This window comes from Choloepus didactylus, chromosome 25 (genome assembly GCF_015220235.1).
Source record: "Choloepus didactylus isolate mChoDid1 chromosome 25, mChoDid1.pri, whole genome shotgun sequence".
Classification (NCBI taxonomy): domain Eukaryota; kingdom Metazoa; phylum Chordata; class Mammalia; order Pilosa; family Megalonychidae; genus Choloepus; species Choloepus didactylus.
Genome location: NC_051331.1, coordinates 5,334,279 through 5,406,367, shown reverse-complemented (window position 1 = coordinate 5,406,367; position 72,089 = coordinate 5,334,279). Strand labels below are relative to the sequence as shown.

The 72,089-nt window shown below is 38.6% G+C and overlaps 1 protein-coding gene across 1 annotated transcript; it reads left to right on the top strand.

Annotated features, from left to right (window-relative positions):
* Positions 1 to 14,773: 14,773 nt before the first annotated feature.
* Positions 14,774 to 62,598, top strand: LOC119520238. The gene is made up of 14 exons (XM_037817922.1): positions 14,774 to 15,333; positions 25,026 to 25,071; positions 32,552 to 32,634; positions 33,351 to 33,477; positions 33,891 to 33,977; positions 34,497 to 34,579; positions 35,121 to 36,248; positions 43,823 to 43,984; positions 46,729 to 46,848; positions 51,536 to 52,057; positions 54,619 to 54,745; positions 55,697 to 55,807; positions 56,195 to 56,378; positions 56,725 to 62,598. The coding sequence occupies exons 1-14, from the start codon at positions 15,274 to 15,276 to the stop codon at positions 58,187 to 58,189; spliced, it is 4,305 nt and encodes a 1,434-aa protein (XP_037673850.1). The 5' UTR covers positions 14,774 to 15,273; the 3' UTR covers positions 58,190 to 62,598.
* Positions 62,599 to 72,089: the final 9,491 nt, after the last annotated feature.

The window sequence follows — 72,089 nt, the reverse complement described above, 5'->3', positions numbered from 1 at the left end:
CTTTTTGTTTGGCTTATTTTACTCAACATGATGTCTTCAAGTTTCATCCATGTTGTAGCATGTATTATAACTTCATTCCTTTTTATTGCTGAAAAATATTACATTTTATGTATATACCTCACTTAATTTACCTATTCATCTGTTGATGGATACTTGAATTGCTTCTACCTGTTGAATATTGTGAATAATGCTGCTATAAAAATTGGTGTACAAATATGAGAGTCCCTGCTTTCATTTTTTTTTTGGATATACAGCTAGAAGTGGAATTGCCAGGACATAAGGTAATTCTATGTTCAACTTTTTGAGGAATTGGCAAACTTTTCTCCATGAAGGCTGCTCCATTTTGTATTCCCACCAATATATGAGGGTTCCTTTTTCTTTCAGATCCTCTCCAACACTTGCTATTTTCCAGTTTTTAAATAATTGCCATTCTAGTTGGTGTGAAGGGGCATGTCATTGTGATTTTGATTTATATTTCCCTAATAGATAATGACATTGAGCATCTTTTTGTGTGTTTATTGGCTATTTATATATCTTCTTTGGATAAATGTCTGTTCAAATCCTTTGCCCATTAAAAAAATTGTGTTGTCTTTTTGTTGTTGACTTTTAGGAGTTCTTTATACATTCTGGATATTAAATGCTTATCAGATATATGGTTTCCAAATATTTTCTTCCATTCCATGGCTGTCTTTTTACTTTCTTGATAATATCCTTTGATAAACAAAAGTTTTTAATTTTGATGAAGTTGGATTTACCTATTGTTTCTTTTGTCGCTCATACTTTTGGTGTCATATCTAAGAATCCATTGCTGAATCTTAAGTCAAGACGTTTTGCCCCTATGTTATCTTGTAAGATTTTTATGGTCTTACCTCCTGTATTTAGGTCTTTAATCCATTTTGAGATTTTTTTTCATACAGTGTGAGGTAGGGGTCCAACTTCATTATTTTACATGTGGTATTCATTTTCCCTAACATCACTTGTTGAAGAGACTATTCTTTCCCTAGTGAGTATTCTTGGCACCATTGTCAAAAAATCAATTGCCAAACCAGGCCAAAGGGTAAAGGTTGAAACTGACTGTGTTTTAAAACTTCAACTTCCACGTGAGACCAAGGGAAGACATGTCTATTTGGTGCAGGACCTATATTTTCTAAACAGTATAACTCTACAGTCGGTTTGTTCAAACACCACAATTACATGGAACTTTGAATAGGAAGTGAGATATGGTAGGTTAGTATAGGCTAGAGTGAAACAGTGACACATCCCAAAGTAATTTGGGCAGAGAATAAAAAATATATTTACAGCGCCCTCCACCCCGAGGTGCTGGGGGAAGGTGCAGAAGTGTTGGACCTCCTCACTTGGACTGGTGTTGATGTTGTCACACACATTGGGATTGGTGGTTTGTTGCACCGAGCCCTCGATCGTGGGACTTGCCCTTATGAAGCTCATTACTGCAAAGGAGAGGCTAAACTTGCATATAGTTGTGCCTAAGAGTCTCCCGCTGAGTACCTCTTTGTTGCTCAGATGTGGCCCTCTCTCTCTCTAACTGAGCCACCTCTTCAGGTGAACTCACTGCCCTCCCCTTTATGTGGGACCCAACTCCCAGGGTGTAAATCTTCCTGGCAATGCAGAATATGACTCCCGGGGATGAATCTGGACCTGGCATCGTGGGATTGAGAATATCTTCTTGACCAAAAGGGGGATGCAAAATGAGGCGAAATAGTTTCAGTGGCTGAGAGATTTCAAATGGAGTCGAGAGGTCACTCTGGTGGACATTCTTATGCACTATATAGATAACACCTCTTAGGTTTTAATGTATTGGAATAGCTAGAAGTAAATACCTGAAACTACCAAACTCCAACCCAGTAGTCTGGACTCCTGAAGACAATTATATAATAATGTAGATTACAAGTGGTGACAGTGTGATTGTGAAAACCTTGTGGATCACACTCCCTTTATCTAGTGTATGGATGGATGAGTAGAAAAATGGGGATAAAAACTAAATGACAAATAGGGTGGAATGGGGGGATGGTTTGAGTGTTCTTTTTTTACTTTTATTTTTTACTCTTATTCTGATTCTTTCTGATGTAAGGAAAATGTTCAGAAATAGATTGTGGTGATAAATGCATAACTATATGATCATACTGTGAACGATTGTATACCATGGATGATTGTATGGTGTGTGAATATATTTCAATAAAACTGAATTTTAAGAAAAGGCAAAAAATACATACACATATTCTAAAGCTTCATCATATCCACTCATAATTGTTTCCCTAACAAAAAAAAAAATCAATTGCCATACCCTCTCTCTCTAGCTAACCTAACTCAGCAGGTAACTCACTGCCCTCCCCCCTATGTGGGACCTCACTCCCAGGGGTGTAAATCACCCTGCAACGCAGGATATGTCTCCTGAGGATGAATCTGGACCCAACATCGTGGGATTGAGAACATCTTCTTGACAAAAAGAGGGATGTGAAATGAAACAAAATAAAGTTTCAGTGGCTGAGAGATTCCAAATGGAGTCAAGAGGTCACTGTGGTGGGCACTCTTATGCACTATATAGATAATCCTTTTTAGATTTTAAGGTATTGGAATGGCTATCAAACTGCAACCCAGTGGCCTTAACTCTTGAAGACAAACGTATAAAAATGTAGCTTACAAGGGGTGACAGTGTGATTGTGAAAACCTTGTGGATCACACTCCCTTTATCCAGTGTATGGATGGAGGACTAGAAAAATGGGGACAAAAACTAAATGAAAAATAGGGTGGGGGGTGATTTGGGTGTTCTTTTTTACTTTTATTTTTTATTCTTATTTTTGCTTTTTCTGCTATAAGGAAAATGTTCAAAAAATAGATTGGGGTGATGAATGCACAACTATATGATGGTACCATGAACAGTTAATCGTACACCATGGATGACTGTATGATATGTGAATATATCTCAATAAAACTGAATTTTTTAAAAAATCAATTGCCATGGATGACTTATTTCCAAAATTTCAATTCAATTCCATTTATCTATATGTCTGCCCTTATGCCAGTAGCATACTCTTTTCATTACTGTAGCTGTTAATAAGTTTTTAAATTGGGAAGTGTGAGTCCTCCTCCATCTTTGTTCTTCTTTCTCAGGATGTTTTTAGTTATTCATGGCCCTTTGCCATTCCATATGAATTTGATGATTGGCTTTTCCATTTCTACAAAGAAGCCTGTTGAAATTTTGATTGGGACTGCTTTTAATCTGTAAATTGCTTTAGGTTGTGCTTTAGTTTCCTCAATGCTAAAAGCAGATACCATGCTTTACAATGGGAATTTATTGGCTCATGGTTTTGAGGCTAGGAGGAGTCCAATCCGGGAATCATCAAGGCAATGCTTTCTTCCCAAAAATTGACACTCTGGGTCTGGTAGGTGGTGATGCTTGGTTCTTGGCTCCTCTTTATACAGCAAAGTCACATAGGAAAGTACATGACAGCCTCCGCTGGTCTCTCCCTTCCCTTCCATGTTCTGTTGACTTTCAGCTTGTTGCTCCACACGCTGTTCTATCTATCTATCTATCTATCTATCTATCTATCTATCTATCTATCTATCTATCTATCTATCTCTATATCTCTTTCTCTTTCTCTCTCTCTGAATTTCATTCTGCTTATAAAAGACTCCAGTTATAAAATTAAGACCCATCCTGATTGATTTAAGCCACACCTTAACTGAAGTAACTTAATCTAATGGTCTACTTACAATGGCTTCACATCCACAGGAATGCATTGAATTAAGAACATGTTTTATTTCTGGGGTACATAGCTCCAAACTACCACAGGTAGTATCGACATGTGAACAATATTTAGTCTTTCATCCATGAATATGTGTTCTCTTTCAATTTATTTAGTACTCCTTTAATTTCTTTCAGCACTATATTGCAATTTTCCATGTATAAGTCCTTTACATCCTCCGTTAAATTTATTACTAGATATTTGATTCTTTTAGGTGCTATTGTAAATGGAATTGTTTTCTTGATTTCCTTTTCAGATTTTTCATTCCTGGTATATAGAAATGCCCCTGATTTTTGTGTGTTAATCTTAAACCCTGACACTTTTCTGAATTCATTTGTTAGCTCTGTTTGCTTTCTTGTGGATTCTTCGGAATTTTTCAAAATATATCATCAGATCATTTATAAATATGGGTAGTTTTACTTCTTCCTTTCCAATATGTATGCCTTTTGTTTCTTTTTCTAACCTAATTGTTCTGGCCAGAACTTCTCCTACAATGTTGAGTAGCAGTGGTGATGGTGGGCATCCTTGTTTTGTTCCTGATCTTAGGGGGAAAGTGTTTGATCTTTCAAGGTTGAGTGTGACATTAGTGGTAGGTTTTTCATATATGCCCTTACCATGTTGTTTTCAGATACTTTTTGATTATGGATGCATTTGTCAGAGTTTCATGGAGGGCATTTGAGTATTTAAGTTTTGAAGCACCGTTTGTTGAAAATAATCTTTTCTCTACTGGATTATCTTTGCATTTTTTTTTGAAAAGCAGTTTAACATGGGTATGTAGGTTTATTTCTGTCATTTATTCTGTTCCATTAATTTATATATTTATGCTTTTGCTAATACCACACTTTTATGATCATTATCACTCTCTAGCAAGTCTTGAAACCAGGTATTGTGAGCCTCCACTTTGATCTTGCAGAATTATTTGGGGCATTTTAGTTTCTTTTCTTTCCCACCATAAACTTTATAATTGGCTTATTGATTTCCTTTAAAAAGTTGGCTGGGATTTTTTGGGGGGGATTGTGTTGAATCCAAAGATCAATTTGGAGAGATTATATCATTTGCTGTTCTAATCCATAGATATCATGTCTTTTTTGGTTTCTCTCACCAGTGTTTTGTAGTTTTCACTTGTCCACATATTTCTTACATGTTCTTGTAATGTTTGTTTAGAAATTTTAATTTCTAATTGTTCATTGGTAGTGTATAGAATTACAATTTCTTGTTGTGTAATGAACTTGTGTTCACAAAATTTCTACACTTACCTTTTAGTTCATGTATCTTTTTGGGATTTTCTACATAAAAAAATCAGCTCATTTGCATACTAAGACAGTTTTGCTTCCTTTCTGATCTCCATTCCTTTTGTTTCTTTGTGTTTACCTATTGCATTGGTAAGCACCTCCTGTACAATGTTGCTTTATCCCTGAGTTTAGGCAGAAAGCATTCAGTCTTTCACTACCAAGTATGGTGTTGGCTTAGGTTTCTTGAAGATGATCTTTATCAAATTCAGGAAGTTCTTTTATATGCCTAGTTCACTGAGAGTTTTTATCATGAAAGCCTTTTATCATAGAACACTTTCTGAAGACCTCAGAGAACTTTAGTTTGGTGCTTCATAGACCCTTTGAACAGACATAACCTCTTTCTGCAGATCCTCTTACTTCATTTTCATTACTTCCAAGAGAGTTACTGTTATGTTTTTATTTATGGGATTCTGGTGGAAAAAAAATATCTACCAACATCCCTGATGGATTCTAGCACACAGTGTTTCACTTTAATCCATCTAGTCTTTAAAGCTAATAGAGGAATCCTAGTTACTGATGATTCCAGGTTTGGATTCTCATCTAGAATACACCACCCAATTTGTGTTCCGCTGGGTTCTGTATTATATTCAGACATATTTTCAGAATTATTGAGTTCCTCTGCCTAGAGAACTCACAGCTTAATTAGACTACAGATACTTCCACATGGAAATCCCAGTGATAAAATTTCAGCTGTTCCAGAACTGCCAGCAGAACTGAAACCTGCACTTGCCCTCAAAAATGCATCCAATTATTAATTGTAAAGAATGTGGAATGCACACAGATCTTCTTGGAGCAGGTTGGAACAAAAGTAAATGGTCTAGATTGTGGAGGGGAACCCTTGTCTGGGCACTGCTGGGACTGAAGACTCTGGCCCATTTTGTTCTGGGATTGTGGTCCTAGAATGGATCATTTTTATCTCTCCATTTCTTTCCCCTCTCCTGGAAGTTTGGAAGTTATGCAGCAAATTGCATCCATCTAATTGAACATATACATCATGTACACTCTTTTTGGACATCAAATATTTCAGAATATAAGCATGACAATAATAAAGCACAGGATTTTGTTATTAAACCACTTACTGCACGATTAACCCAAAAACTTTCCCCATGGCTGACTCCAGAGACCCATGAAATCTGTGAAATCCTTTCAGAGTTAGACTGACCTTTTTTCTCAATCATCTTTCATCTTAGTAATCATATTTTTTCTAATTCAGAACCACAGAAACTTAGGGGAAAAATAGAAGCACTGTTTATTTTTCTCCACCATTTTGCCATCTGCAGATAATACAATCGATTTAGCTTCAGGTTATGTTATTTTATATTTTTTTGTTTTTCAGGAATTATAAGAAAATGAAAGGGTTATTGCTCTCATCAGAAATTAAAGAAACTTCATTCGTCAGTTGCAAAAATTGTCAAACGCAAGGGAAGTAAATGTTTTTATTTTATATTATACCTGTAAAGTTTGCAAATGATAGAAAAGCCCCTATTGAGATTAAACAGACTTTTTTTAATTTGGTTGGGTCTGTTGGGATTGTTTTTTAAAACTGCTTTAAGCGATCAAGGATTTTAGGGAAATTCATTACAAGTGTTCTTGAATGTACCTATGTTGACTTGTAAACATGGTGTCTCCCTAACATGGCTTTTATAAATGCCTTGAGGAAATATGCTGGTCTCTCCTGTTCCTACCCCAAATCTGACCCAGCTGCCAGAATCCGCAGAGGCTTCCATAGGAGAAGCCTGTTTCATTAATTCTCAAATGAGATTCGTCTGTCTGGGAAAATCACATTGATGCAGTGATTTTGGACCAACCCCATTCCCGGCCTCTGGTTCTACCCGGCATCTTGCAGGCATTTATGTGGGCCCCCGCAGTGCTTACTTTTACCATAAAAATAAAGCTATCTCCCCCTTCGAAAAAAAGCACACGTCCGTGTTGGGTAGGAATGAGCAGCCATTGATGATCCCGAAAATGGAAGAGCTTTAGGTGGGGGCCTGGCATTAATTGTCAGAAGCAGGGAGAAGAGTCAGTTGTAGCAACTAGAAGAGACATTCCATTGTCAGACCTTCTGGAACTCCACATCCCCCCACCTCACTCTCCCCCACCCCCACCCCCCAAAAAACACAAAACATAATACAAAACATTAAACACAGGATCAATTTCATCAGCGAACTCTCTTTTCTAGGCTGTATTCCAGTGAACAAGCCTAGCCTTTGCATTCTCATGTATACAGCCTGGTCACTTCCCCTGGATATGAGGCATTGGTGTTCCTGCACCTGTGTGTGGGAGAGCTCAGGGGAGCTGCTGGACATTTTACTTTTGCCTCAAGTTGTCATGCTTGTCCCCAGAGCAAAGCTCAGAGTCCTTAGGCAAAAAATTTGTGTAAATATCCTCACTGTTCACCCTTATAGGCTGTGCTCATTGTGTGGTGAGGAAAAGAACTTAACCCCTTTAAAATTCTTATTTATTTTGCATATAGATGGAAAATTTTCCATTTTAAACATGGTTCTGAGATTTAAATATAATGTAAGGCATAAAGCCTCTAGCATTGCTATTCATGGGCAGGTATTTTATGGAGGCAGTCTTCCGTGCGAGATACAGCCAGAAGAGGTTCTTAATCTACAGATCTCCAGTTCTGGGTAGCTCCATTAAGGAATATTAATAATGATCCTCTTAGCCATTCTTTTTATTATTTATTTATTTATTTATTCATTTATTTGGTTTGTTTTTGTGTTTTTCTTAATCATTCTTAAATCTTTGTGTCTTGGCAGGTGTTTTATTCATGGAGGATGTCTGAAAAGAGCACAACCAAGGGAGTTAATGAGATTTTTTTTAAATCCTGTTTTTGTGTGTTTAAATGAAGTAATAATAATAACCCCAAAGCACTTCATAAAATCTGTCTGTTTTCTTTACTACCATATTGAGATTTCCAGTTTTAAATTGAGGGTTCCTATTGTGCAGATTTAAGAGTCAAACCCTCTTGGCCCTGACAGAATCCCATTTCTTGTTCAGTAATTTAAAACATGCATGGAGGCCCTCAGTTTTTAAAATACCTGGATCTGACTGTTTTCATTGGAGTCTGAACAAAAGAATGCCTGATCTTTGGGGGTCCTCGGATTTTTGATTAGGGAGAGGATCCATAGTGGCGTAGAAGCAAGCATTGTGCCCTTCATTCTCAGTCCCCTTTGTGCCCAGAGACTCCTGCTTTTCCCCCTAGGGGTGACCTTATGGAGTCAAAGACCTGGGCTCAAGTTCCAGCAGACCATTTTTACTTGACTTGCTGTGTCTGCATTTCTTCTACCTAAAATGATTATAATTGTGCCTAAGTGTCTCCTCCTGAATGCCTCTTTGTTGCTCAGATGTGGCCCTCTCTCTCTAGCTAAGCCAACTTGGCAGGTGAAATCACTGCCCTCCCCCCTACATGGGATCTGACATCCAGGGGAGTAAATACCCCTGGCAACATGGAATATGACTCCCGGGGAGGAATCTGGACCCGGTATCATGGGATAGAGAACATTTTCTTGACCAAAAGGGGGATGTGAAATGAAGTGAGTTTCAGTGGCTGAGAGATTCCAAAAGGAGCTGAGAGGTCACTCTGGTGGGCACTGTTAACACACAATATAGATAACCCTTTTTAGGTTCTAATGAATTAGAATAGCTAGCAGTAAATATCTGAAACTATCAAACTACAATCCAGAACCCTTGAATCTTGAAGAGGATTGTATAAAACTGCAGCTTATGAGGGGTGACAATGTGATTGGGAAAGCCATGTGGATCACACTCCTCTTTGTCCAGTGTATGGATGGATGAGTAGAAAAACAGGGACAAAACAAATAAACAAACAAACAAAAAAACCCAGTGATCTTTTTTACTTTAATTGTTCTTTTTCCCTTTAATTTTCATTATTTCTTTTGTGTGTGTGGTAATGAAAATGTTCAAAAATTAATTTTGGTGATGGACGCACAACTATATGATGATACTGTGAACAACTGATTGTACGCTTTGTATGACTGCATGTTATATGAATATATCTCAATAAAATTGAATTATTAAAAAAAAATAATAAAAGCGTCCTTTCTTGCAAGTCGCCCCAGCTGAGCACCTGCTGTCTGGCCCCGCCCCTGACCACGCCCCTAGCCCCGCCCCTCGGGTCCGGCCTGCCCAGCACCTCAGGTCTTCAGCGCCCAGCCGCCGCTGCCTTTGGTACCCGGGGCTGGAACCCCGCCCTCACCCCGAGACCGGAAGCGGAAGTGGGCGTCCAGGAGACGGCGCTGGCTCTTCCGGCGTGCCGCGGGGTACTGAAATCGGTTTTCCAGTCGATCCGATTGGGGCCTGTCGGGGTCCGGCGCAGGTGCGGCCTCGGGGGCGGGCAGGGCACGGCGAGGGAGGGCGGAGTTCAAGGGCGCCGCGCCCCCCGCTCCCCACCCGGACCCCGCGGATCTCCGCCAGTCGGGTCTCCGCGTCGCCTCTTTCCGGAGTCCCTGTCGCTCCGCTCTCCCGGCCGGGGTCGGGGCGGTGATTTCGGACGTGGGTTCCAGGGGGACACCGGTCGGGAAGTGTCGTTAGGTGGCATCAGGTTGCCTCGGTGGCCGGGGTGGGGGCTTTTCTCAGCCGCCGTGCTCCCCGTTTTAAAAGCCCTCCCTGGGGTCAAACTAATTTTCCACAAGAAAGCACCTCGCTTTCCTCCATTAACACCTTTCGTAAGGGCCACGGAGCTCTTTCCTCTGTTTTCCATGCTTTAGAATTCTCTCCTTTATGGATGCCCTAGTCCCCTATTGACCAGCATTTGTGTTGTGCTGCTCTTGGCTGTTACCAGAAGTGCAGTAGTGAATGACTTCGTGGATGTGTTTTGTGTTTGTGGACTTGGGTCTTCAGTGTAGACTTTTAGAAGTGGACCTTTTAGGTCAAAGGTTAGAGGTATGTGTAACAGTTCTAGATATTGCTCAGAGTCCCCGCCCTCCATGGTGCTTGTATTTTGTGGTCTCAGGGTGTATTTCGTAACTAACAAGCTGCAGATTTCTTATTATTCAAGTAATTTACCTGTGGATACGTTTGAGTGTTAACACGCCCTGACGTATCATCTGTGCATCATAACAGATTTCTGTGCTTTCTTTACAGTCCTCCTACCTATAACCCCCTCTCCCTGTACACACACCTCTCAGCTAAAATGCAGCGCTGGCTTCGATCTCAAAACCTTAAAATATGATTGGTAGAAGGAGCCAAATTTGTCTTTTTCCGAGTCCTAGAATGAAGGCTTTCTGCTTGTCACTAGTAAATTAGATGTTTGATGTTTTTCTGATTAACGAAATTCCCTTCTATTCCTTTATACCTTCCTTTCTTTTTTTCTCTTTCTAGGATTACTTTTGTAGCAGCCTTATTGAGATATCGTTCACATATACTTCATTTAGTGTCTACAACTAAGTGGTTTGTAGTGTATTCGCAGAGTTGTGTAACCATCATGACAATCTAATTTTAGAACATTTTCTTCACTCTGGAAAGAAATCATATACCTATTTGCAGACACTCTCCAATTCTCTCCCCACTCCCCCATGACCCTCGTCCTGGGAAGCCATTAATCTACTTTCTCTTAAGGTTTGCCTTTTCTGGACATGTCATAAAAATGGAATCATAGAATACGTATGTGGTCCTTTGTGACAGGCTTCTTTCACTCAACATCATGTTTTCTAGTGTCAGCCATGTTGTGGCATGGACCAATACTCATTATTTTATATTACTGAATAATATTTCATTGTATGAATATACCGCATTTTATTTATCCATTCATTGTTTCCACTTTGGGCTATAATGAATAATGCTACAATGAACATTCCTATGCAGGCTTTTGCATTAACATATGTTTTCAGTTCTCTTGGATCTATTCCCAGAAGTAGAACTGGTGGGCCCTAGGGTAACTATGTTTACCCTTTTAAGAAATTGTCAAACTACACACCAGTGCTGCTACACTATTTTGTGAGGGTTCCAATTTCTCCACATCCTTGCCAGTGCTTGTTATTGTCGGTCTTTTTGATTATAACCATCCTAGTGGGTGTGAAGTAGTATCTCATTGAGATTTTGATTTTGATTTCCTTGGTGGCTAAAGACGTTGAGCATCTTTTCATGTACTTATTGGCCACTTCTTTAGGAAAATATCCATTCAGATTCTTTGCCCATTTTAAAATTGGGTTATTTGTCTTTTTGTTGTTGAGTTCATCATTATGAAACACTTTTACTATATCACTGAGGTTGATCATACTGTTTAATCAAAATCATTGAGTTTTTAAATAGTAAACTCTTGCATTCTTGGGCTAGACCCAACTTGGTCCTGATGTATTTTATTTCTTTTTTATTGATGCATTTGGTTTGCATTCATTTTGTTTAGAATAACAAAATGTGTTTATGTTTATTAATGGGATTTATCTTTTGTTTTGTTTTGTATTTGCCATGTCATGTTTGATATCAATATTCTGCCAGTCTCAAAGAACATTCCTCTTCTCTTTATATTCTTAATCAAGGTAAGCCCTTTGATAAATAAAACTTTTGTGAAATTCTTTTAAAAGTGACCTCTTTTTCCCTTTGTGATAATTATGTAAGGTATTGTAATAGAATAATCAAAATGCAAACATGACATTTTGGATCATGCAAAATTCTGGAGTTTTGCATAAATAACTCTTACCTTAAAGATTGGATAAGTTATTATTACCTATACTAATATTTAATAGTATGCAAACATATATGAACAATTAAATTGAAGTATAGTGTAAGTAATTGGAGTATACATGAATATTTCTACTCTGGAAGATTTTGAGTAGATTGGAATTCATTATTCCAATAAATGGAAGAATTGGCCCGTAAATCCTGTGAGCCAGGTGTTTTCTTTGTGGAGAATTTTAAACCACTAGTTCACTATTTGTAATTACAGAACTATTCAATTTGTTATTTCTCTGGAGTTATTTTTAGTAAATTGTATTTTTCTAGGAATTAACCTACTTCCTGTAAGTTTTGAACTTGATTGGCATAAATTAATTCATAATATCTTGTTGGTTTAATCTCTGCAGCATTTGTAGTGATACTCTTTTTTGCTTCTTGGCATAAATTAATTCATAATATCTTCTTTCTTTAATCTTGGCTGCACTTGTAGTTGCATTCTTTTTTGCTTCTTAATTTTCTTTAGGAGTCTTTTCTCTTTTTGCCTTGAATAATGTTGTCTGATACTTTCCTATTATATTAGTTTTAAAAGAACCAATTTTTAGTTTGATTAATCCTCTCTTTTGTGGCTCCTCATAATCTTTATTCTTTCTTTCCTTCAAATTTTCATTTATTTTTCTATTTTATCCAACCTCTTAAGATGATATCTTAGATCATTAATTTTTAATTTTGTTTCATTTCTAATTTAAGTATATAAAACTTACTTTTTTTCTCTAAGGACCACAGTAACTGCATCCTACAAGTTATAGTACTTAAAAGGGATCAGTAACCATAGAGTTATGTATTTTCTCATTTCTAACTTGATTATTTCTTTTATTCATGAGTTACTCATAAGTGTGATTGATGTATTCTAAATGTGTATGGTGTTTTAATATTAATATTTAACCATATGAAACCATATTAATATTTTATGTTAATATTCAACTATTTTTTATCTACAAAATGGAAGTTTCATATGAATCAACGTTAATAGTTTTCTTTTGTTATTAATTTATAACTTAATTGCATTGGGGTCAGGGAACAGGTCTATATAATAATTCTTTGAACACTTTAAGACTAATTTTATAGTATAGCCAATAGACATACTATGTATACTTGAAAAGAATATATATTCTACATTTGTTGAGGGTAGTGTCCATTAGTGTTTTAGATCAAGCTTGTTAATTGTTCTGTTCAAAGCTTCATACCCTTTTTTTCACTTGATCTATCCATTACTGAAAGTAGTATGTTAAAGTCTCTTAGAGTGATGGCTTTCTTCTTCTAAGTGTTAGCCTCTGCTTCGTAAGTTTTATGAGACTATTTTATTAGTATATACAACTTCAGAATCTTTATATCTTTCTGGTAAATTGAAGCTGTTATTCTAGCATTGTTAACCTCTAGTACTGCCTTTTGTCTTAAAATGTCTGAAATTAATTTAGCTGAATTAATTTGGCTGAATTAATTTAGCTTATTTTGGTTGGTATTTGACTGGTATATCTTTTTCATTTTTGAGACTTATTCTTAATGCAATGTTTTGGTTTTTGGCGCATCTCATGAAATGGCGCAGAACTGAAATTTCTGTTAATGTAATCTATCAATCTTTGTTTTTAAACTGCAGAGTAAACTGCCTTTTATGATTATTGTTGTTATAGTTAGACTTATTCTACCATCATACATTGTGCTTTTCATTTGATGTACTTTTCTGTTTCTTTTCCCCTTCTTCTTACCTTTGGAAAAATTAAATAGTTCTTTTTCCTTATTCAATTTTTTTCTTTCAAGTTGAATCCTCTGTGTTCTTAGTGGTCACCCTAGGTATAGTATGCATATTTAAAGTCTAAAGCTAATCAGTATCCTTACTCCTTATTGGGAAAATACAAGGGACATAAAACTCCGGTCACTTCTCTCTCAATTTCTGTGTGTTATTATCCAGTATTGGTATTCTACTTTGCATTTACATCTCACAGATATTATTAATTACCATTTTATATAACCAACTTGTTCTCAGTTTTACCCATTTTATTTTTGTTCACTGTTCCTTCTTAACATTTTAGGTCTTCAGCTGCCTATTTCCAGAAATGCTTAGAATTTACTTTAGTGCTAGTTTTTTAGTGAGCAAACTCTGTCCAGTTTCCTTTATTTAAAAATGTCTTTTATTTTATCTTTCTTCATTGAAATATTTTTAAGCCTTTTTTTTATGGAAATTTTTGAGCATACACAAAAGAATAAAAAATAGTATACTGAGTCCTCATGTCCTCAACATCCATCTTTAATAGTCATCAATATTTTGTTAATCTTGCATTGGTTAGGCCTGAGCTGTCCAGTGCAGTATCTCCTAGCCACATATGGCTATTTAAATTTAAATTACTTAAAATTAAAATTTTGCTTCTACAGTCACAATAGCCACATTTATCTGTCAATCCACTATCTTGTCTATTATCTATTTATCTATCTCTGTTTTTTAAACTTTGAGAGTAGGTTTTATATATCATGCTTCTTGAACACATACTACTTCCATGTATATTTCATAAGAAAAAAATATTCATCTAAGTAACCAGCAGTTCAAGAACTTTAACACATAAAACTTACAGTCTATATTCCAGTTTTCTCACATTCCCAATAATGTCCTTTTGGGCCTTTTCTCCTCCAATATTAGATCCAGTTCAGGATTATGTATTGCATTTAATTTCACTGTCCCTATAGTTTTATTTTTTTTTTAATTGTGGAACCATAAATATAATATATACTTTCCCATCACAGCCACTCCTAAGCATACCGTTCAGTGGGATTAATCACGTTCACAATCTTGTGCTTCGCTCGTCACCTTCCATTACTAAATCTTCCCCATCTCCCCAAACAGAAACCCTATTTGTATTATGCATTAACTCCCCATTCACCCTCCCCCCTGCCCTGTGCTCTGTTTTCTGTTCTGTTCGTTTGCATAGTCTAGCTGTTTCATATGTGTAGAAACATATAGTATCTGTCCCTTTGTGTCTGACTTAAAATTTAACTGAACATGATGTCTACAAGGCTCATTCACGTAGTGGCATGTTCCAGAATATCTTATTACGGACGGTTTGTTCAAATCAGAATCCTAACAGGGTCCCCACATTGTTTTTTTAATTTATACCTCTTAAGTTTCTGTTTTGTTTATAACATTCTTTCTCCGTTCCATTTTTTTCATCCATTGATTTATTGGAGAAATCAGGTCATTTGCCCCAAATGTTCCACATTATGAATTTGTTTGGTTGCTTCCACTTTATGTTGTTTTACTTGTTTATCCCTGTAAACTTCAGGTTTGATTTCTCACCTTTGTCTTTAAAAAGATGACTAATTTGGGTTTAGAATTCTAGATTGATGTTACTTTTTTCTCAGTGCACTGAAGATATCTTTCTGTTTTCTTCCAGCATCCATCATTGCTGTTGAGAAGTCAGCCATCAGTCTATTTGTTTTTTCTTTTTAGAAGACCTGTGGTTTTTCCCTGGCTGCTGTTAAGATTGGGAAAGAAAGTCAAACACCAAAGAAAATACTATGATGTTTCTATGTGTGAATTTCTGTTTATTTATTTGTCTTGGGATTTACTGTGCTTCCTGGATCCCAAGGTTAGTATCTAATACTAATTCTAGGAAATTACTAGCCAGTTCCTCAAAAACCGAGCAAACAAAATTATCACCCTTAACTCCAGCGTCTCCACTGTCTCCCTTTGAAACTGAGTAGATATTTACGGAATACCTCTCTTTCTTTCATGGCTAGTATATAATCGTATAATCCTTCTTTTTGTCTCTCTGTACTGCATTCTACACAATTTCTTCATATTCTCATTTCTTTTTAAACTTTTTAATTTGAAATACTTTAAAACTTGCAGGACAGTTACAGAAATAATACAAGCCCCATGCAGAGAACTGCAACATACCCTTGTTCCACCAGATACCCAGAACCACCAATTTTAACATTTTGCCACATTTGCTGTAACATTCTGTCTATTCATGTATCTGTCTTTTTCCCTGCCTGCCTGTCTACTTATCAATCCATCTTCTAAACACTTGAATATGTAATACTGCCGTGTATATTCCTGAGAACATGGATATTCACTTGCATAACCACCTTAAGTGCAGTTACCAAGTTAAAGAAATTTAACACTGATATAAACCTTATTGTCTGTATTCTGGAGTTTTTATGTGTCCCGGTAATGTCCTTTGAAACTTTTATCTTCCCTTGTTAAATCCTGTCCAGGATCATGTGTTGCATTTAATTGTCATTGTTCTTTTCTCTCTCTCTTTTTTTGTTTTCTAATTGTGGGAATATATATACAACTTAAACTTTCCCTTCTCGGCCACTCCCAAGCGTACCATTCAGTGGAATCAGTCTTGTTCACAAGTTTGTGCTGCCATCACTACCTCTCTTTACTAAAACTTTCCCATCTCCCAAAACAGGAACCCTACACCCATTTGGCATTAACTCTCCATTCCCTAACCTGTACTGTACTTTCTGTCTCTGTGAGCTTGTATATTCCCTGATACTTTCTTTGTAGTTATCACGGTGCTTAAATTTAACACCCTAAATCTTTAACAGTCTTGTTTGCTTTGATACCAGCTTAACTTCAGTGGTATACAGAAACTGGGTTCCTCTACCCCTCGGTCTCTCCGCGTTCATGAGGTTCTCTACAGGCTAGACATTTATACATTATTGGTCCCAAACCACTGATTTATCATTAGATTTTTTGCATTTGCCTTTTAGATCCAATAGGAAATAAATACGGAGTTACAAACCAAAAATACAATAATACTGACATTATTTGCCCATGTGATTACCCTTACTGGAGATCTTTATTCTGCCTTATTGTGTATTTTACTTTCCTTTCAACCTGCAGAGCTTTTTTGGCATCTCTGATAGGTCTGGTTTAGTGGTGACAAACTCAGCTTTTGTTTATCTAGGAATGTCTTAATTTCACCTTCGTTTTTTAAAAACAGTTTTATGGAGATATATTCAAACACCATACAGTTCATCCAAGGTATACAGTCAGTGGCTTTTAGTGTAATTCTTTTGATGTGGTGTTGGATTCAATTTGCAAGTATTTTGTTGAGGATTTTTGCATCTGTGTTCATTAGGAAAATTGGTCTGTTATTTTCTTTTCTTGTAGTAACTTTATCTGGCTTTGGTATTAGGGTGATGCTGGCTTCATAGAATGAGCTAGGTAGTGTTCCTTCCTCTTCAATATTTTAGAAGATTCTTGGAATGATTGGGTGGAACTCATCTGGGAAGTCATCTGGTCCTGGGCTTTTGTTGCAGGTTTTTGATGACTGATTCAGTCTCTGTACTTGTAATTGGTCCGTTGAGGTCTCCTATTTACTTTCGAGTTAGTGTCAGTTTTCATGTATTTCTGGGAATTTGTACATTTTGTCTGAGTTTTAAACTTTGATGGCATACAGTTGTTCACAGCATCCTCTTATGATTGTTTTTATTTTGGGGGTCAATAGTGAGGTACCCCTTTTCATGTCTGATTTTATTTATTTGCGTATTCTCTCTTTTTTCTTTGTCAGTCTAGCTAAGTGTTTACCAATTTTATTGATCTTCTCAACTAACTTTTGGTTTTGTATATTCTCTCTGTTTTTTATTCTCAGTTTCATTTATTTCTGCTTTAATCATCGTTTCTTTCCTTCTGCTTGCTTTGGAATTATTGTGCTGTTCTTTTTCTACTGCTTCCAGATGTGCAGTTAGGTCTTTCATTTTAGCTCTTTCTTTTGTAATGTACGCATTTAGGGTTGTAAATGTCCCTCTCAGCACTGCCTTTGCTTCATCTTGTAAGTTTTTGTTTGTTGTTTTCCTGTTTTAATGCATCTTGAGATATTTACTGATTTTTTGCAATTTCTTCTTTGACCCACTGTTGAAGAGTGTGATATTTAACCTCCATATAATTGTGAATTTCCCAGTTCTCTGTCTGTTATTGATTTCCAGCTTCATTTCATTGTTGTCAGAGAAAGTGGTTTGTATAATTTCAGTCTTTTTAAATTTATTGAAACCTGTTTTGTGACCCTACATATGGTCTATTTTGGAGAATGTTCCATGATTGCTTGAGAAGAACGTGTGTCATACTGTTTTGGGGTACAATGTTCTCTATATGTTAGGTATAGTTATTTTATCATATTGTTTAGGTTCTCTGTTTCCTTATGGATCCTCTGTTTGGATATTTTATGTATTGAAGAGTATGGTGTGTTGAACTCTCCTGCTATTATTGTGGAGATGTCTGCTATTTCCTTCAGTTTTGCCAGTGTTTGCCTCATGTACTCTGGAGCACCTTGATTAGGTGCATAGAAATTTATGATTTTTATTTCTTCTTGGTCAATTTCCCTTTTATTAATATATTTTGTCTTTCTCTCTTTTCAGCTGTCTTATATTAGTATAGCTACTCCAGTTTTTTCTTTGTTTGTTTGTTTGTTTTTTGGTTCCTGCTTGCATGGAATATCTTTTTCCATTCTTTCAGTTTCAACCCATTTTATCTTTGGGTCTAAAATGACTCTCTTGATAACAGAATATAGATGGATCCCAGTTTCTTTATCCATTTTCCCAATCTGTCTTTTGATTGGGGAGTTTTAAGCCATTAACATTCAGTGTCATTACTATAAAAGCAGTCCTTACTTCACTCATTTTATCCTTTGGCTTTTATTTGTCCAATCTCTTTTTATCTCCTTTTGTCCTTTTTGTTACCCTTATGAATAATCTTCATTTCTATACTCTCCTCCAAACCATTCTCTCCTATCTTGTCTCTTCAGCCAGCAGAATCCCTTTTGTGTTTCTTGTAGAGCAGGTCCCTTGTTAATGAACTCTCTTTGGTTCTGTTTATCTGTGAATATTATAAACTCACCCTCATTTTTGAAGGACGGCTTTGCTGAATAAAGAATTCTTGGCTAGCAGTTTTTCTCTTTGAGTATCTTAAATACTACTTTCTTGCTTCCATGATGTCTGATGGGAAACCAGTTCTTAGTCTTATTTGGCTTCCCTTGTATGTAGTGGATTGCTTTTATCTTGCTGCTTTCAGTATTTTTTCTTTCTCTTTGGTATTTGACAGTCTTATTAGTATGTGTCTTGTATGGGGTCTATTCAGGTTTTTTCTGTTTGGAGTACCTTGAGGTTATTGGATTTACGTATTTACGTCTTTGGGAAATTTTAGCCACTATTTCCTCAAATATTCTTCCTGGCCATTTTCCCTTTTTTTCTCCTCCTGGGACACTCATGATATGTATGTTTGTGTGCTTTCTGTTGTCAGTTATTTGCCTGAGAACCTGATCAGGTTTTTCCATTTTAGTCTCCATTTGTTGTTTTGTCTGTTCGAATTCAGATGATCTATCTTTTAACTTGCTGGTCTTTTCTTCTTTGTCTTCAAATCTAATGTGTTTCTCTAGTGTATTTTTAATTTCAACTACAGTGTTTTTCAATTACATAAGATCTGTTATTTTTCTTTGTATTATTTCAGTTCTTCATGTTCACCCAGTGTCTTAATACCATTCATCTGTTTAGCCATCTTGCTGAATTTATTTAGATTTATTTGAAAATGTTTAATTAGTTATTCCTAATTCTGTGTCTCTACTGAGTTTTTAATTTGTTCCTTTGATTGGGCCATATCTTCCTGCATTTTACAATGCCTTGTGATATTTTGCTGGTATTTGATCATCTATCTTTCTGTTCCTTTTTTAGTGCATATGTCTTTTTCTAATGCAATTGTTTTAGTTGAATCTACATCACCATTTATTATTAAGTTCTTTTTTGAATGCAATAGCTTTTTTAACTTTATCAAAAAATTAAAAAAAAACAATTCAAACAAAACAAAGGAATAAGAAAAACAAATAACCTAAAATAACTGTATTGCTTCCAATGTCCCTACCATACCCCAAGAAAATTAACAAACCCTAACAAAACAAAGGAATAAGAAAAACAAATAATCTAAAATAACTGCATTGCTTCTGACATGTTCCTACCGTAACCAAGAAAATTTGCAAATGATAATCATTCCTGAGCATTCCTATAACATTGAGATTACCCTCAATAGCTTATCTGTTCTTATTAGATTGTCATTACCCCTTCACTAGTTGCTATCTCTAGATGTATACAATATATTCTACAATATAGAATATTTATTTTACATTTTTCACAGAGTTCACATTAGTGGTAACATACAATATCTCTCTTTTTGTGTCTGGCTTATTTTACTCAGCATTACGTCTTCAAGGTTCATCCACGTTGTCATGTGTTTCACGACCTCATTCTTACTGTTGTGTAGTATTCCATAATGTGTATATACTTTCGTTTATCCACTCATCTGTTGAAGGGCATTTGGATTGTTTCTATCTCTTGGCAGTTGTAACTAATCCTGCTGTGAACACTGGTGTGCAAATATCTGTGTTACTGCTTTCAGATTTCTGGGTATATACCAAGAAGTGAAATTGCTGGATCGAAGGGTAACTCAATATCTGGTTTTCTAAGGAACCTCCAGACTGTCCTCCAGAGTGGCTGTACCATTATACAGTGCCACCAGCAATGAGTTCCAATTTCTCCACACCTTCTCCAGCATTTGTAGTTTCCTGTTTGTTCAATGGCAGCCATTCTAATTGGTGTGAGATGATATCTCATTGTGTTCTTAATTTGCATCTCCCTAATAGCTAGTGAAGATGTGTTTTTTAGCCATTTGTATTTCCTTTTCAGTGAAATGCCTTTTCATATCTTTTGCCCATTTTATAATTGGGCTGTTTGTACTATCGTCAGTTGTAGGATTTTTTTATATATGCAAGATATCAGTCTTTTGTGAGATACATGGTTTCCAAATATTTTTTTCCATTGAATTGGCTGCTTTATTCGTTTGGGTTCTCTAGGGAAACAGAATCAGTGAGAGATATCTATGACTATAAAATTTATAAAAGTGATTCATGCAACTGTGGGTATGCACGAGTCCAAATTCTGTAGGGCAGTCAGCAAACTGTCAGCTCCAAAGAAGATGTCTGATGAACTCCTCAGGAAATGAACTGGGATCTTCGATGAACATGTTTGATGAACTCCTCAGGAAACGAACCGGCAACCTCGACGAACTCCTCAGGAAATTCTTCGCTGGGCAGCCGAAGAAGTGAAGGTCCTCTGTCTGTCTTGCTTTTAAGTCTTCAACTGATTAATTGGATTAAATCCAGCCAATTGCATTCTCTCATTGAGGAATGACACACCCTTAGATGAGTCATCAGTCATAGCTGCAGTCAGTTGACTGATGATTTAATAAACCAGCCTGTTGGTTTATTAACCAGCCACAAACATCCTCGCAGCAATTGTTAGGCCAGTGCTTGCTTGACCAGACAGCTGGGTACTATCATCTGGCCAAGCTGACACATGAACCTAATCATCACAGCTCCCTCTTCACTCTTTTTGAAAAATTCCTTTGAGGTGCAGAAACTTAATTTTGAGGAGTTCCCATTTATCTATTTTTTTCTTAGGTTGCTTGTGCTTTGCGTATAAGGTCTAAGAAGCAACCTCCTAATACAAGGTCTTGAAGATGATTCCCTGAATTATCTTCTAGGAGTTTTATGGTGCTGTCTCTTACATTGAGGTCTTTAATCCACTTTGAGTTAAATTTTTGGGTAGGGTATAAGGGGTTCTCTTTCATTCTTTTGGATATGGATATTCAGCTCTCCCAGCCCCATTTGTTGAAGAGACTGTTAGGTCCCAGTTCAGTGGATTTGGGGACCTTATCAAGGATTAGTTGACCATAGATCTGGTGGTCTATGAATTCTCAATTTGATTCCATTGATCAATGTATCATATTGTGCCTGTACCATGCAGTTTTGACTGCTGTGCCTTAAAAAATCAGGAAGTATAACGCCTCCTTTTTTTTTTTTTAAACAATATTTTTAGCAATTCAAGGCATCTTCCCTTTCCAAATAAATTTGATTACTGGCTTTTCCAAGTCTGCAAAGTAGGTTGTTGGAATTTTGATTGGAATTGTGTTGAATCTGTAGATGAGTTTGGGTAGAATTGACATCTTAACAACATTTAGCCTTTCTATCCATGAACATGGAATACTTTTCCATCTTTTTAGTTCCCCTTCTATTTCTTTTAGTAAAGTTATGTGATTTTCTATGTATAGGGTTTTTGCATCCTTGGTTAAGTTTGTTCCTTGATTTTTTTTTTTGTTACTATTGAGAATGGAATCTCTTTCTTGAGTGCCTCTTCAGTTAGGTCATTTCTAGAGTATAGGAACATTACTGATTTATGTGTATTAAGCTTGTATCCTGCTACTTTGCTAAATTTGTATATTAGCTCAAGTAGCCATGGCGTCGATTTCTCAGGGTTTTCCAAATATAAGATCATATCATCTGCAAATATGACAGTTTTGCTTTTTCCTTTCCAATTTGGATGCCTTTTTTTTTCTTTCTCTTGCCAGATTGCTCTGGCTAGCACTTCTAACACAGTGTTGAATAACAGTGGTGACAGCAAGCATCCTTGTCTTGTTCCTGATCTTAGATGGAAGGCTTTCAGTGTTTCGCCATTGAGTGCTATGCTGGCTGTGGGTTTTCATATATGCCCTTTATCATATTGAGGAAGTTTCCTTCAGTGCCTACCCTTTGAAGTGTTTTTATCAAAAGAGGATGCTGGATTTTGTCAAATGCTTTTTCAGCATCTATTGAGATGATCATTTGATTTTTCCCTTTTCATTTGTTAATATGTTGTATTACATTGATTTTCTTATGTTGAAGGGCCCTTGCATGCCTGGAATGAACCCCACTTGGTCATGGTGTATGGTTTTTTTAATGTGCCTTTGGATTCGATTTGTGAGTATATTGTTGAGAATTTTTGCATCTGTATTCCTGAGGGAGATTGGCCTGTAGTTTTCCTTTCTTGTAGCATATTTACCTGGCTTTGGTATTAAAGTGATGTTAGCTTCATAAAATGAGTTAGGTAGTGTTCCATTTTCTTCAATTTTTTGAAAGAGTTTAAGTAAGATTGGTGTCAGTTCTTTTTGGGAAGTTTGGTAGAATTCCTCTGTGAAGCCATCTGGCCCTGGGTGTTTATTTGTGGGAAGCTTTTTGATGACTGGATCTTTTTGCTTTGATTGGATTCTTAAGTTCTTCTGTTTCTTCTCTGTACAGTCTAGGTTGTTCATATGTTTCCAAGAAATTGTCTATTTCCTCTACCTTATCTTGTTTGTTGGCGTACAGTTGTTCATAGTATCCTCTTATGATATTTTAAATTGCTTTGGGATCTGTAGTAATGTCCCCTCTCTCATTTATTCTTTTGTTTATTTGGGTCTTCTCTCTTTTTGATTTTGTCAGTCTAGCTAAGGGCTTGTTAATCTTGTTGATATTCTCAAAGAACCAACTTTGGTTTTATTTATTCTCTCTTGTTTTTTTGTTCTCAGTGTCATTTATTTCTGCTTTAATTCTTGTTATTTCTTTTGTTCTACTTGGTTTAGGATTAGTTGGCTCCTCATTTTCTAGCTTCTTCAGTTGTTTTCATTAGTTCTTTGGTTTTAGCTCTTTCTTCCTTTTTAAAAAAATGTATGCATTTAGAGCTGTACATTTCCCCATCAATATCGCCTTTGCTGCATCCCGTAAGTTTTATGTTGTGCTCTCATTTTCATTTGTCTCTAGATAGTTAACAGTTTCTCATGCTATTTCTTCTTTAACCCACTGATTGTTTAGGAATGTGTTGTTTAACCTCCAGATATTTGTGAATGTTCTAGAACTTTGACGGTTATTGACTTCTAGTTGTATTCCATTGTGATCAGAGAATGTGATTGGAATAATTTCAGTCTTTTTAAATTTATTGAGGCTTGTTTTGTGGCCCAGCATATGATCTATTCTGCAGAAAGTTCCATGGGCTCCAGAGAAGAATGTATATCTTGGTGTTTTGAGATGTAATGCTCTATATATGTCTGTTAAATTGAAGACATTTATTACACTGTTTAGTTTTCAGTTTCCTTATTGTTCCTCTGTCTGGTTGATCTGTCTATAGGAGAGAGTAATGTATTGAACTCTCCCACAATTATTGTGGAAACATCTATTGCTTCCTTCAGTTTTGCCAATGTTTGTCTCTTATACTTTGGGGCACCTTAATGGGGTGCATAGACATTTATGATTGTTATTTCTTCTTGTTGAATTGTCCCTCTTATTATTATTTAGTATCCTTCTTTGTCTGTTATGACATCCTTGCATTTAAAGTCTGTTTTATCTGAAATTAGTATTGATAAGCTTGCTTTTTGCTGTAGCTTGCATGGAATATTTTTCCATGCTTTCACTTTCAATTTCTTTGCGTCTCTGGGTCTAAGATGAGTCTCTTGTAGGCAACAAATTGATGGTTCATATTTTTTAATCCATTCTGCCAATTTATATCTAGTAATTGGGGAGTTTAATCCATTCACATTCCTTGTTGTTACTGTGAAGGCGTTTCTTGAATCAGCCATCATATCATTTGGTTTTTTATTTGTCAAATATATTTTTCCCCTCTCTCTGTTTACTTTAAGTATCCTTATTAAAACTCTTTAGTTCTGTGCCCTTCTCCAGGCTTCTCTCTCCTTTCTTTGTCTCTCATTTGGTAGGATCCCTTTAGTATTTCTTGTATGGCAGGTCTCTTAGCAAATTCAGCATTTGTGTGTCTGTGAAGATTTTAAGCTCTCCCTCAAATTTGAAGGAGAGCTTTGCTGGATAAAGAATCTTGGTTGGCAGTTTTTCTCTTTCAAAATTTTAAATATGTCATACCACTGCCTTCTCGCCTCCATGGTGGCTGCTGAGTAGTCATACTTGGTCTTATGTTGTTTCCCTTGCATGTGGTGAATTGCTTCTCTCTTGCTTTCAGAACTTGCTCCTTGTCTTCAGCATTTGACAATCTGATCAGAATATGTCTCAGAGTGGGTTTATTTGGATTTATTATGCTTGGTTTTCATTGAGTATCTGTGATTTGCATGTTTAAGTCATTTGGAAGGGTTTCCCCAGCAATGTCTTTGAATACTCTTCCCAGTCATTTACCATTCTTTTCCCCTTCTGTGACACCAGTGATATTATATTTGTGCACTTTGTGTTGTCCATCATATCCCTGAGATCCATTTCAAATTTTTTTTATTTTTTTCACCATTCATTCTTTTTTTCTTTCACTTTCCATCCTTTCTTCCAGTTCGCTTATTCATTCCTCAGCTTCCTCTACTCTGGTACTGTGTGTATCAAGAAGCTTTTTAATTTGATCAACAGTTTTTTTTTTTTTTAATTTCCATAAGATCCTCTCTTTTTTAATTTACTCTTGCAAATTCTTTTTTGTGCTCTTCTAGGGTCTTCTTGATGTCCTTTGTATCCTTAATCATCGTATTGGTGTTTGTGAGTATTTCTTTGATTAGTTTCTCCAAGTTCTGTATCTCCTCTGATTTTTTAATTTGGGCATTTGGGTTATCCATATCTTCTGATTTCTTCATATGCTTTATAATTTTCTGTTGTTTTTGGTCTCTTGGCATTTGCTTATCTTGATCAGGTTCTTTTATGATATACAGGCTTATTTAAAGAATTATCTATAATTTGACAGAGCTGCAGCTTCATGTAGTGCACTTTCCCTGTCCTACCAGCAGATTGCCCTCCCGAGCCACCTGTTATCCCCAATTCAGTGCTCCCCAACTTCGTTTATGCAGCAAGTTGGGGTCCAAACCATGTGGATGTCCAATTAGTGCACCAAATTTCCATGTGCAGTGGGGACTGCCAGCCCTGTGGGTGTGGGCTGTGCCCAGTGCAGTTTGGCAGGGAAAAGGGTTTTAAGACCCAGTACTCCCAGCCATTCCTGCGGTTGCGGCTGGGATATCCTGTGGCTGCAGCAGGCGTCCACCCCTTCAGCTCAGATTCCCCTCAGTCTCCGTCTCTGCCCTGGGCCCACAAGTCCCTGGGCTTGGTGTAGGTCTCCTGTCACTTCTGTGCATCTCCCGTGCCTCTAGGCTGTGTACCCAGTGGGCTTCTGCTGAGAAGGAGTTGTGCTGTCATAAGCCAGCTGAATCCCAAGTTCCCTTGTGGAAGCACTCAGCTGCAGTGCTGTGCAGTGGTGTCTCCCAGCCTGCTTTAAAGATGGCTGTGCAGGTCGTGGAAAATACCTACTTCCGCAATTGTCCACTTGCTGCAGTGGCTCGTCCCTTACTTGAGGGACTTCATTTTCAGGTGTGCAAAGCCCGTCACTCACGCCAGATACTGAGAAAGGTACCCAGGGTGTGGAAGGCACGCTCTGCCAAGATTGACTGTAGCTCCCTCTCCCGTCTGACCCATCTCAAAACACAGCGTGTCAGGCTGCCATTTTCCCAGTGGCTCTCTGGATCGAAGACTTACATGATTCCGATCGCAGACTCTTGGCTTCTCGAAGTGCTCAATCGCTATGGATATATAAGCCCCTACCCAGCCGGTGGAACCCTGGAACTGGTATTCTGCAGCACTTTCTGGCTTTTATCTAGTGTTTTTCATGGAGGAGAATGTTCCTGTGTCACTCCTAATCCACCATCTTGAATCTCCCCTTTAATGCAGTTTTATTGATATATTCACATAACAGATAATCATCTAAAGTATACAATTAAGGGTTCACAGTATCATCATATAGTGTTGCATTCTTCACCACAATAAATTTTTGAACACTTTACTCAAAAATAAAAATAAACACCCAAAATATCCTATACCCCTTATCCCTTCCCTATTATTTATTTATTTTTTTGACATTTGCTTACTCATCTGTTCATTCATTGGATAAAGGGAGTGTCAGTCACAAGATACTCGCAATTACACAGTCACACCTTTAGAGCTATATAGTTATATACTCATCGTTAAGAATGAAGGCTGCTGGATACAGTTCAACGGTTTCAGCTGTTTCCTTCTAGCTACTCCAGTACACTAGATACTACAAATGGATGTCTATATAATGCATAAGAATTACTCCAGAATGATCTCTCAACTCCATTTGAAACTTCTCAGCCACTTCTTTTCATTTCTCTTCCCCCTTCTGGCCCAAGAAGGCTTTCTCAATCCCACGCTGCCATGGCCAGGCTCACCCCCTGAGTCATGTCCCATGTAGCAGAGAGGGCAGTGTGGTCTGATCTCTGTTTCAGCTTTTCTAACAGTTGCTGTATGGGGTATTACTGTCTTTCATAGCTGCAGAACTCTAGCATTGAGTCTCAGGTGTCACACAGATATCTGAAGTTCCAAGTAATGACCAGGTTATACACAGAGTCCAGCATCTGAGAAGTTAGAAATAACCATAACAACTAAGGAATAGATATGACCGATGTAAGAGCTTACAATCTGGGAACCTTTACAATAAGCCTTCCCCTGATAACCTATGATCTTGAATTCAATTCTCAGAGTTTGTGCATTATATTTCAAATTAGGCGTTATATTATTAGTCTTCTCATTTCTGGCTTATATCATTCCACATACTGTCCTCATGATTCATTCATCTAGTTGCATGCCTCACAACTTCATTCCTTCCTGCAGCTCCTCAATATTCCACTGTATGCCTATATGCACAGTTCACCCTTCTGTTCATCAGATGATGTACCTTTCGACCCCTCCATGTATTGCAAATCATGAATCCTGCCACCGTAAATATCAGTGGCCAAGTGTCCATACATGTCCTTGTTTTCAGTTCTTCCAGGTATAGATGTAATAATGACATACGAAGTATCTATGTAAATACTGCAATCCTATACTTGGTCTCCTGTGAAACCACCACACTGCCCTCCAGTTAGGTTGCACTATTCTACTTCCCTACCAACAGTGAATAGGTACATCTCTCTCTGCACATTTTCTCCAGCACTGGTATCTTTCTGTTTATTAAACAGTTTTATTCACACACCATACAATTCATCTAAGTAAATAGTCAATGGTTCCTGGTATGATCACATAGTTATGCATTCACCACCACAATTTATATTGAGATATTTCCATTTCTTCCCCCAAAAAAGAAGAGGGAAGAAAAATAAAAAGGGGAAACAACAGTAACACCAAGAATTTCATATCCTTCCCCTATATCCCCCTCTTATTGACATTTAGCTTTTGTGTATTGCCTTTGTTACATTTCACTGATTTATATTACAATGTTACTATAGACTAGTTTGCATTGATTGTATTTTTCCCTATACTGTCCCATTTTTTACATCTTGCAGTGTAGACATTCATTTGTTCTCCCTCATGTAAAAACATTCTTGTATTTGTACATTTAATCACCACAATTGTCTTCTCTAGGTTTTGCTAAGTTACCCAGTCTCAGTTCTTATCTTCCATCTTTCCTTCTGGTGTCATACATAACCCTTACCTTCCTCTTCCAATCATATTCACACTCAGCTTTGTTCAGTGTACTTAAAATATTGTGCAACCATTTACCATTTTGCCTTTTTTATATTTGTCTTATTTTATTTTTTCTTCTCTATCATTACTAATTGTCTTCATCTATACTCTTCTCCAGTCATCTCCTGTCTTTTCATTTCTGCCTTTAGTGCTCGCTTTAGTATTTTTTGTAGAGGATGTCTGTTGTTCACAAACTCTCTGAGAGTCTGTCTAAAATATTTTAAATGCCCCCTCAATTTTGAAGGACAAGTTTGCCAGATATAGAATCTTGGTTGGCAGTTTTTCTCTTTCAGTGTCTTAAATATATCATACCACTGCCTTCTTGCCTTCATGGTTTTTGTGGAGAAATCCACACATAGTCTTAATGAGCTTCCCTTGTATGGATTGCTTTTCTCTTGCTGCTTTCAGAATTCTCTCTTTGACTTTGACATATGACAATCTGATTAGTAAGTGTCTTGGAGTAGGTCTGTTTGGGTCTATTCTGTTTGGGGTATGCTGTGCTTCTTGGATATGTAATTTTGTCTTTCTTAGGAGATGAGAAATCTTTAGTAATTATTTCCTCCATTATTCTTTGTGCCCCGTTTCCCTTCTCTTTTACTTCTGGGATACCCATGAGACATATATTCATGTACTTTATGTGCTCATTCAGTACCCTGAGACCTTGCTCATATTTTTCCATTCTTTTCCCAGTCTGTTCTTTAGTGTAGAATTTCAGATGTCCTATCCTTTAGTTCACAAATCCTTTTTCTGCCTCTTCAAATCTACTGTTGTATGTCTCCATTATATTTTTCATCTCTTATTGTGTCTTTCCTTCCCATAAGTTCTGCCAATTTTTTTAAAATTCAGTTTTATTGAGATATATTCACATACCATAAAGTCATCCATGGTGTACAGTCAGCTGTTCACAATATCATCCTATAGTTGTGCATTCATCACCCTAATTTTTTTTTTTTTTTTTTTTGGCTGGTAACAGTGTTTTTACTTTCATAAATATTCCATCAACAGTAGCTTCTAAAAACCTTTCCATGCCCTCCTCTCATCTCTCACTTGGCCCAGCTCTCCACTGAGGCTGCGTGGGTGCTGGTGCTGCAACCTCTTGCTCCCTTAACCTGCTACCTCTGAATCCCATCCCTGGACATCTCCTACTCACTGGCCCAAGGTTTTGTTTGCTGATGATGGCTGTGCATTGTCTCCTTCATCCTCTGCCCGGTGTAAGGCTGTGGCCTTGGAGAAGGCATCTTTGCATGCTCTCCACCAGCATCCCCTTCCCCCCAGTGACCTAACCTTCTCATGGGGAAAAGGCCTCTGAAATGGTTCCTTCCAACATTTAAAGGGACTCAAGGTGCCTGTCACTTCCTTCAAGTGCTTGAATGCCATTACCAGTTGAGATCTTCCCCAGAGTCCCAGCGTGCCAGGCAGGACCCAGCTCCGGCTCCCTCCTGTCACCTGGGAACGGGCTCGCAATCCTCCCCACCTGAGACACTGCGTCTGTATTTTTTGGGTTTGTAAGTTTCGGAATTTAAACTCCCAGCTATTGTCAACAAAAAATAAAATTGAAGTTACAAAAATTCTGGATAATAAAGCTCGGTAAAGCACTTGAAATTTTAAAATATTTGGGCTTCTTAATTCTGCAAAAGTTAGTCAAGACACCTGGGACTTTTGGGAATAGTTACATCTATGAGCCCTTATTTGTCTTTAAGTAATTTGAATAAGCACTGAAGAATGCTAATCCAAATTAGCCCTCCAGAAGAACAGGCAAAATAGAAAGTCACACACAAAATTCAAGACCACTAGTTTGAACCATAACTTTGCAAATTCTTATTCTGACATGGAAGACTGTACATATGGAATTTCAGGTTTCTTTCTATTTACAAGTTTAAATCATCACCCCAATTTTTGAACATTTTCCTTATACCAAAAAGAATAAAAATAAGAATAAAAAATAAAAGTAAAGAACACACAAAGCATTCCATCTCCCCCATTTCTCCCATTTTTCATTTAGTTTTTGTCCACATTTTTTTAATCCGTCCAAACACTGGATAAAGGCTGTGTGAGCCACAAGGTTTTAACCATACTATCACACCATGTAAGCTACATAGTTATACAATCATCTTCAAGAATCAAGGCTACTGGGTTGCAGTTGATAGTTTCAGGTATTTCTTTCTAGCTAGTCTATCCAATACACTAGATCATAAAATGGGATATCTATATAGTGCATAAGAATGCCCTCCAGGGTGACCTCTCGACTCCATTTGAAATCTCTGTGCCACTGAAACTTTGGTTTGCTTCCCCCTTTTGGTCAAGAAGATATTCTGAATCCCATGATGCCTGGTCCAGGTTCATCCCCGGGAGTCATATCCTGTGTTGCCAGGGAGATTTACACCCCTGGGAGTCAGGTCCCACACAGGGGGCAGTGAGTTCAACTGCCGAGTTGGCTTAGCTAGAGAGAGAGAGGACCACATGGGGGGAAGGCAGTGAGTTCACCAGCCAAATGGGGTCTTAGAGAGAGGGCTACATCTGAGCAACAAAGAGTTTCTCTGGGGGAGACTCTTAGGCACAATTGTAAGGAAGCTTAGCCTTTCCTTTGGAGTAACAAGCCTTATAAGGGCAAGCCCCAAGATCTAGGGCCTGGCATACCAAGTTTTCAGTCCTTAATGTTTGTGAGACTATCAGCAATAACCCAGGTGGAGACATTCAACATTTTTGCATTTTTCCCCAGCTTCTCAGGGGGGCTAGAAATGAAAGGGCAAACATTATAATATCTCACTACTCTGGAGTAACTATAATGTGTATACTCTTGAAAATTTTCTTAGAGCACAGCTTATCAGGTGAATGCTTATTGTAATGGTTACTAGATTCTAAGCTTTTATAGCAGTCACATCTATTCCTGAGTTGCAATGGTTATCTCTAAGTTCTGAGATACTGAGCTGTTTGTGTATAACCTGGTCAGTCTCTAGAACTTTGAGTATCTGTGTGACACCTGAAATTCAGAGCTAGATTTCGGCAGCTATGAATGTCAGTATTCTCTCATACAACAACAGTTGAAAATCTGAAAAAGAGTGTACACTTCAATTAGAGATATGAGTGAAGCAGATCCTGTTAGGACTAAGGCAAATCAGACCAATAAAGGATGTTATTGACTGTGTATTAGAACTTCAATTTTTGTGTGAGGCCAAGGGAAGAGATGTTTTTTGGGTACAGGATCTATATTTTCTGCAGCACACTAAATAATTTAACTTTTACAGTCAGTTTATTCAAACACCATAATTACTTGGAGCCTTGAATAGGAAGTGAGATCTGGTAGGTTTGTATAGGTTAGTGTGAAATCCTGATGCATCTCAAAGTAATTTGGGCAGAGAATAAAAATACATTTTCAGGGCACCCCTGAAGAACTAGAGTAAAATGCAAAAGTATTGGACTTTCCCACCTGTGTTCTTCCTGATATTCTCACAAAGATTGAAGAGTAACAATTTAGTAGGCTGAGCCCTCAATTTTGGGGCTTACCCTTATGAAGTATGTTACTGCAGAGGAGAGACTAAGTCTGCTTACAATTGTGTCTAAGAGTCTCCCCCAGAGAACCTCTTTGTTGCTCAGATGTAGCCCTCTCTCTAAGACCCCATTTGGCTTGGTGAAATCACTGCCTTCCCCCCATGTGGGACACTCCCTGGGATGTAAATCTCCCTGGCAATATGGGACATGACTCCCTGGGATGAGCCTGGACCAGGCATTGTGGGATTGAGAAAATCTTCTTGTCTTAAAGGGGGAAACAAAATGAAACAAAATGGTTTCAGTGGCCGAGAGATTTCAAATGGAGTTGAGAGGTCACTCAGGACGGCATTCTTATGCGCTATATAGTGTATTGGAATAGCTAGAAAGAAATGCCTGAAACTGTTGAACTGCAACCCAGTGGCCTTGATTCTTGAAGACGATTGTATAACTGTAGCTTACGTGGTGTGAGTGTGATTTTGAAAATGTGGCTTATACTCCCTTTATCCAATGTATGGATGGATGAGTAAAAAAATGTGGACAAAAACGAAATGAAAAATAGGGTAGGATGGGGGTGGATGGAATGCTTTGTGTGTTCTTTTTTACCTTTTTTTTTTCCTTATTTTTATTTTTGGAGTTTGGAAAATGTTCAAAAATTGGGGTGATGACTATACAACTATTTGATGGTACTGTGAACAGCTGATTGCACACTGTGGATGGTTGTAGGGTATGTGAATATATCTCAATAAAACTGAATTTAAAATGTAAAGAAATTGATGAATAGAGCTTGCCACTTCGACAACAAAAAAAAACTAATTAGTGCACACTGTATTTCTAAATCAGGGATGTACTGAATAGGGAGACTTAAAATCATGGTAGTAAACTCGTGTGTGTTTATGTGGTGTTATTGTTGTTACTCTTATGGAACTATGAGGTCGCTTTCAGGCCTGTGCGTATTGAATATCTGATAGGCCTAGACTTACATGGCTCCTTCCTTCTCCTCCAGCTTTACCTGCGCAGGACCCTGCCTGGCCAGGAGCGGAAAGCACAGGAGGAATGGCTGCAGGTTTGCTTGCAGCCTGTTCAGAGGTATTCCAGAAATTATTCTTTCTCCAAAAAAAAAACCTTGTTATTCTCAAGGGATACATTTCTTGCCTATGACCTAGAGCGTCACAGCCCAGTCAGGACTGGTGTCAGGCTTCCTCAGTTCTTAGGATGGGAGAGGGGTGCCTAGGAAAGGCTTCTATTTGCACTTTTGTTAATTTTTTATAGGAATTCCTCCTCACCTTGACTCCCGCTCCCTGCGCTGTCTCACCTAGGATTATGGCTTCAACAGTTTTATTAACACATAGTTGACCTGATCTTTCCACAACCAGGTTGTGAGGACTCTTATACTTTTGTTAAGGTTGATGAGCTCCATATTCTGCTGGGTGCTGTGAAGGAAGGAAAGTTTTTCACTAGGAAAATTGTTCATTTGCTTTGCAAGTATTTCCCTCATTCCTGCACTAGATCCTATCTGAACTGGGTCTTGAATAAGACAGGAAGAGTCCTCACAACCTAGTTGTGGAAAGATCACGTCAACCCTATGTTAGTAAAACTGTTAAAGCCGTAAGCGTAGATGAGATGGCTCAGGGAGTAGGAGTCAAAGTGGAGGGTTCTGAGGGCTGAGCCTTGGGGCAGATAGTGGGAGGCCTCGGAAGCATTTCCACGCTCCCTGTGCTTTGGGTCTCCTTCCCCAGTTGGCTCTTCCTGGTACATTGATGGAAGTGGCCGTTGGTTGATCCGGAATGCATGTGCTGTTTCAGGACTCAGTGACCTTCGAGGAAGTGGCAGTGGACTTCTCCCAGGAGGAGTGGGCATTGCTGGACACCGATCAGAAAAATCTGTACAGAGATGTGATGCTGGAGAATTTTAGGAACCTGGCCTCAGTGGGTAAAGCTGACTTCATCTCCTCAGTTTTTGTTCATGTAGCAAATGTACAGTAGTAAACACAAAATGGTTACTGGTCCCTTGGTCTGTGGGGTAGTCTTGTTACTTCCCATGAAAATCAAAGTCTGTTCATCGTACTGGTTTTATTTTCTCTATTAAAAGTTTTAGACATTTTTCAGCATGTGTTTGATCTTGGGGATGGGTTTCAAGGGTGAGTTCCTTATGAGGTGTGGAGTTGTGGGTATTTGCTTTTGGGTCCTTTCTGGATCCTTTGTTCTGATTGTTTTGCTGCTCTTAAAGTTGCACTTCCTTATCTTCAGAGCCGTGTCAGACCAAAGAACTGTAATTCATTTCCTGGGAAGTTTTTTTGTCTCCTACACAGTCCTCCCACATTATATCTCTTTCCCCATGAGCAGGGTATCTCTGCAAACACAGCCTGATCAAAAAAGTGGAGCAGAAAGAACTGAGGACAAAGGATAGAATTCTCCTAGGCACCTGTGCAGGTGAGCCCCAGATAGAAAGGAGTCATTGAGCACCACAATCCTGGCTGGTGAGGGGAACATTTAGGAAAAATCAAGTAGTGCAGGAAAAGAAGGCTGAAGCCATTGTGTGAGCTTTCCATCATTTTTTTTCACTGTCTAGCCATTCATTCATACTTTCCTTTGGTCTCAGAGAAAGAACTGTTTTGATTCCTCTTTAAATTTAACATTTCTTTGACTGCTCTTTGTTCTGTTCTCCTTTGTTTTTCAGAGAGTACCCTCTTTAATATTCTCAAATATACACAATAATTTCTAGTCAAAGTACCTCTCATTCCACTACTTATTCCTATCATTGGCATCTCTTCCCAGATCCAAACTCCTGAAAGTGTTACTTTGGTCACTGGCCACCTCTTCTCTTTCACATTTTCTTCCTATACTTAATATTCATATTTGAAAACAGATTCATAGAGCCCTGCTTCCTTTACTCTTTCATTCCTTCTTTTTCTCCCAATAATTACAAAAGCTTTCCCTGTTCAATTTCAGACTGGGAAACTGTACTTATGTCGAAAGGTGTAATTCCTATGCAGAATGTTCCTGGGGAAAAAACATCCAATGGCATAAAAATGGTAAGATTTACCAGGAATGATGAAGGTTCTGTATGGTGGGAAAAGTCTAGGAATTACATGAGTTATTAAAACAGCAGCACATGAACCAGGGGAGACAGTTGAGGCAAGTGGCTTTCACTCACCAGAAAGTAGTGTTTCAGGAGAGAGTTTATGAATCTTACAAAATTGGAGAACTCTCTAAACTTCACTCAATACTTCCTCCCTCAGAAAGGATACCCACAAGTAAACATTTACTTAAGTGAGGTTCAAATATGAGGCTTTAATACATATTTAATTCGTTATTCTGTCATAAAACTATCTTTTTTCAAGAATCATTTTGACAGGAGTGATTATGATGGAGACTTCAGCAGAGCATTCAGCTTATCCAGCATGCGAGTATGAATAGGGTAAAAACCATATATGTGCACCGTGTGTAACGATGGTGTAGATGTCAGTCATAATAGTCAGTTTCTTACACATGGTAGAGTTCCAGGAGGAGAATCCCTATGACTATAATGAAAATGAGAAAGCCTTTAGTTACCTCTTACTCTTTATTCAACAGGCATCAACTCAGCCTGGCAAGAAACCCTTGGAATGTAATCATTATGGAAAATTCTTCAGAAAAGACTGTCACCTTACTTGTAAAAGATACTGCAAGGGAGAGAAATGCTATAAATGTAAAGAATATGAGAAAGTTTTCAGCCATCCGTCAACTGCTGCGAGTCATCCCTCAATTCTTAGGAGTCATGTGGGTACTCACACTGGAGAGAAAACTCTTGAGTTTAATGAAAAAGCTATCGATCAAGAGTCATTCCTTCAGAAACACTTACTAATTCTCATCAGAGAGAAGTCTTACGAGTGTAAGCAAAGTGGTGTGTCCTTCAGCCTGCACCCTTCCTTTGTGGTACATGAGCAAATGCCTCTGGGAGAGAAACTCTGTGATTGCAGTGACTACCAAAGAACCTTCAGCCCAGGGTCTTCTCTTAATATCCACAGAGGTGTACCTACTGTGGAAGAAAGCTTGGAATGTACTGAGCATGGGGAAACTTTCGCTGGGCCCTTGACCCTTCAGAAATTTGTGAGAACTCACATTGGAGAGAAACCCTACAAATGCAGTGACTGTGGAAAAGCCTTTATTTTTCAGTCTTCCCTTAAGAAACACATGAGGTCTCACACTGGAGAGAAACCTTACGAGTGTAATCATTGTGGCAAGTCCTTCAGCCAGAGCTCTCATCTTAATGTGCACAAAAGAACTCACACTGGAGAGAAACCCTATGACTGTAAGGAATGTGGGAAAGCTTTCACTGTTCCTTCTTCCCTTCAGAAACATGTGAGAACCCACACTGGAGAGAAACCCTATGAATGTAGTGACTGTGGGAAAGCTTTCATTGATCAGTCTTCTCTTAAGAAACATACACGATCTCACACTGGAGAGAAACCTTATGAATGTCATCAGTGTGGAAAATCCTTCAGCACAGGCTCTTATCTTATTGTGCACAAGAGAACTCACACTGGAGAGAAAACCTATGAGTGTAAAGAATGTGGGAAAGCCTTCAGGAATTCCTCTTGCCTAAGGGTACATGTGAGAATTCACACTGGAGAGAAGCCCTATCAATGTATTCACTGTGGAAAAGCCTTCAGCACAAGCACTAACCTTATAATGCACAAGCGTGTACATACTGGACAGAAATTCTGAATGAAATGACCGTGGGAAAGCCTTAGGTGATCCTTTACACCTTATTCCTCACTTTAGAACTCACACTGGAGAGAAACTCTATTATAAGCAATATGGACAAGCCATCAGGCACAACTATTCATTTCTATTCTGCTGGGACAAACTTTGTAAATGTTATGGTTCTGTGATTGTCTTTATACCTGTCTTTATTAGTTTCTTAAGTTTTTATCCTTAAAGCACCCCAACTCCTTAATTGATAAGTATGAAGGTCATATACATGCTAAAGTCATCATAAAAGTTTTACTATATAATATTTTCATTGTAACTTAATTCTAAATATTGTCTGATTCTCACTGCATAGGTAGTTTAGAACTGTGTTTTTAAATATGCAGACCCTGTGTATTTTATGTTTTAGTTATAGATTTCTACTCTAAGTACATTGTGGACAGAATACATAGTATTCATGAAGATTCTACATTACATAAATTCAAACAAAATTGTTTGAGACTTGTGATGTGGCCTAGTGTGCCACATACAACTAGTCACTATTCCAGTATCCATTCCTCCCTTCTTCCTTAGACTAACAAAACCACACTTTTGTTCAAGTTGGCAGTGTCGACAATTTTTTAGTCATTTCCAAGCTTTCCTTGCAGTTATGAGTGTTCGTGTGATCACAGTCCTGGTCAATGAGAATTAGGTGGAGATCACTGTATGAGACTTCTAAGGAAGCTAATGGAAGTAGGAGCATTTCATCTGACATCTTTCCTTCACCATTTGTCTTCCGTCTTATCCCTTCTTTTTTCCTAGACCAAGGAGACGACAGTCAAAGGCTAATGGTGATGATAAAACATGGAGACATGGGTATTATCTGGCTGCATCAGTCCTGGACTGCTAATTTCATGTTACATGAGGAAAATAAACTGCTAACTGATTTAAACCACTCTCGGGAATTTTTGGTACAACTCATTCCAGTCTGAACCAATACATCTAATATGTGGTCAAGTTCTATGAATCCTTCAAGTGTGGTTGAAAACAGTGCATATTCTCTAATTGTTGGCTATACTCGGATCCTCAATATATTTGTTGAATAATTTTTACTTATTGTGTGTTCTGGTTTGCTAAAGCTGCCGGAATGCAACATACCATAAATGAGTTGGCTTTTACAATGGGGATTTATTACCCTACAAATTGCAGTTCTTAGGCCACAAAAATGTCCAAACTCAAGGCATCAACAGGACAATACCTGGATTCTGAAGAAGGCTGCTGGCATCTGGGACACTTGTGACACATGGGAAGGCACATGGCCGGCATCTGCTGGTCCTTTGGTCCTAGGTTTCATGGCTTTCAGCTTCTGGTTCCAGTGGCTTCCTCTGTGAGCTTTTGTGGGTCCTCTCTTAGCTTCTCTGGGATTTTTCTGAGCTCTGGATTTTTTGTGTGTCCTTTATCCTTTTATAAAGAATTCTAGTAAGGGGATTAAGGCCCACCCTGAAAGGCAGGTCACATCTCAATTGAAATAACCTAACCAAAAGGTCCCACCCACAATAGGTCTACACCCACAGGAATGGATTCAAAGAACATGGTCTTTTCTGGGGTACATAACAGTTTCAAACCACCACATTGTTCTTTTCCTGCTCTGTCATATATTGAGAGAATTGGGTTGCCAGTTCTTAAAATTCTGTCTCTTTTGGAGGCAACATAATTAGATACATACAAATTTAGATATATGTTGCTGGTAAATTGTCCTTTTTTTCTTAAGTAATGACCTTCCTTTTTCCCTAATAATGGTTGCTCATTAATTCACTTGATATAAATGTGAGTGTCTCTTATGTGCTAATTATTTTTTGGTCTCTACCTCTACAGTCGGGATCAAAACAAAGTTCTTGCCCTTGTGGGACTTACTGCTAGTCAAGCAAACATATGACAAACACAAGCATGTAAATATCTCAAATACTGGTAGGCTCTGTGGAGGAAAATAATGCATGATAATGGATGTAAGGATTGTGGAGGTGTGGAATTTGCTAATGTTTATAAGATTACCATGGTTGGCATCTTTATTAAGGTGATACTTGAACAGAATTCCATGAAGAGAGAAGCCCTGTGGATATCTGAGGAAAGAGCATTCTAGGCAGTACAAATGCTCTAAAGTAGAATTGTTCTTCAGATGTAAAAAACAAACAAACAAAAAAAAGCAGACTTTAATGGTGGTAACAAGAAGGAAGAGTGATAGATGAAGGCCAAGAGATGGGCCTGCTCATTTAGGTTGGGAGGCCTTTGGCTCTAACTTACACTGAAATTGGAAATCTTTAGAGTTGTTTTTTCCTAAATAAATATACTGTTTTGTATCATCACTTATAAGTCAAGGCATCATGACCATGATTTAACTTTCTAGGTCTTTGATAAGGATATGGTTTATAGAAGAAGCCTCAATCCTTTAATAGCTTTAAAACAAAACTCTACTTTTATGGGAATTTTCAAAGTACATCTAAATAGAAACAATACTATAATGAAGCCCCAGGGATCTATCATGCTGGTTCAACAATTAACAAAAATCTCTTTTTCCTTTCTTGTCCCATCCCAAGCATCATGCTATCTCTCTTACAAATATGTCAGTATGCGTCAAAAGATGAGAGGTAAATAAAAAAATACCAAGTTAGTATTTCATAAGAAAACTCATTTGAGGACAGAGGAAGGGCATGATCTGTTTTGTGTGTTTTAACAGCATTATTCAGAGTGTTGTGTTGAAAATAGGCTACAGGAGACCAAGGAGGAATAATGGAGACTATTTAGGATATTGTAATCTAGGTATAAGTTTATGGAGGCAAGGTGGCAAGATAAGGCTGCCCTCATTAATTGAGTAGGAGAGTTCATTCTTCTGTTCTCTGGTGGAGTTTGTGTGTGTACGTATGTGCTAGTCACTACTTTGGGTCCTAGATATGGAGAATAATTCTATATTTGGTCTCTTGGTAGACCCTCATTGTCATTACCCTAAATCTCAGGCTCACAGATTCCTAAGAGCCTTTTTCTTTTTCTTTCTTCCTCCCTTGTTTCCTTCCCATGTCTCTTTTTAAAAATTTTTATCATGGTAATATATACATTGTAGTAACCACTCCTATCCCCAAATATCCACTATCCAAAATTATATAATAGAGAGTATTTTTGCCTTTTTCAAACTTGATCTAAATGGAATCATGTACTGTGTATTCTTTTAACTTATAACTTCATATATTCCCCTCTGTGACATGTTTTCAAAAAACTCTACCTAACATATTCAGATTACATTTACTTGGCCAAATTGCATTACATAATGTATTAGTCACAATAATGGTCTCTCAAAACATCCACGTGCTAATCCCTGAAACATAAGTATATATTAGGCTACATAGCAAAGAGTAACAAATGAAATTTATGTTGATAATCAGCTTACAGATTATCCTGTATTTTCTGGCTGGGTCACAAGTGTCTTTACACATTGAAGAATAGTTGGGAACAGAGGGAGGTTTTAAGATGCTACCCTGTTGGCTTTGAAGATGATTTCACTTATATGAAAAGCCAAGAATATACATATTCATATACAACACTAAATTTCCCAGTTTAGGCACACTGATATGTACAAATCAGTGATATTAGATTTACTGTTGTGCTGCCATCAATATCATACATTACCAAAACTTTATCATCATACCAAACAGTCACTCTGTACTCATTAAGCAATAACCCCATTTTGCCTTCTACAGCCTTTGGTAGGAAATTATCTTATTTGATTCTACATCATACAAAATTTGCCATATTATCTGGGTGTAACTTAATGTCCACCTCATTTTTGAAGGTTAGTTTTACTGGGCATAGAAGTCCTGGTTGACAAAATGTTCCCTTTTGTCAATTGAAGTATGTCATTCCACTTTCTCCTGAACTCCATAATTTCTGATGAGAAATCAGCATTTACTCTTAGTGAGACTCCCTTGTATGTGGTGCATTGCTTCTCTCATGCTGCATTCAGGATACTCCCTTTGTTTGTGGCATTTGGCACTTTGACTGTAATATCTCATTTCAGATTTCTTCAAGTTTACCCTATTTGGATTTTGTTGACATTCTGGATGTTTATATTCATGTCTTTTGTTAACTGACTGACGTTTTAAGCCATTATTTATTCAAACATTGTGTGCCGGTTTGAATGTATTATGTCCCCCAAATGCCATTATCTTTGATGCAATCTTGTGGGGCAGATATTTTAGTGCTGATTAGATTGGAATTCTTTGAGTGTTTCCATGGAATGTGCTCCACCCAACTGTAGGTGATAACTCTGATTAGATATTCCCATGGAGGCATGGCCCCACCCATTCAGGGTGGGCCTTGATCAGTGGAGCTATATAAATGAGCTGACAGGCAGAGGGAACTTAGTGCAGCTGTGAGTGATGTTTTGAAGAGGAACTACAGCTGAGAAGGGCACTTTGAAGACAGCACAGGAGCTGCACATGAGAGACATTTTGAAGATGGCCATTGAAAGCAGACTCTTGTTCTGGAGAAGCTAAGAGAGGACAAATATCCCAAGTGCGACTAAGAGTGACATTTTTGAGGAACTGCAGCCTAGAGAGGAACGTCCTGGGAGAAAGCCATTTTGAAACCAGAACTTTGGAGCAGACGCCAGCCACGTGCCTTCCCAGCTAACAGAGGTTTTCTGGACACCATTGGCCATCCTCCAGTGAAGGTAACGGATTGCTGATGTGTTACCTTGGACACTTTATGGCCTTAAGACTGTAACTGTGTAACCAAATAAACCACTTTTATAAAAGCCAATCCATCTCTGGTATTTTGCATTCTGGCAGCATTAGCAAACTAGAACACATTGTTTCTGCCACTTTATTATTTCTTCTCCTCTGGGAACTCCCCTAATGTTCACTCTTCATTTTTTTTTCCTTTCTGCTCCTCAGACTGGATAATTTCAATTGTCCTTTCTTCAAATGCGCTGACTTCTTCATCCAACTCCATTCTGCTTTTAACCCCTCTAGGGGACTTTTATTTCTGTTATTGTACTTTTATACTCCAGTATTTCTGTTTGGTTCCTTTTAATAATGTTTATATCTTTATAAAATTCTCATTTTTCTCATATAAATTAGAAAAATGTTCAGTTTTTTGTGCTTTTAGATAGCTGAGTATTTTTAAAGAATTGGTCTTAAAAGACTTTGTCTTGCATTTCTAATGTATTGTCTTCCTCAGTAATCATCTCTGTCACATGATTTTGCTGTTTTCAAGGGTCAATCTCATCCTTCTTCCTTGTGTGATGTGATTTTTTTGTTTGAAATCTTCACAATTTGAATATTCCAATGTGTTAACTCTGAAAATTAGATACTCTCCTTTTCCCAGATGCCATTTCTTTTATTTTTCTTTATTTAAGTTTGATATATATATCAAAACTTCCCACTTTAATCATTTTCAAGTGCACAATTCTGTCTTAGTTTCCCAGCTGCGAAACCAAATAACATAAAATGGGTTGGCTATAACAGCAGGAATTTACATTCTTATACTTTTGAGGCTAGAAGAAGTTCAAAATCAAGGTGTCAGCAAGGCAATGCGTTTCCCCAAGGGACTGTACTGTTCTGGGGCTGGCTGGTGGTGTTTCTTGGTCTGTCATATGCCAAGCAAATGGCAATGCTTTCTCCATTCTTCTCCAGTTTCCATTGACTTCTGGCTTCTTTTCATGGCTTTCTTGATGTGGTCTTTTCTATAAGGCCTCCAGTAATAGGATTAATATCCATCCTGATACAGTTGGTCACAAATAGACTAAAAACAACCTCATCAGAAGGTCTTATTTAAAATGGGTTCACACAGGGATAGATTAAGTTTAAGAACATTTTTAAACTGCGGTGAATAATTCAATCTATCACAAATTTAGTAGTATTAATTGCATTAAAAAATATTGTGCTACCAACACTAATAATACCCATGACCAAAAATGTGCTGGTTTGGATCTGCTATGTATCCCATTGCTCCAGCCTGACTCAACCCCAATACTAAAGGACATGCCAAGCAAAAAGTTCCCCATGAATTTTAATAGGGACTTTCTTACAGGAGTATTCTTTCCAATGGCAGCTGCTTGGGAAATGGAAGTCAATGATGCGTGCATAGAAGAGGAAGAAATGCCTTATTTATCTCAGCAGAGCCTCACTAGATTCAGTTATGAAGAAACCTCAGCTGAGTCTCATGAAAGTTGATTACCAACAGTGATTAGGCTTAATGACTTTCCATGTCTGTACTCTGATCACACAGGCTGCAGCATGCTCAAGGCCCCACCCTTTTCCCTAAGGGAGGGGGTGGGTGCCATCCCCTGTGCTGCCACAATCCACCCTCATGCAGCAGTTTGCATTGAACATAGGACATTCATTGTATCTATATTCCACAACTGTATAAGAGATACAGAACATTATGAGCCCTCCCACACACAGCACAAAGTGATGCTGCTATGGCCAAGAAAGGGAATTAAACCATTTTATTGATAATTGATAAGACTTATGATTTCAGTCTTTCTTTTCCAGATTTTCTGATACTTTGCATTCTGTCAGCACAGTATTCCACACAGTCCAGTTTGCAGGGGTCCCAGTCCAAGGCAGGCCATTGGCACCTCATGATGGTAGTTCAGCATTGAGATTTATTGCAAGAAATTGTGACAAAGTCTTATCAAAATCAGCTACAGGTGTGGTTTGTCCTTAGGCAAATTGCCCTTTGGCTGTGGACCTGTCGAACTTAGAACAAGTTTTCTGCTCCCAAAATACAAAGGAGGGACCATAATAGGATAAATTGTCCCTTGCCATAGGGAGAAATTGAAAGGAAAACAGGGGTCACAGGATCCAAACAGTTCTGGAAATCTGCAGGGCAAACTCCATTAGATTTCAAAGTCTGAGAGTCATTTATTTTCAAATACCCTATTTCTTTTCTCCCTGAATTTGCAGGGAGATTTCTGGGGTGACATCTGTTAACCTAGGCATAATGAGGGTCAATAAAGTCATACATGTAGCTCCCTGGGGTATTGGATTAATGATATAAAAAACCCTATGGAATTTTTTTTTGTATAAATTGTGGTCTAATGCTTAAATTTTGGGTGACCCCAATACCCCATGTGCTTAGGATTCCCAACCAGCACAGCTGCATTGACCAGGACCATGGCCAAATGGCCTTATTTTCCCTACTTTCTAATGCTTATGGTACAGGCAAGAGCAAATTATTTTCCTTACTTTGTTGTGGTTGTAACATGGCCACTCCTTTTGCCTGAATTTGCAGTGCTTCCATGGGTCCCACAGTTATCAACTGAACGGGGGCTGGGATGGCTGCCTGAGGTCGTGATTTGAGGGTGGTGAGGACTAGATATAACTGACAGGTCCACTGCTGCAGGGATTGCCATCCTTTAGCTGCTCAAAAGCCCATTCATTCTTTAACATGAAAAAACAGTTCACTTGCACTTGTGGCAGGCAGCCTAGATGTCTTCCCACATTCCTTTTCCCCCATAAGGGCAGCCAACAATGGTCCATTTCTCTTGCTTCCATGTGACCATCCACACTGTTAAGCCTTTAATTCAGCCCATTGGCTGCTTTGCATAGTCCCAGTTTTCCATAATACAGCAACCATACAAGGTTGCACGGCTTCTGCCCAGGTGGCAGGCTGCCCATGAGCTGGTCCATCAGTATACTGAGCTCACTCTGGTATACTGCCACATCTTTCAACAGTGGGCACAGAACCAGCCACCTCGTGGGGATCAGCAGGTAGGGGCAAATGTTCTTCCACATGGGAAACTGGTCCTAGAGTATCATGCATTTCTGTACTTAAAGGTCTGTTGTTAATGACACCACATTGCAGCAGATAGGATTTCCATTTTGTCAGAGTGCTCAGCTGAGCACTCCCTGAATGTGGTTTACTTGCTGTGTCTTTTATTAACCCCTGAATGTGGATGGCAGTGCACAATGACACAGGACATTTTTTGGATTAGTCCTTCATCTTGCAGCATATAGTTGTTTTTCTAAGGGGGATATATAGTAGCACAGCCCCTTTCCAAATCTGAGACCAAGAGCTGAAGGGAACTCATTTTGCCTATTGCCTTTGCCACAAGCCACACCCAAAGTCAATATTGGTACTAGCCACATCCAATTCACAAGGCACATCTGGGTCCATCCCCCTTAAAGCTTGAGCCTGTGTGACAGCTCATTTAGCCTTTTCAAAGGCAGCCTGCTGTAGAATGTCCCATTCCCATGTTTTTTCCTTTCCTGACTAGGACATAAAAATGTTTTAGGATTTGTGCTAAATGTGGTATAAACCAAGGAAAGCTATTAGCTGTTTAGGAGTATGTGGGGTGGGATTATTTTTCACTTTTATCAGCAACAGATGAGGGAATGGTCCTAGTGGTGGTTTCAAATTCTGCAAGGAAAGTTACTTGTCAACCTAACGTCATCAGTATAATGAAAGAGAGTGACCTCTGCTAGAGGTTTCCACATTTTAAGATCTTGAGCTACCAAACCATGGAAAATAGTGGGACCATGAAGATATCCTTGTTGTAGCATGGTAAATGTCCACCATTGTCCCTAGCCCCATGTGAAGGCGAACACAGGCTGGCTGGAGGGATCTAGATAAATGCTAAAAAAGGCATTAGTAAGATAAAACACAATGAAACTGCCCAACTAAGCACTTATGTCCCACAACAAAGTAGCTATGTGTAGTACAGCTGCAAACAAAGAAGTAGTTACTTTGTTAAATTCTCTATAATCGATAGTTATCCACCAGACACTATCAGGTTTCTTCATTGGCGAGACTGGGCTAACAAATGGGCTGTGAGTGGGGATTATAATGACCACTCTTTCCAATTCCTTAATGGTGGCAGTGATTTCTTGATAGTGCCCTGGTAACTTACATTGAAGCACTGCCACCATGCATCTAGGACCTTTACTTGTGCCACGGTTTTGACGACTCAGCACCAGAGATAGAATTCGCCTATGGTAGTTTGCAAAATGATATTTTGCTCTGGCCAGCAACGGTTAGTGTAGGGCCCTTAGTTCATGGGTGTTTCCCATTTATCTAGGTGCATTCTGCTCCGGGGTCTACTAAGGCCAAAACCCTATGTTCATAGGTGGGGGACAAAAAGTTACTTAGTTCTAAATGTGGCCTCTGATCCCCAGTGTCCCCATATATTGTTCTTATTTGGGGATCTCAATTTACCCCCAATGCTACCAAGAAGGGTTCCTCCCTAACCTCCTTTGCTGGGGGGTTGGAGGGCGCTTACGTGGTATCAGCTGTGTTTTTTGGCCAAAATCATCCTCCTATGGTGACCTGATTTCAAGCTTAATATCCTCTGCTCCTTGGGAAGCTTGCTCCACAGTTTGACTAATACTGCATGCAGCTGCCCATCAATATCCTCAATTTTAGCTCCAGCAGCTATTAGACTTCTCCATGTTTGTCTACACAACACATGGTTCAGATCATCACATCCCCTCAGGATGTGACACATAGCTCTGATGCCAGCTGTCCTTCACTTTTGGTGATCTATTTCTCCCCGGTGTGTAATCATTTGGGCAGCCTGTGAAATGGGCTGTCCTATAAGTGGGCTAAGAATGTGCACCAAAGTCCCATACTGATGACTGGGAGCAGTATGTAGAATTATATCATTAATTCCTGTGGTGTAAGTTACATTGTCTGGTCCAATGGCACCCAGCCTGTAAACTGCATGCTTCACCCCTACCCCTCCCCCCCAAAACATCTTGTAGTTCATCAATGGTATTCCAATGGGGGTTTGATAAGGAAAATCTCCCTTCTGGGGCCATACCTCCTTACACTGGAATATAAGCCAATTAAGTAGCAAATTTGTTTCCATTTTAGGAGCTAACAAATAAATGTGTTGATAAGAGAAAGATGGGTGGTGAGAGAGAAAAATTTACTCACCTCATACCCCAAAAGCAGTGCATTGTGTGCATTGATATCCCACAATTGAAGTAGCCAATTTGATAAAAAGTTCTTTAAGAAGGTTTTTGCCTATACTGAGTCCCAATTTCTCATTACTCGGAAGCAGTAAAATCTCACATTGTAACATGTATTGTAACATGCAGTGGGGCTTTGGCTGCATCATCATCATCATCCCTATCTGCTTGGGGACCTCTTTGGCCTGGGATATGATCTGACTTAATCTTATATTGGACCAGAGGGTGAACAAATTTACACCCTTCATCCTCTTTCTCCCAGTCAGACTTGGAATTCACATCACCTGAAGAAAAATCCACTGCATCCCAAGCTTTGGGATCCCCATCAGGGGAAGCTAGAATAGGTCTTAGTTGAACCTTAGGTAACTTCCTCTCTCTTACCCTAGCATAATGGCATGCTAATATGTCTAAATTTTCATCTACTCGGCATAGAATCCCGTTTAAAGCATCTTTCAACTCTGCTTGGGCTACCCACATATCCCTCTATAACTTAAGTTCTTTCAGGCAGCAAACTTCTGCTTTGACCATTAAAGCCTCTTCCACAGCTGGTGGCAGGGCCTCCAAAAGTGGCCAGCCTACAGCTGTGGCAGTCCGGTGGCTTTCCTTTTCCTTACGAAATCCCAACAGTCCTGCAGCCTGTTTCAGGAGGACTATTAGTCCAGCTGGTGAGTTATGAGCATCTCCATACCCCCTCAGTGGTCCCATTCATCTAAGAGGGAAACCACCCTTCCCCATATGGACACTGCAGGCCATCCTGGGATCTCCCCAGGAAATCCTCCCTTCCCAGTATTCATTCTTTCTGTAGCTGGTGGTTCTCTGGGATACTGGCTGGCTTGCCAAATGCTCTAGCCTGACTCAACCCCAAGACTAAAGTATACACCAGGCAAAAAGTTCCCCATGAATTTTAATAGGGACTTACTTACAGGAGGACTCTTCCCAAAGGCAGCTGGTTGGGAAATGGAAGCCAATGATCCATGCAAACAAGAGGAAGAGGAGTGCCTTATATGGCTCAGCAGAGCCTCACTAGATATGGTTATGAAGAAACCTCATCTGAGTCTCATGAAAGTTGATTACCAACAGTGATTAGGCTTAATGACCTTCAGTGTGCTCTGGTGATGCAGGCTGCTGCATGCTCAAGGCTCCACCCTTTTCCCTAAGGGAGGGTGTGTGTGCCAACCCCTGGGCTTCCATACCCATAAAGGCTAAGTTCTTTTAATCCAATCCAATGGGGGCAGACCTATTGTTGGTGGGACCTTTTGATTAGATCGTTTCCATGGAGATGTGACCCCGCCCATTGAAGGTGGGTCTTAATCCTTTACTGGAGTCCTTTAAGAGGGCTCACAGAGAAAGAGAGCTCAGAGAAGCTGAGAGAGACATTTTGGAGAGAACCTAGATATGTAATCCAGAGTTTGCCCCCCAGCAACTAAGAGAGATGCTTAGGCTAAAATGCCCTGGGAGAAACAAGCAGAGAGCTGAGATGCTAAGAGAGACAGAAGCCCGGAGACATTTTGGAGAAAGCCACTGAAATCAGAACCCAGGAGAAGAAGGATGAGCAGACATTGCCATATGCCTTCCCATATGGCAGAGGAACCCTGGATACCATTAGTCTTTCCTCAGAGTATCTACCTCTTGATGCCTTAATTTGGACATTTTCATGACCTTAGAACTGTAAATTTACAACCTAATAAATCCCTATTTTTCAAAGCCAGTCCATTTCAGGTGTATTGCATTTTGGCAGCTTTAGCAAATTGAAACCCTGACTTTTTCATCAACTTAGAAATTGCACACATTAAGCAATAACATATTTTCCCCCTCCTTCTCCAGACCATGGAAACCTATAATGTATTACATGACTCCCAGAAATGTGCTTCTTCTAGGCATATCATATAAGGAAGATCATATATTTGTCTTTTTGTGTCTAGAATATTTCACTCAACATGATATCTTCAAGGTTCATCCATGTTGCAACATGCACCAGAACCTCATTCCTTCATATGATTGAATAATATTCCATTGTGTTTATATACCACATGTAGTTTATCCATTCATCTGTTGGTGGACACTTGGGTTGCTTCCACTTTATCAATGTAGTGACATACAGTTACACTTGTGGGACTTTTTACTTAGTCAAATCTTTTGCCATGAGACTGAGGCAGATGTTCAGGCTATGTACATAGCCTTTGGGGAAGCACAGAAAAGTCCATGGTTGGCCTCCCTACAAGAAGGCAAATGCAGGCTGGCTTGATTTTCCTAGGGAGATACTAAAGAAAGCATTAGATCTAATCACTTTATACCGGAGGTGGAATTCCCCTATAGTGGTTTACAACATGGCATTCTGTAGATCAATCCCTAAAATATATTCCAGTATAGGGGAACAAACATGGCTTATCCTGCAGCATTTTTATTTTATGCTTACTATTTTTAATCTCCAGATTCAGTAAAAAAAAAAATAAAATAAACTACACCTCCCCCATCTTTCTGCACCCAGCCCTTCCCTCATAGCTGCCTTGGGTGCTTAGGCCTTAGGGGCAGGGATATGTGAGACAGAAAGAAAGAGGCATGGCCTGCTGAACTTGGGTTTCAAAGTTTTAAATCAGGGCAGTGGGATTTTGGGAATTTCTATGCCCTTGTTTTAAATATTCCCAATTATTAGATTTATTTCCCTTAAGGCTGTGACCTGGACAACTGGAGAAGGTCTTTGCCTGTGCCAGAGGCAGCCCTCTGGCAGCCTTCTGCTGCCTTAGGAAAATTCCAGGGGTGATTTCTTTTTGATGTCCAGGTTTGTTTACAGTAATTACAAAATCAAAGCTTTGAACCCTGCTGCCCAGAGATTTTTTTTTTTTTTAACCTGCAGGTTTCTGTCTTTCACAAGACAGTCTGCTGTAGCTGACCATGCTGCACATAACAGCCAGCTGACTGGAGCACAGTCAAGCAGGCGGGCAACCCCTCCCCAGCTCAAGGAAGCAAGCCACCCCGGGAATACCCCCGCAGAGTTTTGGATTCCTGTCTTTCTCGAGACGATCTGACATAGTTGATCATACAGCATAATGGCCATTCAGCTGCAGCACGGTCAAGCAAGTGGGTGACCCCTCCCCATAGTGAGGAGGCAGGAAACCCCCAGGATTATCCCCATGGATTCTCCATTCCCAGGATTCATGCTCATTACAACTGGTGGCTTTGATTCACCTGACTGGCTTGGTCCTCAGACCGAAGAACACACAAAGAACAGAAGTGTACATGAGTTTGAGACTTACCGACAAGAGATGATGGTCTCATGGTAGTGGCCTGCCATGGAATGTAAACTGTATGAAAAAGAGGGAGGAGTGCCAAGAGGGGGGACTTACAAAGGATTGTGACAAGGGAGTTTCTTGCAAGATTTGGTTACAAGAAGGTCTCACGAGATTTGGTTACTAACAGTGATTAGGCGAGGGAAGTGTTAATGTTTCCCCCCTGGGAAGGAGGGGCCTGTTGCCTGGTCACATAGGCAGCTGCATGTATCTCATAATGGGGGTGGGGAGGCCCTGGGCCCTGGGTCCTCATAGGCTTACTAGAAAATCTACACCCAACAACCAAAAAACAAACAACCCAATTAATAAATGGGGAAGGACTTGAATATACATTTTTCCAAAGAGAATATATAATTGGCCACATGAAATACTGTACTAGAAAAGCACATAAAATATGCTCAATATCATTAGCCACTAGGGAAATGTAACCAAAACCACAGTGAAATACCACTTCATACCCATTGGTATGAATATTAAAAAAAAAAAAAACAACTGAAAACAAGTGTTGGACAGGATGTGTGGATACTGGAACCCTCATGCATTGGTGCAGCGACTGTGTGAAGCAGTATGGCAGTTACTCAAAAGGTTAAATATAGAATTATCATATGACTCTGCAATTCCACTCCTAGGTATATCCCAAAGAAATTGAAACCACACACTGAGAGAGATATTTGTTCACAAAAGTTCATAACAGCATTATTAACAATAACCAAAAATTGGAAGCAACCTAAGAGTCCATCAACAGATGACTGAATAAAGAAAATGTGGTACCTACACACAATGGAATATTATTTGGCCGTAAGAAGGAATAAAGTTCTGAGACATGCTGCAGCATGGATGAACTTTGAAAATATTACCCTGAGTGAAATAAGCAACTCACATAAAGATAAATATTGCATGATTTCACTTATATGAAATACCTAGAAATAGCAAGTTTGTAGAGACATAAAGTAGATCAAAGGTTACCAAAGGATAGTGGGTCGACAGGCTTTTTGCTTGGGAGTATAAATTTGGGAACAACAAAAACAACAAAAAACCCATGAGATACCATTTCACAACCACTATGATGGCTAGTGAAAAGACCTGAAAGCAGGGTGTCAAACTTTTATGCCAATGTTCATAGCAACATTATTCACAAAAGCCAAAAGGAAACAACCCGAGTGGTCCATCAGTAGATGAATGGATGAACAAAATGACTTTCTTTAACTTTTTTCTTGTATTACCTGTTAGATTTATTAGACATTTCTTTGGGAAATCTAGATGTAACATTTGTTGATACGTCACATCATAAAATGTGAACAGGAAAATATCAGGCAGGATATGCTTTAATAGATACTACTTGGCCAATAGACTATGATCCCCAACCAGAGGGGAAATCAGTATAGACGGCAGAACTTGTGTACACCAGAGCTTGTTATTAGCAAGAGGTCAGAAGTTAGAGTTAGGGTTAAAATATAACAGTTTGGGAGACCCTGTTCAAACAATAAAACAAGAAAAACAAATGAGTTATAAGTATTAAGAGAAAAAAATTCAGTATTTATAGAATATATTTATACTGAAAGCCCCAGATAACTAACGGACAATTATTAGAGTTCAGCAGAGTTTCAAGGTAAAAAGATCTATGTAAACAGCGGTAGACTTCCTCTATAGGAGCAGTAATCAGTAAGAAAACAAACGGGAAAACTAAAGGCCTAAAGAAGGGACTAAATGAATGGAAGGGAGAGTCCAGCTCATGATTGGCACTCATGGCTACTTATGTGTGTCCTACTTTATACGGCTGCAGCAGCACGGAGAAGGGTAGGTGTAAACGCAATTAACAGCATTCGGTTCTCCAAATAAATGGCCCTGACTCTAGCTCCGCCTCCCCCGGCAGCGAATTAAACTCCGCCCCTTGGCCCCCCCCCGTCACCCTGAGCTTCTTTAGGGAAGCCACGCCCCTAGGCCTGGCTCCGCCCCCTGAGAGTTTTCAACCAAGCCCCACCCCCAGGCTTGGCCTCATCCCAGCCCAGCCTACGATTCTTGTTCTCCGCCCCCAACAGACCCCTGTCTTAAATCTGGCCCCCAGGCCCAGCCGCGTCCTTGCATTCTTCCGCCTCCACGCGTCACCTGCCAGGCCCCGCCCCCTAGGCTCCGCCCCTTACGCTCTTTGGGGCGCGGACGTGGCAAGGATGGGCGTCTGAGCATGCGCGTCCGAGAGCCGGCGGCCATTTTGCTTCGCGCTCCCGCACGGCCCTTCCCGGCTCCCGTTCCCAGAGGCGGTGGGCTGGGCCTTGGGGTCGGTGGTACGAGGGTTGCTGCGGGCCCGGGCCCGGCGGCCACCCAGGGCTGCCCCGGCCTCCGGCGGCCACCTCCGAGCCGAGGCCTGTCCTCTCGCCGGGCTGCGGCCGCCGGTCCCAGGTTTTCCGGCGCCCGCGGCTCCTGCTGGCTTACTGAGTCCGGAACTCCGGAGTGGGTGACTCGGATTTGGTCGGTCTCCAGCAGCAGCCTTTCTCTTTTTCCAGAGGAGACAGGTTATGTCTGCCGTTCCCGTCACTGGGACACGACCCTCAGCTTAGTTCTCCCTGCGCCGATCGGTGGCTTTCGGCGAGTTCTGTGAGGACCGGGTGAAATTTGCCGCAACCCGCTCCCTTCTTCCCTTCCTTATCCAAAGGATATTATTTAATCTGTGAATTTTACTCTGCCTGCCTGCATTGATTTGATACATTGTATCCAGGTACTCTTTTCTAAAAATGTATTCCTTACCTGCACGTTCTCGTATCTGTTTCTTTAATTCCTTAATATTCTCCCTGCAACATCTGTAATTTTGTATCCTTTTCCATCCATAACTTTCTTTGTCTATGCTCTGTTGTTCTTAAAGAAAATTGCTAAGGGTTTGTCACTTTCATTCGTTTTCAAAGGATAGATTTTTAGCTGTTTTGATTATTTAAGTATTTTTAAAACCATGAATTTTGCCCTTATTTTAATATTTCTTTCTTAATCTCTATGCTGTTGTTCGTTGTTCAACCTTATAAATTGATACTAATTTTTTCTTCTATGGGAGTTGATGATATTTATATATAAACCTAAATACCAAACCGGTGTTTGATTTCGGTGTGATCTGAAATAGTTATTTCAATTTTTTGATGCTATACTGCCTGACTCACGGAAGATAAATATCTATGTCTCCTTATCCCTTTAATGCTGCATTTTTATATAGCAGATAGTGCAACTTGATATATCGTTTTGTTTATTTACTGCACCCTTCCCTCGCCCTCAAAGCTTGAAATGTTTTGTTCAGTGCTGTGTTTTCTGCGCCTGCCTTTAGTAGGGTTAGGTTAAATATTACCTAAGCAAATTTTATGAAATGAAGGAGTAGGAGGCAAGGATCTAAGGGAAGCATACTTTTCCAGGAGGAACTCAAAAATGAAGCATTTGAATAGAATCCTTCATTTGTCTACTCTTCATAGTGTCCGGCAGGATTCTAGGCTAAGCCCTGGCAAGGTTGGCCTTCATAAGAACTAAATTGTAGGGTATATTCATATATGTGTTAGTTGAGTGTTTAGACTTTGAAGACAAGTAGACCTACATTGACATCCTGCTTCAACAACTTTCTTATTGGATAATGTTGAATGCATAATTAATTGTGTTTCTCAGATTACTCAGCTATAAACTGGTTATAATAATATCCGATTTGCAGAGTTTCTGTGAGAAAGAACAAGATATGCATCTGTTTGCAAAGTCATTCTTACATTGTGACTGCTCAGTAAATGCCACATTTTGTTATTAAAGAATTTTTTTTTTTTTTTTTTTGGCTTTAGAATATGCTACCCGTTCTCTACCAAAATGGAAGCAAGTAGAATTTTTGCTGTCTGAAATTTGTGAAACAGCATTGCAGACAACACAGTGTCAGAGATGACAGGATTGTTAACTTAGAGTATTCTTGTTCTGCTGCTGCTGTACTGTACAGGCAATTTTTGGTGTGCGAATCACATAATGGCGGTCTTTTCTCTGCTCCCTGCCTGTGTCATTTAATGGCTTGATGCTTTTTCTCAGGGGTCAAGTTTCAGGGAACCCTGCACACAGCGGGTGAGAGTACAGTGGTGAGGGGCTGGGCAGTACTGTTCGCCTGTCCAAGGGAGCAGATATGAAAAATACTGCGAGTGGAGCCTCTGGAGGCCTGGTTTATAAGTCAGTGCTTTTTTGGATTTGAGACATGTAGTATGTATTAGTTTGCTTGAAGGCACTGTGTGTGACACCTTTTATGCATTCTTATTATCACGGGCAAACTAACAGCTAAAACTTTTTAGGCTTTAGATAGCTTATACAGTGGTACTCTTAGCCTCTTCTTCATGATTATCAAAAACCAGAGCATTTTTCTAGCTCTGGGGGAGACAAGGTGTTTGCTCTTGCTTCTTATAAGATTATATGCGTATGTGTTGAGGGGAGTGGTACCCATAATTTGTGTGCAACAAACAGGCTCATGAGTGTGGGAATCGTGGGAGATCTGGATTCTCACGTCTTCTTTTTCTTGCCTCAGCTCTAACAACTCAATAACCTGTCTTTCTTCATGAGGGGGACATGGAGGAAGAAAGAATAGTTGCTGAGCTTCTGAAAAATATGACACAGGTAGGTATAACTTAATAATTCTCCACAAGAATTTTTTCATTCCATCATATCATCTACTCCTAATTGTCTAAGTTGAGGTCAGCAGCCTGTTTCTCTTTAGGGCCAGACAGTAAGTATTTTGGACTTACTGTCCAAAATCATACAGTTTCTATTGCAAAAATCTCTGCCATTTTATTGAGAAAGCAGCCATAGGAAGTACCTAAATGCTTTATTGTTACAACTAAACTTTATTTACACAAACAGGAGACAGGCTGGTTTTAGCCCACAGGTTTTAATTTGCTGACCTCTGGCCTAGAATACAAGAAACTAATGGCCAGCAGTGGGCCTGGGTTGAAAGCTGTGCTTCTGTAGGCTCCTAGGCCTCAGATTTGGTGAGGGGAAAGAAAAGACTGAGTCTTACAGAGTATCTAGATGTTGGAAGACCCAGAACCTTTTGAATTTCTATGAATTCTCAGTTCCTCAGTGTTATGAATCGAACCCATCCATCTACACACATTGTGGGAGTTTGTTCCTTGCTTATGCAAAATACGTGGAATGTTTTAGGACTCAGTTGTCTTTGAGGATGTAGCTGTGGACTTTACCCAAGAGGAGTGGGCTTTGCTGGATCATTCTCAGAGGACCCTCTACAGAGATGTGATGCTGGAAAACTTCTGGAACCTGGCTTCACTCGGTAACACTGGCAACATCCCTTCATTTAGTTATTTATAAAACAACTTTATGTTATTCTTCAACCTCGTTCCAGGATTTGGGCTGAGGAATGGGAATATATTGGTAAATGAGACAAATGTGATCACTTACCTCAGAGAGTTTACAATCCATTGGCTTCACCATGAAAATAAGCATCTTATTTATACTTTACCTTTTTCTTGTGGTTGGAAACCATGAGGCTCATTAAGTGTTGAAAACTGGGTGTAGGTTCTGGGGGTCTTTTGGGACATAGGGAGAAGTTTTGTGGTTTGGGGCCTTTTGTGATTTTTTACTGCTGTCAGTGCCCTTTACACAAAGACCACCAGAAACACACTTTTAAACAAGTTGCATTTACTACTCTGTGCAGTGAGGGAGAACACTGGGAGTTCACACCAATGGGAGTTGTGGGTTATCTGATTAGGTGTATGTTAGAAAGAACCTATTATAGGATTTGTGTTTTTGCTGGGTGATTTGGGGGAGGGCCTAAGGAAGTGGGTGTTCCTTTTTGTAGAAAGCAGGGTCAGTTTTATAACTGGGTATTTTGTGTGACACAATGACCTTACTGTTGTCTATGCCACATAGACAAAATTATGAAATGGCTTTATTTATTTCATTTTATCATGGTCTTAGAGTAACCTTGTCTGAGGTGGATATTCTGTGAGATGTTTGTGTAACAAGAAAACAAAATTTCTTGGCTGTGAGTGTCAGACCAATTGCAATAAATATTAAGGTTTAATTGTGATCAAGTTCTTGATGTTAGAGGCTTCTTTTTTTCCTGGGTTTTTAATATATTTGATAAATATTTTGCTGCAGTTAAACTCATGCTTGCCCATCTTTAGAGCATCTGAAAACCAAAGTTTTTTGGCCCTGTCTCATGGACGTATTTGTGGTGCTTCATTGTTTTTCCTCATGATGTGTCTCTCTGCGTGAGCAGGGTTTCCCCTACGCACACCTTGTCTGATTTCCCAGTGGGATCAAGTGGAAGACGTGGAGACGGTGAGGAGAGAACTTTTCCAGGGCGCCGTTAAGGAGGAACCCCAGGAAGGCAAGAATCCTCAGGAGAGACTGTCCTAACTGGGGGTATTACGTTTGGGAAAATCAAATGAACAACAAACTTCTTTTTGTCTGCAGAGGATGATCTTCAACAGATGCTTTAGATTATTTTTTTGACTTTTTATCAGTCTTCTCATGCTTTCCAAGTAATTTGGAAAGACCTTTCATATTTCCTCTGCAAAAGTTAGCATTTGGTGAAGTGCATTTTATCCCATTCCTTTTTACTTTTCTCTCCTAATATCCTATTTATCTTACCATTATTCTCACTCCTCATGGAATTATTTCTTAGCAAATTGATCCTTATGTCTATTATTTCCAGAGTCCTGAAACAACCAAACTTCTGTAAGTCTTTTGCTCACAGGTGTCTTTTTTGTTTCAGGTTTTGAGACTCATCTTAAAACCAGTGGCTCAGTTGCTCAGCAAGATGTTTATGGAGCAAAAATAGCCAATGAACAGAAAATAGTAAGATTGGAAAAGAGTGATTCCTGGCCCTCCATTTTACATAAAAACTGGGAATGCCATGGTATCGATTATCAGGATAAAAACCATGAGAGACATTTGAGGTGAGTGGCATTCATATGAGAGAAAACAGTGTCTCAAGAGAGTATCTTAAAATAATCATGAATTTTTAAATGTAGTTTTTATTTTAGAACATAAAGCTTGGTCAGAAATTACTCTCTCATAAAGAATTTTCACGCAATAATATTGCCACACGTGACTAAGATAATTCAATTTTTGACAAATAATTCACTTGTAAACAGTTATCAGGAAAATCTCAAGTCAGAAACTTTGGTTATGTCGGAGCCCTCTGTGAAAACTTTCATTCTATAAATTATGGGGAAGAAAACACATGCACTCACTGAAAATGAAAAATTTATTACTAATAACTTGATTTTTTATTTTTAAAAGAAATCATATGGTGGAGAGCATATATGAATGTAATGGAGGAAATCAATGTTTACAAACCTGCAACCAAAATGCAAATCTGAATGTGCTCAGTAGAACTCCTGGAGTAAAATCCTATGAATGCCATCAGTGTGGAAAGGCCTTCATGGATCATTCGTCCCTTAAGAATCACATCAAGTCTCACCCTGCAAGCAAACCCTATCTGTGTAAGGAATGTGGAAAAGCCTTCCATTTTCTCGCTTCCTTCAAGAAACATGTGAAAAATCCCACTGAAGAGAAACCTTATGAATGTGAGGAATGTACGAAAGCCTTTAATTGTTCCTCGTCCTTTAGGGCACATGTGAAGAGTCATACTACAAAGATAAACTATGAATGTAAGGAATGTGGAAAATCCTTTAGTTGTTCCTCATCACTCACAGAACACAGAAGAATTCATAGTGGAGAGAAGCCTTATGAATGTAAGGAGTGTGGGAAAGCCTTCAGTTGTTCTTCCTCTCTCTCTAAACACAGAAGAATTCATAGTGGAGACAAGCCTTATGAATGTAAGGAGTGTGGGAAAGCCTTCAGTTCTTCCTCCCACCTTATCATACATATAAGAATCCACACTGGAGAGAAGCCTTACGAATGTAAGGAGTGTGGGAAGGCTTTCAGTGAGTCCTCGAAACTCAATGTGCACGTGAGAACACATACTGGAGAGAAACCCTATAAATGTAAGGAGTGTGGGAAAGCCTACAATTGTCCCTCCTCCTTGAGTATTCATATGAGAAAGCACACTGGAGAGAAGCCCTATGAATGTCTGGAATGTGGAAAAGCCTTCTATCTTCCCACTTCCCTTAATACACATGTGAAAAATCAAAGTAGAGAGAAACCCTATGAATGTAAGGAGTGTGGGAAAGCCTTTAGTTGTCCCTCATCTTTTAGAGCACATGTGAGAGATCACATTGGAAAGGTACAATATGAATGTAAGGAATGTGGGAAAGCTTTTAGTCGTTCTTCATCCCTCACTGAACACTTAAGAACTCACAGTGGAGAGAAGCCTTATGAATGTAAGGAATGTGGGAAGGCCTTTATTAGTTCCTCCCATCTTACAGTACACACAAGAACCCACACTGGAGAGAAACCTTATGAATGTAAAAAATGTGGGAAAGGCTTTATTTATCCCTCAGCCCTCAGGATCCATATGAGAACGCACACTGGGGAAAAACCCTATGAATGCAAGGAATGTGGGAAAGCCTTCCGCCATTCTTCATATCTGACTGTACATGCAAGAATGCATACTGGAGAAAAGCCCTTTGAATGTTTGGAATGTGGAAAAGCTTTCAGTTGTCCCTCATCCTTTCGAAGGCATGTGAGAAGCCACACTGGAGAAAAACCATATGAATGTAAGGAATGTGGGAAAGCCTTTGTTTGTCCTGCCTACTTTCGAAGACATGTGAAAACTCATGCTAGAGAAAACATACACATATAATGTACAATACTTTTCCTAATCTTAGGCAACACATAAGATTTCACATTGTGGGGACCCTTGTGAGTATAAGAGAAAGGCCTTCATTTGTCACTCATCCATTTAAAAACTTGAGAGCTCTCACCTGAGAGAAACACTGCATGTTAACCATGTGGGAAAGCCTTCATGAACATCACTTTATTGTGCATAAGAAAATTTATACCAGACATGAATTCTTATCATTGTGGTGTTTCCTTTACCAGTGCCTCATCCTTAAAGTAGACTACTAGCCCAATTTACAATTTTATTTTCTGATATGAATACTTAAGATGATAAATTTCCCTCTAATACCTCTTCAGCTCTAACCATATGCGTTTTAGTATGAGGTTTTATTATAGTTCAGACATAAATATTGTCTTTTTTCCATTACAAAGTCCTTAGTACCTATAAAGGCTTTGAAGTATATTTTTTTATCTGCAGGTAGGAGTGGTCTTTCTAAATTTGTTCCTAATTAACTCCAATTGGTCTCTGAAGTTGAAATCATGTCACTTTAGTATTGAGAATTTTTATTTTTTTGGTCTAGTATGGCAGATACTAGTCATTGCCTACCCAGTAGTTATGTTACCTCTTCTTTTTAACTAAGAGAACTTACAGTTACTGAGGTAATCAGTCTATATGATTAAAAAATTTTCCTGTCCACTAACTACAACTCATTGCCTATCCAGTATTTATTATGTACCCCTTCTTTTTAACTAAGAGAACTTCAAGTTACTGAGGGTATCAGTCTTTACTGTTAAAAGATTTTCCTGTCCACTAAATAACTACAACAGAAATTAATCTGCAAAAATTGTGTTGAAAGTGGATGGTCTCATTTGATTAGATCATTTTGAATTTTGTCTTTGAGACATAAAGATGAAAGCTATAAGTAAAGATGGTTGGGTTGGCTTATGCTATATTAATTTGGTAGGGCTGGGAACTACATTTTCCAAATCACTTCTTTGTCAAGTTCCTAGTGAGAGTTGTCTAGAAGAGCTTTCATGAGAAGGCACAAAGCCAGAATGAAAAAAGCCATTATTACTGTCAGTATCATGGGGCCATCAGACAGGGAGACAGATGCTTAGGGGCCTGGCACGCTTTAGTTTCCAGGTAAATTTCCTGATTATTAGGTTCAGTGATCAATAATTGGGTCAAAACAGAACAGTTAGGGCTTGGTGGCAGTTGTTGCTGAAGGTCTCTAAAATCCTTTTTGGATTTTCTGGCATGCTCTGGCATTATCATTTTGTTGATATTGTTCCACTGGTACATCAATTGACTATAGAGTTGGTCCTAATTTGGGCCAGGGTTATCATCTGCACAGTGCTACTCATCTTGGTACCCTGCTGATGGGGAAAGATACTATGCAAGCCCACTGTGATCTCAAAAATTCAAGATCTGTGACAGATTATCATAGGCATGACTGACATAAACATCAGAGGATTTTATTGCACTTTAATGGAGAAGGATTTATATGTGACTCCTTCAGACAACCAGGAAGATTTTACTGCCTTTTTACTTGAGAAGATGAAAACTGTTTGGTTTGAGCTTCTTCCCTTAGCTGCTCTTTTTTCTTGTTTCTTTATATTTTCCTATTATCTCCAGATGTATACTTCCCTTTTAATCAATTTTTACCTTTTTATTAAGGTATACATACAGTATTATGCATGTAGTGCTAATCTTAAGTGCACAGTTTGATGAAATTTCACATGTACCCACCCTGGTAAATGTACAACATTTCCAGAACTTCAGAAAGTTTATTGATGCCCCTTTCCATTAATTACCCAACCAGAATTTTGACTCTTGCTACAATCAATTAGATTTGCTTGTTCTTGATTTTCACGTACATTTAAAATACAATATGTACAGTTTTGTGTTTGGCTTCTTTTGCTCATCATGCCTGATAGATACACAGCAGTTTTGTTGTGTCTGTTACTAGGTTGTCTTTTGATTGCTCTTTTGGTAGATTTATGCATTCATTTTTCTTGATATATATGTAGGAATGAGATTTCTGAATCTTATTGGGCTTTATGTTTAGTTTTTTTCTAGGCATTTCATTTTGCACAATGGTTGATTCAATGTATATTTCCCAAAGCATGTAAGACAGCTCCAGTTCCAATACCAGGGCAGCACTTTTTAATTTTAGTCATTCAGCAGAGTATGGTGATATATCATTTTTGGCTTTAATTTGCATTTACCTGATGTGTAATGATTTTGAATACTTTTTCATGCGCTTATTACCATATGGATATCTTATGAGAGCACCTTTTCAAGAATATGTTTTATTGATTTGAAGGGCTTCCCTCTGGTGGCTTATTTATTATATGTATGTGTATATCTCTATAGATACGCACATATGTAAACCATGTATTATATATTATATTATATATAATATGTATATTATATATACATACATTGCAAGTAACTTCTCCCAGTCTGTGGCTTGTTTTAACTCCTTTCATTTTTGTAAATTATGTAGGGAATTTATTGGCTTGCTTATTGAGAAGTCCTTGGGTATACCCTAACTTCAGGTATGGTTGGATCATAGCCCTAAAATGGTTTTATCTGGAGTGTCTCCCCATATCTTGGCTGTGCATCCTCCCGCATTTGCTTTTCTCCCAAGCAGGCTTTCTTCATGGCCCAGAAGATCCAGGCTTCCCTCTCCTCAGGTTGATGTCTTGATTATCTATTTGAGTAGTTCCAATATAATTACCTGCATTTAATCTTATTGATTCCGGTTGGCCCACTTGTCTACCATAATCCAATCACTGTGTCCAGGGGAATGGTTTAGGACTAGTTCCCATGCTCATTCAGAAATGGGTTAGATTCTGTATCAGGTACATCGTAGTCCTTGTAGTTGTGATGCATATGGATTAGGGTGGAGGCAGCAGTGGGCAGATATGGGCTGAACTTGCAGGTTGGATCTAGAACTAGAGCTCATATTGTCACCTAGCCAGTTCTGCTTACTCTGCTCTTAGCAGTGGGAGTGGATCTAGGAGGTCTGGGAACTCAGCTAGGACTAGATAGATAGTTCCTAGAAATCCTCTCATAAAAGTAGATGGTATCGATTAATGTGGTTATAGATGACTAAAGACTGCTTTTCAATCTTGCATAAAAATCAGCTAGAGATGAGTCCTGTTTAAGAAATGATTTCCCAGGCGAAGATAATGGATGTATTCTCTTATGCTTTTTTTTTTTCCCTAGACTATTGTTTATCTCTTACATGTAGGTCTGATCCATCTAGAGTAACTTTTTTTTTGTAGGGTGTGAGGTGGAACCAAGATAAATATGTGTGTGTGTCTGTGTGTGTTTCTAGTTGATCTGGACCATGTATCAAATAGGTAAGTTTTCCCCACTGTCTCTGTCTCTGGTGTATTTGTCTTTCCTTGCACCAGTATCACACTGTGTTGCTTCACAGGATATGGGAAGTCTGGCACTGTGAGCGTTCCAGATTTTTTATTCTTCAAGATTGTGTTGCCTGCTCTATTCCCATTGATTTCTATATTGATTTTAGAATCTCCTTATCAGTTTTCACTTGGGACTTTGCTTGCTATTGCATTGACTTTATAAAACAATTTTAAGAAAATTGACATCTTTACAATATTGAGTTTTCCTATTGGTGAACATAGCATAACTGCCCATTTACCAGGTAATTTCTCTCAACATTTTATAGGTTTAATTGTAGAAGTCATGAATGAATGTTTAATTTATTTCTAGATATGTGGTGTTTTGCTTTGTAAATATTGATTTATTACCTTCATTTTCCAATTGTTTTGGCTAATAAAATTGCATTTTTTTCTTGTACACTGACAGTATATCCATTGACATTAATGAATTCAATTATTTATTCTAACTTTGTTTTAGATTTTCTATACATACACAATTCTGTCAATACCAGTAAAAGAAAGTTTTACTTATTTCTAAACTTCCAGTGGTAATAGAAATGATGAACATGGACCTCCTTGCCTTGTTCCTGATCTTGGGAAACTGTTTGGTATATCATTAAATATAATATGAGCTGTAAATTTTTCATTGTTAACTTTTTTATATTTAAGAAAGTTGTTCTACTCCCCAATTCCCCAGATTTTAAAAATCATGAATGGATATTGAATTTTATCCACTGTTTTTTCTGCATGTACCAAGGTCTTTTCAAAAAATTGTCTATTAATGTACATTACTACATTCCTTGATGTTCAAATGATAAAAAATATATGTTTTCATGGAATAAGCCTCACTTGGACATGATGTTTTACACTGCTAGATTCAATATGCTACTTGAAAGAAAATGTTTTCTGTGTCTGTGTTAAAGAAATATTTGGACTATACTTTCTTTTCTAATATTTGTCAATTTTTTTGTAGCAGGTTTATGTTGACTTCATAAAAGGATTTGGAAACTGTTCTGAAAGACTATAAATATTTGAATTATCTATTCCTTGTAATTCATTGGATTTTCTTCAAAGGACTCTTTTATGAATTACTCTTATTGGTGAATTATTCCAGGCATATAAATAGACAGGGAGCTATTCAAATTTTCTATTTGTTTTTGTTAGTTTTGCTAATTTTTACTGGTCAGTTTCATAACTCATCAAATTTGTTGGCATAAAGCTATTTATAATATCCTGCATTTTCTTTTTAATGTCTGAAACAAGATCAATGATATGTTCTTTTTCTTTCCCAATAATGGTAAACTGTATGTATTTTGGCTTTCTGGGGAAACAGAATCAACAGGATAGATAGATAGATAGATAGATAGATAGATAGATAGATAGATAGATATGTAAGATTTTTAGTAGGAATTGGCTCGTATGATTCTGGAGTCGGGCAAGTTCAAATTCTGTAGGGTGGGCCACAAGCTGGAACTACAATGAAGGTTTTTGATTAATTGACTGGGAGAAGCTGACTAGCTGAAGTAGTGATGGAAATTCTCCCATATGACTGCTGAAATCATCACTTCTCCTTTTAAGCCCTTCAACTGATTGGATGAGACATCTCTCTCTGTTGATGCCGATCTCCTCAGTTGATTGTAGATGCAGCCATAGATGCAGTCAAATTACAGATGATTAAAATCTATGGTATACTCTCACAGTGACAATCAGGCTAATGCTTCCTTGACCAAACAACTGGCCAAGTTGACACATTAACTTAACCGTCATACTGTGTGTTCTCATCCCTTTTCTCACTCTTCCTAGGGATTTTTTAGTAGTCTTATTGAGATATATTCACATACCATACAATCTATCCAAAGTGTAGAATCAGTGGTTCACAGTATCATTGCATAATTATGCATTCATAACCACAATTTTAGAACATTTTCATTACCCCCCCCAAAAAAACCCCAAAACATCCCATGTATCTTATCCCCCACTATTATTGACCCTTGGCATTGGTGTGGTATATTTGTTACTGTTGATGAAAGAATATTAAAATATTAATGTTAACTGTAGTTCATACTTTGCACTATATTACTAGTTCCTTGTAACAGTGATGTGTATTTGTTATAGTTCATGAAAGAACATTTCTCTATTTGTACTTTTAATCACAGTCATTGTTCATAGAGTTCACTGTAGTATACAGTCCCATGTTTTATCCTCTAGCTTTCCTTCTGGTGATATACATGACTCCAAACTTCCCCTTTCAACCAAAATTACACTCATAATTCAGTGCTGTTAATTACTCACCATAATGTGCTATCCTTGTTTATCCATTTCCAAGCATTCAAATTCAACCTAGTTAAAATTTTTGCACACATTGAGCATCTGCTCCCCATTCTGTATTCTCATTCAATCTGGTAACCTATACTCTCGATTTTAACTATGAGTTGACTTATAATTAGTTCATGTTAGTGAGACCATACAATATTTGTCCTTTTCTTTCTGACATAGTTCACTCAACATGATGTCCTCCAGGTTCATCCATGTTGTCACATGCTTCAGGACTTCAAGCATTTGACATGCTTCAGGCATTTGACAAAATCCAGCATCTTTCTTTGATAAAAAGACAGAAAAGTAGTAGTAGAAAGGTAGTGAGTTCATCTGACAACTGGGCTTAGAGAGAGGGGGCCACATCTGAGCGACACAGAGGCTCTCTGGCAGGGATTCCTAGGGACAATTGTGAGTAGGCTTAGCCTCTCCTTTGCAGCAACTAGCTTCACAAGGGAGAGCCCCCAGATCGAGCCCCTCGGCCTATTAGACAATCCTTGAAGTTTGTGGTAAAAACAGCAATAACCTAGTTAGGGAAGTCCAACATTTCTGCATTCTCCCCACAGTTTCTCAGGGGGCCCCACAAATACACTTAATCTCTGCGCATATCACTCTGGGATGTATTGGAATTTCACCCAATCCTGTACAAACTCATCAAGTCCCACTTCCCTTTCAAAGACCCATGAACCTATGGTTCAAACTAACTGATCATATAGGTTAAATTACTTAGTGGGCTACAGAAAATATAGATCCTGCACCAAATAAACATCTCCTCTCATGGTCTTGCACAGAAGTTGTAGTTTTAAACCCTGTATCGTCCTTTACCCTTGGGCCTGATTTGCCTTAGTCCTAACCATATCCACTTCATTCATGTCTTTAATTGAAGCATGAACTCTTTTTCAGCTCTTTCAACAGTTGCCAATCTCTATCTCAAAGTCTCAGGTGTCACACACATACCCAAAGTTCCAGAGATTGAACAGGTTAAGGAGTTCAGCATCTCAGGATTTAGAGATAACCATTACAGCTCAGGAATAGATGTGACTGCTGTAAGAGCTTACAATTAGGGGCCATTACAAAAGTGTTCTCCCGCTAAGCTGTGCCCTAAGATTCAGTTCTCAGTTTACATGTTATTGTTAATACTTATTAGTGAGGCATTAAAATGTTTGTCCTCTCGTTGCTGGTGTGCTTCATTCAAAATGCTGTACTCAAGATCCATTCACCTAGTTGCTTGTCTCACAGCTCCAGTCCTTCTTGTAGCCACTCAGTATTCTATTGTATGCATACAACACAGTTCACCATTCTGTTCATCAGTCATTGTACCCTTAGTTGACCTCCATCCATTGTAAATCGTGAGTACTGCCACCATAAACACCAGTATGCAAATGTCCATTTGTGTCCCTGCTCTCAGATCTTCCAAGTATATACCACATAGTGGGGTTGCAAGACCTTGTGACACCCACATACCTAGCTTCTTGTGGAACCACCATACTGTCCTCCAGATAGGCTACACCATTCTACTTCTCCACCATCAGTGAATACATACATCTCTCCAAGTTCCCTCCAGCACTTGTGTCCCTCTGTTTTTTTTCCTGCAATTTTATAGGGATATATTCAAATGCCATAAAATCATCCACAGTATACAATTGTTTACAGTATCATATAGTTGTGCATTCATCACCACAGTTAGCACTTACATATATTTATTACTCAGAGAAAGAATTGAAACAAAAGAATAAGAATGATAAAAAAAAGTAAAAATAAAAGTCACAAAGAGGAAGGGGCAAAAAAAGTAAGATGAAACAAAAAGAAAAAATGGCAACTAAAAAGCCATAAAAGAAAAGGTAAAAATAAAATAAAATCCCATAAAAAAAGTCAGACAACAACAATAATGTCAAGAATCACTTACCCCTCACTTGTGTCCCCCTCTTGCAGACATTTAGCTTTGGTGTATTGCCTTTGTTACAATTAAAGCATATTGCAATTTTACTGTTATCTATAGATTCTAGTTTGCATTGATTGTATTTTTTCCCCAATACCACCCCCCTTTTAACACCTTGCAAAGTTGACATTCATTTGTTTTCCCTCCTGCAAAAACATACTTGTACATTTTATCAAAATCATTGACTGCTCTAGGGTTCACTAAGCCACCTAGTACTAGTCTTTATCTTCTATCTTTCCTTCTAGTGTCTACATGCCCCTAACCTTTCTCTTTCAACCATACTCACAGTCATCTTTGTTAATTTTGTTGTGCTACCATCTCTCAACATTGTACTCCAAGCCCTCTCTCCTGTCTTTAACTATCTGTCTGTAGAGCTCCCTTTAGTATTTCCTGTAGAGCACGTATCTTGTTCACAAACTCTCTCATTGTCTGAGAATATTTTAAACTCTTCTTCATATTTAAAGGACAGTTTTGCCAGATGTAAAATTCTTGGTTGGCAGTTTTTCTCTTTCGATATCCTAAATATATCATACCACTGCCTTCTCACCTCCATGGTTTCTACTGAGAAATCTACCCATAGTCTTGTTGATCTTCCCTTGTATGTGATGGATTTCTTTTCTCTTGCTGTGTCCAGAATTCTCTCTTTGTCTTTCACATTTGATAATCTGATTATTAAGTGTCTTGGCATAAGTCTATTCAGATCTATTCTGTTTGGAGTTCACAGTGCTTCTTGGATCTGTAATTTTATGTCTTTCATAAGTGATGGGGAATTTTCAGTGACTGTTTCCTCCATCATTGCCTCTGCCCCTTTTCCCTTCTCTTCCCCTTCTGGGACACCCATGACATGCAATTCATGTGCTTCATGTTGTCACTTAGTTCTCTGAGCCATCACTCGTATTTCTCCAGTCTTTTCTCTATCTGTTCTTTTGTGTGTAGGGTTTCAGAAGTCCTTTCTCCAGTCTGTGAATCCTTTCTTCTGGTTCTTCAAATCTGCTACTGTATGTCACCATTGTGTCCATCTCTTGTGTTGTGCTTTTCGTTCCCATAAGTTCTGCCAATTGTTTTTTCAAACTTTTGATATCTTCCTTGTGTTTGCACAGTCTTCTTTATATGCTTCATCTCTTTTGCCATATCTTCTTTCAACCCATTGAATTGATTTTCAGATTGATTTTTTAATTGATTTAGGAGATTTGTTTGATTAATAATTAGTTGTTTCAATTCCAGTATCTCAGTTGAAGTCTAAGTTTGTTCCTTTGACTGGGCCATATCTTCATTTTTCCTAGTGTGATTTTTCATTTTCTGTTGTCTAGGAATCTGGTTTCCTTGACTGTCTCAGTCAGATTTTCCCAGAACAGAGGGGCTCAGGTCTCAGGAGGAGGCTGTATTCAGTATTAGGTTTCCCTGAGGGTGAGCCTAGAGGATTGACAGACTTTCCTTTGAGGATTCTAGATTCTGTGCTTTCCTTATCCAGCCCAGCGAGTAGTGCTTGTCAACCTGCAGCTCCCCACTAGTGTAAAGAGGTGTGGTCCCTTTAATTTGCTGTGGATCCTGATCTGCAAGGGGCTGAGGGTGTCAGAAGCCAAGCTAAAGTTGTTACTGGTTTGTTTGTTTTTTTCCCAGGTCTGAATTCTCTGAGAGAGGGTAGCCACTTGAGCACATCCCACCCCTCTTTTCTTAGGGAAGATACACCCTCTAGGGAGTTATAGTCTCCTCTTGAATTCCTCTTTTGTCTTTCTGGCTCTGTTAACTCCACCCTTGCCTAGGTCAGCAAGGAATTGAAATGCCTGAGGCTTTCTCTAATGAGCTGCTTAGAATAAGAGAAAAAAAATGAAAAAAGAGCAAAATCCCCTTTTTAGAGCCAGTCCCCAGCCCCTCAGTTTTGCTGATCTACTGGAGTTGGTACCAAGTTCTCTGTGCCCCTCTTCTTGGGACACAGCAGTCTTCCATATTCTGAGCTGAGCCATCTCCCAAAGTCTCTGTTTTTATATGTATTTTTTCCCTGTTGGCTCTGTCTCCTCTCTGCTGGAAGGAACCTGCTTCCCTTCCTTCTCCGTATGATTATCTGTGCTTGTAGCTTGTATTCAGTAGTCCACATTTGTTAATTAAAACTGCAATTGGAGCTTGGTTGAGTTACTTTCCCTGTGACCTGTTTCTTTTTTCCACATGGCAGTGTTTCAGCTCAGCCTGCCCTGTCTAAGGCAGGAGGGGTGCCAGCTCTGGGTTTGTGGCGCTTTACTTACAATTCTGTGCTACAGTCTGAACTGTTCTACCCATTCCAGGCTGGTGTACAATGTGTGTCCATTCACGGATGTCTCCCAACAGTTGTTCCAGATTATTCACTAGTTGTTACTGGTTATTTACTAGTTGCTCTAGAGGACTAACTAAATTCCACACCTCTCTATGTTGCCATCTTGCTTCCCCCCACCCCCCCAGGATAGCCCCTTGACTCTTTGAAATCTCTTAGCTGCTGAAACCTTATTTTGTTACCTTCCTTTTCCCTCTTTTGTCCAAAAAGACATCCTCAACCCCTCGATGCCAGGGCCAGGCTTAATCCTGGGAGTCATGTCCTACATTCCTAGGGAGATTCGCTCCCCTGGGAGTCTTGTCCCACATAGCTGGGAGGGTAAGGAATTTATTTGCAGAGTTGGACTTAGAGAAAGACCACATCTGAGCAACAATGAATTCTCTGGAGGTGACTTCTAGGAATAATTATAAGTAGGCTTATCCTCCCCTTTACAACCATACAGCAAACCTCAAGATGAAGGACTGGAGTTATTAAGAAGAATTGAAAGCAGGGATTCAAATGGCTATTAATGATGTTTATAGCAACATTATGCACAATTGCCAAAAGAGGAAGCAACCCAAGTGCCATCACCCCGTGTATGGGTAAATAAAATGTGGTGTATACATACAATGGAATATTATTCAGCCACGAAAAGGAATAAAGGCCTAATAAATGCCACAACATGGATGAACCTTGAAGACATCATTTTGAGTGAAATAAGTCAGGCACAATAGGACAAATGTTTTACAATCTCACTGATTTGAAATAATTAGAATAAGCAAACTGATAGAATCTAGAATACAGGTTACCAGGGGGGCAGGGTGGGATAGGGAATGGGAAGTTAAGGCTTAAAATGTACAGGGCTCCTATTTGGAATGGTGGACATATTTTGGTAATAGGCGGTGGTGCTGGTGGCACAACATTGTAAACGTAATGAAGACTGGAATATATATGAGACTGATAAAGGGGGAAATGTTAGATTTTATATATAGTAAATGATAAATTAAAAAAAAGTCCATGGAACTATACTAAACAGTGAACTCTATGATAAACCATGGACTATGTTTAATAGTACAATTACAAAAATGTGCCATCACCAATTATAACAAATGTTCCACACTAATGCAAGATGGTAATAATAGGGTGGTATATAGGAATACTTTATTTTATGCACGATTATTCTGTAAGCCCACAATTTCTCTAGAAAAGAAAAAAATTGATCTTGGATTTTTTGCCTCCTACTAAAACAAGCAGTTTCAGTCTGGCAAATGCTCTGAAGTTAGAACTGCCTTTTTTTTTAGCTTTCTAAGTCTAGAGTGTTTCATTTCTTCAGCACAATGAAACTGTCAGAATATACTCTGCTTTTCCAGCCCATCACCCCAATCTTCAGCAAATGATCTGTGGGGGGAAATCAGCCCTTTTTTTTTTCAGTTCTTCTAGATTCCAGTACATTACACAGGACCACACTGCTACTAACATCTCTGGTGACTCCATAATAGAATCTTTCTGTTTATGGAAAGCCTCAAGGCCATACCTGGTCTCAATGTGCTGAAAGGGAAGAAAATGGGTACAGTCTGCACCCTCCTTTGAATGGCAAGTTCTTCTGTGCAGTTTTAGCTCACTGAAGTGTTCAAAAATTGTGGATTTTTTTCACTTTTAAAGTTTTTGTGGGGAGTGCCACATCTCATTACAGAAGTTGTTCCTTAAATTTAAAGTATCTATGTGATCCCTTTGTTCACTTATTTCCCATAATGGCTTTCCTGATACTATGAAATCACTTCCTTATAACATCATTTTCAAACCTTATAGAATCTTTTTAATAAAGAAGCTACCGTTTCTACCTTTTCTTCCCTATCTGTTAAAAGTTCTTAAGGAACCAAAGAATAAGCATGTCTTTCTAGACTTTTTTGCTTCTTTTCATATTTCTTCTATTTCCATGGTATATATTTTTTAAAATTCCATGTGGACCTTGACTACAATTTCATATCTTCCACTATTTTCCAAAGGAACTGAATGTTTTGTTCTATTTTATTTTAGACTGGGTGAATCAACTTAGTATCCAGAAAAGAAATTCCCCAGCAATATGATTTTGTGGGAAATACACTATAGTGTAGAAGTCAAAGATTCATTAGGAGAAATCTGTGATTTCATAAATTAGGGAAACAGTGCAAAACCATGACAGACATGTAAGGCAAATGGAACTCATCAAAGAAACATTCTAAGGTTCATAAATTTGGGGAAAGCTGTTTCATACTTGCTTCTTCACAGATTGTTTGTTCAATAACATATTTCTATTAGCAAGACCTAGATTTTGAATATGCAAACTACATATCTATCTTAGGCAATTATCAGAAAAGGTCTACATATAAGAATCCCTTGCAAATTATGGTTGAACTATGGTAAAACATTTAACCCATCTGTGAGGAGGCACAGATTTTGCATGTCCTACAAGCTGTAAGCTGATGCCAGTGCTGGTTCTCTAGGGACTCAAGAGTCAAAGGGTCTAATGCAGTGCTTCACAAACATAAATATGCACCCATAAATCACCTAGAGATCCTTTTAGATCTACTGTTTTAGTTTCCTTTTTGTAAGAAATTAACTACTTTAAGAAATTTGGGCCACTGCCACTTACATAAAAGTACCAAAATATATACTAAACAAAAACAAAATATAAAATACTTGTGTGAGGAGAATTTTAATGCATTTTGAAAGACATCTAATGAGATTTGAGCAAAGTGATAGACATACTGTATTCTTGAAGAGGAAAATTGAACATCATGAAGCTAATTCACTGTAAGTTACTTTAAAATATTGTAAAATCTCAGTTTAAAAAAGGACATAGAACTTGAAGAAAACAAGGACCAGAGAACCCTAGTGAAAATGCGATATGGATTTTGATGAGACTTTGTACTTCCTACTATTACTGAAATGATTCAACCCTTTGTGATATTGTGATGAAGTGGCTATATTTTTCATGTAGAAATAATGTGTCTTTTGGGGGTCCAAAGGGTGGAGTGTGTTGGTGTGAAGCTGTTATATACACCAGAAAATGCCATGTTCTTTTAATCCATTCCTGTGGTTGCACCATCTGTGTGGGTGGGACCTTTTGGTTAGGTTATTTCAATTGAGACATGACCCAGCCCATTCAAGGTGGGTCTTAATCCTTTTACTGGAATCCTTTATGAGAAGATAAGAGCTCAGAGAAGCCCCAGTGAAGCAGAGAGATGAAAATAGAGAGATGCTCATAGAGAAAAGCCCCAAAGATGCTAAGAGAGGACCAACAGAAGCTCAGAGAAGAAGCCACTGGAACCAGAACCTGAAAGCAGTAAAACCCAGGAGCAAAGGACAAGGTGTCTTGGATGCTAGCAGCATGTCTTCATAGTCCAGGTATCATCTTATTGATGCCTTGAGTTGGATATTTTCATGGCCTAAGACATGTATTTGTAAGCTAATAAATCCCCGTTCTAAAAGCCAACCCATTTCTGGTACATGGCATTTTGACAGCTTTAACAAACTGAAGCAGTAACCTGAATAGATACTTTGAAAATATATAACTGTGTAATTAAAAGAGTTAATATTGAAGCATGAATAGAAAGAGCAGAGGGAAAATAGGAAGATCAAAAATAAGTGCAGTACAAGTAGAAAGGTAGTGCATGATAAAGTTGTCACCTTGATTACTGGGGTAAGGGTGAACTTGGATAAATTGTGTTGGGATAACTATGTAAACAGTTGGAGAAAGAGAAAATTGAATCCATCCATACATTTGAGCACATGTGACAATAAGCTCAGAAAGAAACAACTAAATGTAAAATGTGATGGAAGAAAATATTTGTGGAATTTATCATAACCCAAGAGTAGTAAAATTTTGTTTATGGTAACATAATGGAAAAAAAAGGTCAAATCAAAGCTAAAAACTTAAGGTTTTTCCTTAGTTTTTATTTAGAATATATTTTAAATAATACACTATCA

What these genes read in the sequence shown, in the direction of transcription:
- LOC119520238 (XM_037817922.1), top strand. Translation starts at nt 15,274, where the DNA reads ATGTGTGAATTTCTGTTTATTTATTTGTCTTGGGATTTACTGTGCTTC. An exon ending in TAATCATCGTATTGGTGTTT is followed by an intron (nt 25,072 to 32,551) that starts GTGAGTATTTCT and finishes CTTCTCCTCCAG; the next exon opens with CTTTACCTGCGCAGGACCCT. An exon ending in TAGGAACCTGGCCTCAGTGG is followed by an intron (nt 33,478 to 33,890) that starts GTAAAGCTGACT and finishes CCCCATGAGCAG; the next exon opens with GGTATCTCTGCAAACACAGC.